Source organism: Natrix helvetica (genome assembly GCF_964273705.1).
Source record: "Natrix helvetica genome assembly, chromosome: 7".
NCBI classification, from domain to species: Eukaryota; Metazoa; Chordata; class Lepidosauria; order Squamata; family Natricidae; genus Natrix; species Natrix helvetica.
This window is the reverse complement of record NC_138558.1, coordinates 10,767,638-10,839,726: the sequence shown is the minus strand read 5'-3', so window position 1 is coordinate 10,839,726 and position 72,089 is coordinate 10,767,638. Positions and strand designations below refer to the sequence as shown.

Here is a 72,089-nt window from a genome sequence, read left to right as displayed (position 1 = left end):
TCCCAGAATTCCCCAGCCAGCATGGCTGGCTGGGGAATTCTGGGACTTGAAGTCCACAAGTCTTAAAGTTCCCAAGTTTGGACACCCCTGATATAAGTAGTCCTCAATAGTTCGTTTAGTGACCGTTCAATGTTACAACAGTACTGAAAAAAAATAACCTAGGATCATGTTTCACACTTATAACCATTGCAGCATCCCGCTGGACATGTAATCAAAATTCAGACACTTTGCCACTGACTCATATGGGTTATACGTGCAATGAAGGTTTGTGTTGCTGCAGAGAGTCTCCTCCTTCAGGGTTTTTTTGTGTGGGTCGGAGGGGGGCAGAAATTCTGACTTGGGGTCTGCTTCAGCCTCCTGGTGGGGGGCTTTGGGCAAAGGCTGGAGGGAAGGGCCGCTAGTGGCGAACAGCCGGAGGGCCTCATTCCAGTGGGACTGCATCATGGTCTGGAACTGGCTGACCATCTCAGCCCTCTGAGCCTCCAGGTGCTGGTACCTGGCCTTGCACTCCTGCAGGTCTTCCCTCTGCTTGGAAAGCCACTGCTCCTAGTCCTCAGTGAGGTGCTTCTGCTGAGTCTCCTTCTCGGTCAGATCCAATTTGAACTGAGCTGTTTTGCCAATTCTTTCTCATGGTGGCTGCTTAGCTCCAGCAACTGCTTCCTGTTGGGGCCCTAAGGAGCCCAAGCGGGCAGGGGAGGAGTGGCTGGGAGGGGAGGGGCGAGTAGAGGCCGGTGAGGTGCCCCTCGACGTGAGTGACAATGAGTTGGCCACACCCACCCAGTCACATGACTACCTAGCTATGCCCCCCCCACTCAGTCATTAGGCACATCATATTAGTGGTCTGCGGGATTTAAAATTATGAATTTAGAGATCCAAAATGTTGGTGACCCCTGCCTTAGAATGTATCGGCTTACAAATTCCCTTTGTCTAGCTTCTTTTCCTTGTCCCCCCTCCCAAATTCCAGCAGGGGAGAGAGATAGGACCCTCCCACACTCCCCACACACATACAACCTATGGACCTTATTGGCAAGCAGAAAAGCAAGGAGGGGAATTGATAAACATGAAATTAAATTTGATAGACCTTGCCCCTCTAGACCTTGCTTTGGGACTCTGATCAGTCTCACAAGACTTAAATAAAATAAAGCTTCATTTAAAAAAATGGAAAAGAGAAAAGTTAACCATTCTTTTTCAAGCTTAAGTAGGCAGAGGCAAGACATTTGGTGATGCAGGAGAGAAAGAAATACAGAGCTGTTAAAATCACAGGCACCATCCTTTAAAAACATCCAATAGAATGTAGGAAAGGAAAACGTTGATAGACAAATGATGATGTCTCCTTCTAGTTTCGACACAACTTATACATCCCTTAGCTTGTCAAGCATAACACTTCCTTCTTCTCACGATTACATGCCCAAAGTATGTGAGTTTTCCCTGCCAACCTCTTTCAATTGCTTAAGAACTCATCTGTCTTTTTGGTAGTCCACAGCAGTAATTTTAATAACTTTCTCCAACTCTGTAATTCAAATTTCCTCTTTCAATCTTTCACAATTTTCTGCCTTCCCTGCTATTCATTATCTCTTAAAAACCAACGTTTCAGCTGGTTTTATATTCCTTCAGAAAACAAGCCAATTCAAGGGGGGGGGGGAAGAAACTGGAAAGAATTACAAAAAAAGAGGCCATTCTTCGTCTTCCTAAACAACTTGTGTTGAGTTTAGTAATGTCATTGAACTGTCTTATAGCATTTGGGAGTCATTTCAGAGCTTGTCTTAGTTGAGAACACAGGATTAGCTTTTCTGGAGTTAAAAAAAAAGTCTATGAATGTAAAGAACTCCTTTGAGAAGGATTTTGAGAGAAGTACAATTTCTTCTCATTTGGAAGCTGAAAAGAGAAGCAGGAATTCCCCCAGCTGAATTTCCAATAGCTAACCAAGTCAATTCTCTTTTACATTCTTTCCAGGAAACCCAACACATTCCATCCAGATGTTTAATAATAATTTCTAGGCTTCCCAGAAAGAGGCTCCCACTCAAAGAGAATGCCATGTTCAAAGCTACACATGTCAAAAACAGAGAGGTCACATGCAAGCCAGAAGTTAAAGCAGCTGTAGCTAATCATTACTTTGTCTGATTTTCGGTCGGAATATGTAGGAGACGAAGTGGCAGAAGAGGGAGGGGGTGGAATCAAAAGAGGAATCAGCCTAGTTATGTAGCCACAAATGCACTAAGTCCAGCCCTTCTTGAATTCAGTTGACTCCTATCTACGCAAAAATTAAGAATCAAGATCATGGGATGTGTTAATACCACTTTATGGTAAGGCCACACTTGGAATACTGCATCCAGTTTTGGTCGCCACGATGTTAAAAGATGTGGAGACTCTAGAAAGATTGCAGAGAAGAGCAACAAAGATCATTAGGGGACCGGAGGCTAAAACATATGAAAAACAGTTGCTGGAACTGGGTATGTCTAGTTTAATGAAAAGAAGGACTAGAGGAGACATGATAGTAGTCTTCCAATATCTCAGGGGCTACAGCCCGGGTTCAAATCCCAGTAAGGGTATGGCTAGCTGATGAGAGCTAATTAGCTCGAAATAGATCTATACTAGTCTCCCTTTATTTATTTATTTATTTATTTATCAGTACAAATATAACACAAATATAAAAAGGCAACATTAAAAATAAAAATATGGTTTTCTGCCTGCATGGTCTTCTGTGATAAGCCGAAGGACAGAAAGAGGGAGTAGTGACCTTCCTCCCATATTTAGTGATACCAGGGGTTGTAACACAAATACATACCTATTTCCCTGGCTCAACTGATAAGGAACAGAGCCCGTGGCTTAGTGGCTAAAACTCCTGCCTAAGATATATACAGCCCGGGTTCAAATCCCAAAAGAGGGAATCAAGCTATTCTCCAAAGCACTTCAGGGCAAAACAAGAAGCAATGGCCGCATCCGGGTTGTGTTTGACCTAAGGGTGCTGGGGTGGGCGTGGCCACGGTGGATGTGGCCAGCTTGACATCACTCCTGTCAGGGTGGAGCGCTCTGCCAGCGAAAATGGGCTCCCAAGCTCCATTTTCGGCTGCAACGGCTTCCTGCAACCCTCTGCTGTTTTCACTGGAAGGGAGTTGCAGGAGGCTGTGGCAGCCGAAAATGGAGCTCGGGAGCCCATTTTTGCTGGCAGAAGCAGTGCAGGCCAGTCCTTCACTGTTTCCAGGGTGGCCCCGCTGGTCCGATCTACGGTAAGTACCCTGCAGGCCAGATCTGGCCCCCAGGCCTTGTGTTTGACACCCCTGGTATAGGCTCTCCTGCAGCGGTGGGATTCACTTACGTTTCCTACCAGTTTGCAAATGCAGGGGCACGCTTGCTTTGCTTGCATGCACAGCATCTGCGCATGTGCACATCTTCTGTGCATGCGCAGCACTTCCGCATTATGTTGGGGTGGGGGTGGAGGCTGAGTCTCCCGTAGCTGCCACTACCAGTTCGCCCGAACTGGAGAGAACTAGCTGAATGCCACCTCTAGTCTCCAGCCTGACCAGGGGGTTAGACTAGAAGACCTCCAAAGTCCCTTCCAACCCTATTATTCTATGCCCTATGAACCTCAGACGTTGGGTTAAAAAGGAAGAAAATAAACCTTGTCCTGTTCTTATATAAACCACTAATGGGAGCAAAATTAGACATGTGTCCTTCCATTAAAGAGGGCACCCCAGCATCTACCAAAATCTTTTTAAGGGAGGCGTTACCACTTCCCCATTCAAACTTTCTCAACAGATGGGTGGGAAAGCTCCAGGCCATTTGATAACTGAAGCATTCTGCCTGGTTTCTGAGACCCTCCCGTGTTATTATTCAGGCTCTTAAAACCTATGCCAGGCTGCTAATGGCTTAATGCTTATTCAAGTGTCAGGGAGCGCTGGCAGATGTCGGAATAAATGGGGGAGCTGTCAGCGAGGAAATTATTTACCGTTCACAAAGTGATGGCTGCAGTCTGTCAGATAGCATTGGAGCTCCCTTGTCATCAGGCTGAAAAGGGGGGGAAAATGGGGAGAAAGGATTGTCAGGGTTTTAAAAGGGGTGGGTGGGTTGATGAAAGGAAAAACTGAGGCTCCGACAAGGTTCGCCATAAATCAGGAGATAAAAAAAGAACCATAGATCTTTTCTAAGGGTCATGCTGCTTTTTTTTAACCCCCCCCCTTTTTGTTAAGTGCAATTATTACATAGAGAGTTAACACCATTTGGGGCTGTCTGCAAATTGCACTAAAGGGTAGCACAGTCTCAAATTTCACTCTTAAATCCTGTTCAATTTTATTCTGTTCTCTAATAGAGGAATCTGACGGTTGCGGGAAATTATTGTTCTTTTGATCAGGGTGAGCCATGCGCAGGGCCCACCCACCCACCCACCCAAACAGATGAGTTCCCTTTTAAAATTATTTATTTATTTGTTTAAATCTCGTTTCCTTATTTATTATTTCCCATTCACAATCACAACTTGGGCATAACTTTCAGAGAAATTTTGGCTGGGGCGAAACTGGGGGGGGGGGGGGGGAGGCTGATAGCAAGAGCCAGCAAACTCAGATTGAAATTTCCTAAATAAGAGAAACTTAGCACAGTCTCATTTTTAAAACTTCCTGCTCCTGCTGTGAGAGAGCACACCATCCATATTCACACACACACACACCCCCCAAACCTGGTTAAATATAAGCTGGGCAGTTCATGGTAGGAAGCCAGTCTTTGTAGACTGTTGTAGAAGCAGGCCATTGGAGTTTAATCTTAATTAGAGGGTTCTGTAAACCATGGCAATTCTGCTTGGTTAATTCTAATCTAGTGAAAAGGACTAGGGGGTGATATAATAGCAGTATTCCAGGATTTGAAGGGCTGCCACAAAGAAGAGAGGATCAAGCTATTCTCCAAAGTACCTGAGGGCAGGACAAAAAGCAATGCAAGGAAACAAAGCAAGGAGAGAAGCAACCTAGAACTAAAGAGAAATTTCCTGAGAGTGAGAACAATTAATCAGTGGAACAACTTGCCTCCAGAAGTTGTGAATGCTCCATCAGTGGAGGTTTTTAAGAAGAGACTGGTATAGGGTTTTCCGCTGGATCAAGGGGTTGGACTAGAAGACCACCAAGGTTCCTTCCAACTCTGTTATTCTGTGATTCTGAGTTTGGTAAAATGAGGACCCAGATTGTTGGGTGCAATTTTTATTTGTTTGTTTGTCAAACATGTACAAGATAGCAGGTATAAGTATGAACATGGACAAAGGAAATGAGTACAAATAAATGGGGACAGTAGGACAGGGGTGGTAGGTATGCTGGTGCGCTTATGCACTCCCCCTTTACGGACCTCTTAGGAATAGGGTGAGGTCCATGGTAGACAGTTTAACGTTGAATCTGTTTGAGGGTTTGAGGATGTAACAACAGAGTCAGGTAGAGCATTCCAGGTGTTGACCACTCTGTTGCTGAAGTTGTATTTTCTGCAATTGTGTTTGGAGCGGTTTACCTTGAGTTTCTATTGATTGTTTGCCCGTGTATTATTGTAGTTGAAGCTGAAGTAGTTGTTGACAGGTAGGACGTTGTGGCAGACAATTTTGTGTACTATGCTTAGGTCCGACCGCAGGCCAGATTGTCCAAGCCCAAAATTTCGAGCCTGGTGGCATGAGGGATTCTATTGTGAGCAGAGGAGTGGAGGACTCTTCTCGTGAAATACCTCTGGACTCGCTCGATCGTATTAATGTCCGACATGCAGTGTGGATTCCAGGCAGACGAACTGTATTTGAGAATTGGTCTGGCAAAGGTTTTGTACACTCCTACATTGTAAACCCCCCAGAATATGATAAAGCGCTAAAGCCAAAATGCTATGGCTAAATATAACTATATTCATTCCCACTCCCTCTTCTTAGGCCAATAGTTAGTAATGACAGAAAGTACTGAGTCACTGATTCCTAAATAATCTTTAAGCTATTCTCAGTACACATTAAAGTGGAAGTGGGAGTCGAAAGGGGAGAGATAGAAAAGTGTTTAAGGAACTTCCATTCTTCCTCTTTTGGACAGGGAATTTTTTACAACCTGGAGGTGAGATTTACTTCTCCAGTTAGAAGTTGAGCGGGGGTGGAAGACAAATTAAGATTCATGCGTCTTTCTCAGATGTCCTTCAAGCAAACATTTAGAATTACAAGAGAGGGAAATGATAAGGAAAGGAAATTGGGAAGTTTTTTTTTTTTTTAAAGAAGAACCTTCTCACATGACAATGACACATACAGCATTTGGAGAGTGAAACCTCCCTTTCAGTGTAAATGAAGCCACGTTGTCTACCATTTTTATACTTATTTTTCCATTGCAACTGGAGTATAGAAATTCCCTAAATCAGGAGTCAGCAAACTTAAACGCTCCAAGAGCCATTTGGACCCGTTTCCCACAGAAAAGAAAACACCAGGAGGCACAAAGGTCCTAACCGGAAGCCCCCCGTTCAATTCTGGAGCTGACCCGGAAGTTCGGTTCCCTCACCATAGTGTCTCCTCCTAACGCGGCGTACCTTTTCCTCTACCTGTCATAACCGAAAGCCCTATCAATTGTGGAGACAACTGGAAAACCCTCCCCTTGCCATAGAGTCTTCTCCTGGCGCACTGTGCTTCTCTCCCCCCACCCCACCCCACTGGAAGCTCCTCTCAAAATTGTGGCGCCGACCGGTGACGGAGCCGCAGCAGAAGGAGGAAAGAGCCACAAGTGGCTCCAGAGCCGCAGTTTGCTGACACCTGCCCTAAATGAAAGTTAAGAAGATGGAAGGAGAAAGGTGTTGCAAAACAAGATGAAGGCACGGGGTGGCAAGAAAGTGACCCAAACTGTATTATATGTATATGTATGTAAAAATGAATATAGAGACTATGATGAGTAGACAAATGTTAAATAGCAATTATAAGAATGTATATCTAAGAATGAATTTGAAAGGGAAAAATAAAAAAACGTTTTACAAAAAATAAAAATTCCCTAAATGAACGGTTGTAAGTTGAGGACTATGTGTACCTCCGACCACAGGTAGTCCTCAACTTGCAACAGTTCATTTAGTGACCGTTTGAAGTTACAACGCCACCGAAAAAAAGTGACTTGTGACCATTTTTCACACACTGAACGACTGTGGCAGCGTCCCCATAGTCATGTGATCAAAATTCAGACACTCGGCAACTGATTCAGCGTTATGACGATTGCAGTGTCCCGGGGGCATGTGACACTGCAATTCTGATGAGCAAAGTCAACGGAGAAGCCAGTTTCGCTTAACAACCGTGTTACTAAACTTAATAATTGCAGTGATTCATTGAACAAACGTGGCAAGGAAGGTCGTAAAATGGGGCAAAACTCAACCAATGTTTCATTTAGCAACATGCATTTTGGGGCTTCATTCACAACAACAACATAATTATGTGCAAAAGCAAAAAGTTAACGATGGAGTCCCTTTATCTTGTACTGTGCTAAGAAGAGTCAGAAGTCAATGCCTTCTTTCTTTCTTTCTTTCTTTCTTTCTTTCTTTCTTTCTTTCTTTCTTTCTTTCTTTCTTTCTTCTTCTTCTTTCTTCTTTCTTTCTTTCTTTCTTTCTTTCTTTCTTTCTTTCTTTCTTTCTTTCTTTCTTTCTTTCTTTCTCCCCCTCCCCTGTTAATTTCCTATTCTATTTTCTGTTCTTCGTATTTTATATATTAAAAAAAATTAAAATGTGAACGATTACAAAAAGAAAAAGAAAATTGCCAAGGTTGAAAAATAACTGCTCCGGAGTCCAGAAAGGCTCTTAAAACAATCCTGGAAATGGAAGCATTTGAAGACACGGCACAGCTGAACTTCCAAGGGGTTGTTCTTCAGAGGTTTGTGTAGGCAAGATGAAACTCGTTCTTTACTACGCCTTCTCCATTCTCAGCCTCCGAGGTCTATGCCTGCATTGCTTTAATCCTCTATAATTGCTTTCCCAGGGCAGCACCCTGGAAATGACCAAGTTACGTATCTCCTAGGCTACAGGGGGTGACGTTATCGTAGCAGTTGTATACATCAACCTCACTTCCATGGCCCTTGGCCTTACTTGCACATTTCGGAGTGCACAGCCAAGACGAAGGAATGCCATCAAATAACCCCACCAAACCAGAGGCTGTAGGACGCATGAGTAAGCCCTCCAGACGACCTTCTGAATCACCTGTCAGAGATGTCTGTCTACAACAAGAGCAAAAACTTGAATGGCACTGATAGGATTGGAGACTATATGGGGAGAAATGTATCGCAGGATGCTCCCTGCAGGCCTTGGCTAGGAGGGAAAAAAAAACCCTCCATTGCTCAATAGCTGGGAAGAGATACGGAAGCAGGAGGCTGACATCACTACTCATTCTGATAAACAGAATTAGAGGGAGGGGGGTTTGGGAATATCCACAGGTTTAAAATAAATCCTTTGAATCAAGTGGATAACTCCAAGGACACGTCCGTTTCTAGCAACATGAGTGGAGTGCTTGGGAATTTTTAAGCTAGTCTAGAGCAGAAAGTACAATACAATAGCAGAGTTGGAAGGGACCTTGGAGGTCTTCTAGTCCAACCCCCTGCCTAGGCAGGAAACCCTATACCATTTCAGACAAATGGCTATCCAACATCTTCTTAAAGACTTCCAGTGTTGGGGCATTCACAACTTCTGGAGGCAACTTCTGTTCCACTGATTAATTGTTCTCATAGAAAGTTTCTCCTTACTTCTAGGTTGTTTCTCTCCTTGATTAGTTTCCACCCATTGCTTCTTGTTCTACCCTCAGAGGCCTTGGAGAATAGTTTGACTCCCTCTTCTTGGTGGCAACCCCTGAGATATTGGAACACTGCTATCACGTCTCCCCTAGTCCTTCTTTTTATTAAACTAGACATACCCAGTTCCTGCAACCGTTCTTCATATGTTTTAGTCTCCTTCTCCTCCCATAAGCCCTTGACTTATGACCACAATGACTTATGACCACAACCGAGCCCAAACTAAGTGAGATAGTAAAGCACGTTTTGCTCCATTTTGCCACAGTTGTTAAGTGAATCGCTTTTGAAGGCGGAAGAGGGCTCTACGCTCCAACAGCAGAACCATCTTCTAAGAGAAGGGAAACTCTGATTCCAAACCTCCTCTGCTTTCTGGCTCTATCCACTACTGGAAAAAACTTCAGGAGTCAACCTCCAGGCAAAATACAGAGCCGGAGTCCCGGAAGCAGTTTGTGACTGTGTACAACCACGTTCTGGTAAATTCCTGCGACGCAGCTGGAACCCATCGTATCCGCTCTGCCGTTCCATTGGACTATTTCAGCGACATGGAGAGGGCAGGGGGAACTGCTACTTCGATAACAGTCTATCCTCCATATTAATCTATCCAGGCTTGTGCTGGAAAGGACACTCCAGCTTTGCATACCGCACACCAGATGCTGTTTTAGGATCTCTTTCTAGAGCACGGTGCCATTGTCTGTTGAGACTGAAGGATGCCAAATGCGGTAAGTGAGTCACTGCAGTTGTTAAGTTGGCAACCCGGTTGTTGAGCGAATCGGGCCTTCCCCATTGACTTTGCTTGTCAGAAGGTCGCAAAAGGTGGTCAGGTGACATTGTAGGTCGTCATAAATCTGAACCGGTTGCCCAGCATTTGAATTTCGATCACGTGACTATGGGGATGCTGCAATGGTTATAAGTGCAAAAAGTGTGCAATGGTTATGTGAAAAAGTGTGCAATGGTTATAAGTGTGAATCGTAATTTTTCAATTCCTTTGTAACTTTGAGTGGTGACTAAACACTGGTTGTTAAGTTGAGGACTGCCTATAATCTACAACCCTAAAACATATGAATCGCCAAACTCTGCTTAGTTTGAGATTAATCTAGACTCGGATCTGCCTCCTTAGATCTTAAATCTGTAGTATGGAACAAACTTTTGCTAACCCTCTGAGCCATGAAACTCTAAACATGATTTTGGACAACTCTGGCCGAGACTATTTCCGCTCCAATCAAAATGGGAGCGAGTGGCTTTTTTTTTTAGAGCAAAGCAATGTATTAATAGTAATTGATTAAATGTTGTTAGATTGGGTAATGGATAGGCACACACAGGCTCAACGGTAACAACAGCTCTTTATTAAATGCAACAAGTGAGAACAATCCAGCGAAGGTTGAGTCTGACAGCAGCCCTTTTATAGGGAGCTGTCAGACCCTTGGACCAGTGAGATTAAACCTCTGTTCCCACCGGAACAGAGGACCTTGGAGGAAACCACTATAGTTAGAACAAGTATCTAACAAATGTAGAAGTCACTTGTAGTGGGGTGCAGTGGCTAAGATGCTGAGCTTGTCGATCAGAAGGTCAGCAGTTCAGTGGTTCAAATCCCAAGTGCCACGTAACGGAGTGAGCTCCCGTTACTTGTCCCAGCTTCTGCCAACCTAGCAGTTTGAAAGCATGTGAAAAATGCAAGCAGAAAAATAGGGACCACCTTTGGTGAGAAGGTAACAGCATTCCATGTGCCATTGGTGTTGAGTCATGCCGGCCACATGACCAGAGATGTCTTTGGACAGCGCTGGCTCTTCAGCTTTGAAACGGAGATGAGCACCACCCCCTAGAGTCGGGAACCTTTACATTTATTAAATGTATATGCCACTTGACTCCCAATAACCCCACATATGGAAGGCTCTTGAAATATCAAAATGAACGCCACCTAAACCCTACTCTTTTTTTTGTCTGTGTCACATGCGCGGTGCACATAAAATGGACAGTTTTCACACCAACGTTGTACCCGCCATCTGGTCCTTCCCATCCCCTGCTTTCCCACCTCAAGGACGGTTCAAAATTTGACAGCTCAAACGGACCGATGCTTCATTTAAAGTAATCCATTAAAATAAGAATCCGAAAGAGTCCTTTGATTAGAGTTTATTACTCTTTATTAGAGCTTCTCCCAGGCAACCTCTTCACTGGGCCATTGATTTCAAGGCTAAAGAAATGCCAGAGAGGAGGGAGAAACAGGAATCTTAGTCACTGTAAGAAGAAAACTGTGTGGAGACAAGATTCCAAATGAAGATGATCTTCGTGTGTTAAAATGAGTCATGGCAAATTTATTTATTTACTTTTCACATTTCTGCATTGCCCACCTCCCTCAGAGAGGGAGCCAAATATTTACTAGTTCCTGTGCATGCGGCCACACACAGAGAGAGAGAGAGAGAGAGGGAGGGAGGGAGGGAGGGAGGGAGAGAGAGAGAGAGAGAGAGAGAGAGAGAGAGAGAGAGAGAGAGATTGAGATAAGATTGTTTCCAAACTCATCTTTTAGCTCTGACCATCTCTACCATAACTCCTTTGGAGTTACTTCATTTCAGCGCCATCTTTACTACACCCAAAACCTGATTCATTACTCTTGCTGAATCTGGAAGAAGGGCCAGGAAAGGCCGTGATTACATTATTTGTTTGCTTCTTTGTTTATTTCCTGCCTTTATGATTTTTATAAATAACCCAAGGCACTGAATAGAACTGATACTCTTTCCTCCTGTTTTCCCTATGACAACAACCCTTTGAGGTGGGTTCGCCTGAGAGAGAAAGTTACTGGCCCAACGTCATTGAGCTGGCTTTCATGCTTAAGGTGGAACTAGAACTCACAGTCTCCTGGCAATTGGGCCAAACTTATCCAGACAGCTTTCCTGCATAAGGTGAGGCTAGAACTCACCTTCTCCTGGTCATTGGCTCAAATTTACCCAGCCAGCTCTCATGCTTAAGGCGGGACTAGAACTCACAGTCTCCTGGCAATTGGCCCAAACCTATCCAGCCAGCTTTCCTGCATAAAGTGGGACTAGAACTCACAGTCTCTTGGTCATTGGCCCAAACTTATCCAATGAATCATGCAGTCATTAAACTAACCCAACATCCCCATTGGCTGTTGGCTGTGGGGAGCCAGCAAGGAAGGTAGTAAACTGCAATTATGTGATCCAGGATATTGCAACCATTGTAGATGAATGAATTCAATTCAATTCAACCTTCCTTGAATTCATTCATTGAATTCATTCAATGAGCCAACAGTGTGTGGTGGCAGCTGAAAAAGCCAATGCAACTCTAAATTGCATTAACAGAGGAATTCAATCAAGAACAAGTGAGGTAGTAATACCACTTTATAAAGCCTTAGTAAGACGACACCTAGAATACTGCATTCAGTTTTGGTCACCACGTTATAAAAAAAAAGATGTTGAGACTTTAGAAACAGTGCAGAGAAGAGCAACCAGGATGATTAGAGGACTGGAGGCTAAAACATATGAAGAACGGTTGCAGGAATTGGCCATAGCTAGTCTAGTGAAGAAAAGGACCAGGGGAGACAGGATACCAGTCTTCCAATATTTGAGGGACTGCTACAGAGAGGAGGGTGTCAAGCTATTTTCCAAAGCACCCGAAGGCCAGACAAGGAATAATGGATGGAAACTGATGGTCAACCAAGAAATAGGAATTTTCTGACAGTGAGAGCAATCAGCCAATGGAACAGAAGTTGCCTTCAGAAGTTTCATCACTGGAGGCTTTCAAAAAGAGACTGGACTGCCATCTGTCAGAAATGGTGTAGGGTCTCCTGCTTATGCAGGGGGCTGGGCTGGATGACCTATAAGGTCCCTTCCAACTCTGTTAATCTGTTCATCTTTAAACGAATAGTCTTAAGTGGAGGGCCCCTTGTATGTATTAATAATGGTTTAGCAAGTATTGCAAATACAGAGTTAAACCAGAAACTGAACAAACTTTAAATGTTAAGATTTAAAGCAATGTGGAAACATGGGATTTTCAACAGAGAATTCCCGTAAAATATGATGGCTGTATGCTCCCAACACACTAAGTCTTGGTTTTTTTTAGCCAGTTTACTAAATAAACTATCATTGTCTGGCTTTGCAAGAAGCATAAGTGATGCTTCTCATAGTATAATGGCTAAATTAGTACAACATGTTCATCTGATGGCCCAATTGTCTATGGTTCATTGAATGAACCCAATTTAGTAAATCATATTTTGACTGGAAATTGTTGTGACATAATCACAACCTGCAGTAGTAGCTACCTCTAGCTAATGTGTTTGCAAGTGTAACACTCGGAAGCCATTATGGGTTATTGCTTCAGCTAGTGATGCAACCACAACTAATGATCTATTTATACATTGATCACTTACTGTATGATTCAGCACCAACAGTCCAACTGGGAATATAATTCTCCTCCCCGTTACAATTCTTAAGAAAGGGGTCTCTCTTAGCCCGTTGACAGTTCTGAGTAAATCACATAATAGGAGCTACACCTTGCCAGGGCTGCAGGCATTTCCCACTAAAAGGAATGATTCAATGACCTTTTTGCTTAAATAGCTGGTAATGATTCCCATTAAAAACAGAATTGCTCAACTTCTGGGCACAATGTCAGGGCGATCAACACACAAGAAAGGTTTCCAGTACCAGCATATTTCTTTTTTTTATAACTAGGCATCTCTCCCACATCGTATCAACACCTTGACTCAAGAAAAAACATGGGAGGGAAATCCAACTTCATGAGAAGTGATAATACCACTCTATCATGTCTTGGTTAAGGCCGCACTTGGAATATGGCATCCAGTTTTGGTCTCTATCCGAGGGACGCGGTGGCTCGGTGGCTAAGACTCTGAGCTTGTTGATCAGAAAGGTTGGCAGTTCGGCGGTTTGAATCCCTAGCGCCATGGAACAGAGTGAGCTCCCGTTACTTGTCCCAGCTTCTGCCAACCTAGCAGTTTGAAAGTACGTTAAAAATGCAAGTAGAAAAAATAGGGACCACCTTTGGTGGGAAGGTAACAGTGTTCTGTGCACCTTTGGCGTTTAGTCATGCCGGCCACATGACCACGGAGACATCTTTGGACAGCGCTGGCTCTTCGGCTTTGAAACAGAGATGAGCATCGCCCCCTAGAGTTGGAAACGACTAGCATATATGGGCGAGGGGAACCTTTACCATCTACCTTTGGTCTCTATGATGTAAAAAAGACGTTGAGACTCTAGAAAGAGTGTGACAAAGAGCAGCAACGATGATCAGGGGATTGGAGGCTATAATATATAAAGAACTGGATATGTCCAGTTTAATGAAAAGAAGAACTAGGGGTGACATGATAACAGCGTTCCAATATTTGAGGGCCTGCCATAAAGAAGAACCTATTCTCCAAAGCACCTGAAGGCAGGACAAGAAGCAATGGATGGAAATTAATCAAGGAGAGAAGCCATATGGAGCTAAAGAGAAATTTCCTGACACTGAGAACAATTAATCAACGTGCCTCCAGAAGTTGTGGATGCTTCAACACTGGAAATGTTTAAGAAGAGCTTGGACCACCATTTGTCTTAAGTGGTGTAGGGTCTCCTGCCAGAACAGAGGGTTGGACTAGAAGACCTCCAAGGTCCCTTCCAACTCTCTTACTCTGTCTGTTAACCAACATTTGGTGACTCAAAGTGCAAGGAAAGGACAATAAGATGCGCGGACCCTTCCCATCTTAAGAAGAAGAAAAAAGACGTTTTTACTCTGGACTCCGACTTGATTCCCTCCCCAACCCGCTTCTACGACCTTCCCTATTTAAAGAGACAAGCCAAGATCCGGACAAGCCGCTCGCCTCACGGCCCCTCCCCTGCTTTAACTTCTCCTGCTCCGGCCCCGCCCTTCCCAAAGTGGCCAATTCCAGGGCCGGGATTGGTTGGGGGGGGGGGAGAATCCTGGAGAGGCGGAGTCAAGGCGCGAGGGGGCGTGGACGCTACTAGTGCCGGTTAGACGCGGTCGAGGGGCTCATTCGAGAGGAGGTCGGGCAGAGTGACGGTGCTGCTGCTGTTGCTGCTCGGCTTTCGCGCGGCCGGATTTCGGGTGAGCGCAGCAAAGCATCCAGCCGTCCCGCGGCTCCGCAGGGCTGCTCGCTCCTCTCCCGGAGCCCAGGTGCGCCGCGTCGGCTTGGACTTGAGCGAACGACCCCGAGAGGTTCGGATTCTCCCCACACCTCCCACCCCGCTCTGCGTTTCGAAGGATTCGGCGTTGCCTCCCTATTTGATGCGCCCAAGCGGGTCGGTAGGCGAAGTCCTCCAACCAGAAGGCCCCGGAGCTCTGCCTTCTCTCCGGCCATCCGGAATCTCTGCCTTCCCTGGGGGCGTTTTCAGGGCGCGAAGTCGCCTTCCCGTGGCGGGTCTCCCTCTGGCGCACCTGTCCCGGGCTGGGAGATTTTCCCAGCCGCCGCCGTCGCCTTCAGTTGCGGGTGCTTGTTGAAGGGTTGCGCGCAGGAACGACGACTTCGGAACCTGCCTTGCGGTTGCTGCGAACTGCCGGCGTCGGAGTAAAGCCCCAAAGATCATCGCGGGACCTTTGAAGGCGCTGCTGTTGGAAGGTAGCCAAGCCTCTCCCGAATAGAATGGGAATAGAATAGAATTTAGAATAGAATAGAATTTAGAATAGAATTAAGAATAGAATGGGAATGGAATAGCATAGCATAGCATAGAAATAGCATAGAAATGGAATGGACAGGAATAGGAGAGGAATAGGAATAGTAAAAGGAATAGGAATAGAATGGAATTGAATAGGAATTGAATTCTTTATTGGCCAAGTGTGATTGGACACACAAGGAATTTGTCTTTGGTGCATATGATCTCAGTGTACATAAAAAGACAAGATACATTCATCAAGAATCTTAAGGTACAACACTTCATGATAGCCATAGGGAACAAATAAGCAATCAGGAGACAATCAATATAAAAATAAATCGTAAGGATACAAGCAACAAAGTTACAGTCATGCAGTCATAAGTGGGAGGAGATGGGTGATAGAACCGATGAGAAGATTAATAGTAATAGTAATGCAGCCTTAATGAATGGTTTGACAGTGTTGAGGGAGTTATTTGTTTAGCAGAGTGATGGCGTGGGGGGGGGGACTTTTCTTGTGTCTAGTTGTCTTGGTGTGCAGTGCTCTATAGCGTTGTTTTGAGGGTAGGAGTTGAAACAATTTATGACCAGGATTGCGAGGGGTCTGTAAATATTCCTTTTTGAGTCAGGGGGTGGTGGTGCATTTCACAAGTGGTTTTCCGAGAGGGGAAGGCAGGGGCGAGAGATAGGGGGACAGGAAGTGGTGTGTACAGGGCTCCGTATGGTAAATTAACTCTCAAAAGTACAGTATTGGCAATGCTGTCTCCCTTGTAGGTCTGATGATGTTGCCTAGTTGGATAAAGAAACGTCTGCAAAACAACCATAATCGATATTGCATTTTCCTCATGCCGGGTTGTTTAAAGCAGGCTAGGAAGGCCTTCGTTGACTTAGCTTGAAGGGTTGCGATTTAAAACTGCGATCCTATGGTTGTGGATCCCCCCCTGGGCTACGTTACTGAAGGAGATTCCTTTTCAAGGCGAACCTGCCAGTCCATTCTGTGCCCCACTCCAGTACGGTATTAAATGCAATGTGAAAAGGAGAACCGACTGCCTCTTATCTGGAATTAGCATCCTGAAAGCAAGCGAAGAATTCCTAGCCGGATTCCAGAAGGGGCTGTTTTTAACCCCCAGGAATCCAGATCGGATTTGGGGGGGAGCTTGTGTCTCGGTGTCTTAGATGGGTCTTAAAAGGGGTGTAGGAATCTGACCACTTGTGTTTGCTGCTGGTCAGTTTCTCGCAACTGCTTGTTTAGGTCACTCAAAGGTAGGGTGTGTGTGGCTGTGTTAGTCTTAGTTTTAAAATTGCTGTGGGCTCTTTACTGGCTTAGTACATTGTGTATTTGTGCATTGTGTATTTGCTTGAGTCTCCTCCAGTGTGTTTTGTAACCCACAAGATGGGTTAATTCAATAGTTGGACTACATGTTTATGTGAATTTGTGCTGGGCTCCCTGCCTGATTTGACCTAGGTCAGCCGCAATAAAATTATTCCTCCCCCCCTCCAAAAAAAAGTTCCCTGCCTGTTTGAGCTGCTTATTTTGTTAGTTTTGAAAGCAGAAGCTAAAACAACCTGATCTCTGTGTCACTAAATCACTGTACATTTTGAAACTTTTGAAGTCAGCTGACCCACTGCTCTGTTTTTTCAGCCTTGTTGGCCATAATTCCTAGATAAGTGCCTTAACGGTGTTGGGGCTGCTGTAATCTCAGCTCAGGGAAAGGTTATCACAAAGCAAATAGGCTTGAGCAGAAAGGAACAATGTGCGGAAGTGGTGAAGGACCAAGGATACTCGGATTCAAGTTTCTATTGAAAGTAGGAATGGACAGATCTACTGGTTGTATGAACGCCATTGACTGATTCTAGTTACTGAATTGAACTATTTTATGAGCTTGCACAATGCGCTGAGCCCCCTATGCTTTGAGTCTACCGTAATCCAAGAGGCTAAAAACCTATTTCATTGAACCCCAATAAAACTTGGGGGATGCACACAGCTGCTGAGCTTTTAGCTTGATCAGATATGTTGTGAGTAAAAAGCTAGTCAGTAAACTTCTGGCTGGTCACTTTTCTTCCTGACCAAAGGATAAATTCTGATGTAATGGCCTTATCCAGCCAGATGTTACCCAGGTATCTTGACATTCAGTTCCCAGAATTTCAAGACATTTTGAAGAGATGCCAAGTTGGGCAGGTTAACAATAGATCATTGGGAGGGGGGATCTCATTATGGGGTTGCTCAGAGTCAATATAAACTTGAAGGTGCTTAATAATAGTAAAATTTGATCTGGTCTGACATAGGATCAGTTTGGTTATTGCAATCTTGGTGATTGACTTCTAGTAATATAATCATGGAGATTAGAATTGTCAAATTAGGATCTTCTAAAAGTGTGATCAGCTAACATTTAAAGCTAAATTTAATGTCCTTATGCCAGGGGTGTCCAAACTTGGGAACTTTAAGACTTGTGGACTTCAACTCCCAGAATTCCCCAGCCAGCATGGTCTTAAAGTTCCCAAGTTTGGACACCCCTGCCTTATGCCTTGCCTTTAAATAATAATATAATTATTTCAGGAATTTCATGCTGTGGAAAGCCAGATTTCCACACCACTAAATTACTCCAAAAATAATAATCTGAACCTGCAACAATTTTAGGATAATCAATATTAAGAGGTTCTCATTATATTGCTTCCTTTTAATTCTCCTGGGCTGCAGATAAGCAAATTATCTGCAGCCCAGGAGAAGAGCGGAGAGAAATGGTGGGGAATCAAAACAAGATCCAATTATCAAGATCAGAAATGAAAACCACAGAGACAGCAATTTTAATGTTATCTTGGCTGGCTGGTGTTTTTCCTTCCACGGCTGGGGTGTGTCTTTAGCCTTCTTTTCTCAGCGAGTGTATTAAGAAGCTTGTTTTGGCTTCCTTTGCCAACTTTGATTCCCGTGTCCCACAATATGCCTGTGTCTGTGTACTGCACAGTTTTCTAAATTTAGCACTTGGGGATGCTAAGGCAGAAAGTATCTTGGAAGTTCACAGAGAGGGAGGTTGGACTGATGCCTTGTTTTGATCGTAGCATGGCCAGGAGACAAGTAAGAACTCGGCTAGCCGGTGACGCATCGTTGTTCTTCCATTGAAAAGGAGGGCATATTTATATCCAACTACGGGTTGTAGTTCCTGGAAATGGAGCAGGTTGCTAGGAAAAAGAATAGGAAGCTTAATTTCAAAGGGAAAACGCAGTTCTCTGTGACGACTCAGAAATAAGCCTTGTTGGCGTTCAGCGGGGCTTGCTCGTTGGGACTGCAAGAAAGGTTACTCTTGGGTCTGCTTTGTCTTAAATCAGGGGTGTCAGACTCCAGGCCCCAGCCTGCGGGCTGCTTACATCTGGCCCACGAGTCTGCCCCAGAAACAGTGAAGGACCTGCCTGCAGTGCCTCTTCCAGCAAAACATCAGTCCCTGCCCCCCTAGCTTCGTTTTGGGCTGCGATGTCCTCCTGCAGCCCTCTGTCAACAAAATCGGAGCTTGGGGGGGGGGCAGCGTGCGCCCCCCCGAGCTCCATTTTTTCTGGCAGAGGGCTGCAGGAGGCCGTCGCAACACGAGTGATGTCAAGCTGGCCACGCCCACCCTGACCTCCCCCAAGGTCAAACAGAACCCTGATGCAGCCCTCAATGAAATCGAGTTTGACATCCCTGTCTTAAGTCATTGTTGATTGAGCCATAATTGATGTAGGTGCTCTCAAGAGCATATTGGTTGGAAAAAATCAGAAGAGGCCTTCATCCTTCAGTCGATAGACAATGGATGGAATGATGATGTTGATGATGATAATGACAGGGTTTTTACAATATGGCAATCATGAACAATGGTTTTGGAAGGCTAAAGGACAGCTTTGGCTTTGCACCGTACATTCTAACTTTTACACACCCTTTGTATCTCATTGCTATGTGTTAGCTCAGACGCTGTTGTCCATAAGTCATGTTTACATGCCTCAAAATATTCCTGAGGTCAGCAAGCCCAACCTGTTGTGATTCAGTTAATAAATTATGGTTTATGGTGGTGATTTAACTGAACTTGTGGATCCAGTCATAGAAAACTACCGGGTACACCAGGAGCAGACAGATATTCAGCCACATGACCTCCTGCTGCAGTCAGTAGGGCATCCAAATTACGGGCAGGAAAATTAGACGTCTGGAATGGACGCATCTCCTTTCGCCGACTTACAAAATCCTCCAGCCAAAATGAATCTGGAGTATGAAAATCCTGCAGAGTGAGATTCCCATCGTGTCTGCACGATATCAAGTTGGTAAAGAAGTTATGGCTCGCTTGAGGACCAGAGATTGACAATATGTGCAGTGTAATACAGTGTGTGTGTGTGTGTGTGTGTGTGTGTGTGTGTACACATACACATACATACACCGTGTTTCCCCGAAAATAAGACAGAGTCTTATTTTCTTTTGACCCGTGAAATAAGAGCTTGGCCTTATTTTCGAGGAGGTCTTATTATTTTTGAGGTGCAGGAGGCGGCGAGCGTGGTCACCTCGTGGCTCCTGCTGTGTTGCAATATTTTTGGGGAGGGCTTTTTTTCGGGGGAGGTCTTATTTTAGCACCTGTGCTCAAAAGCCCGATTGGCCTTATTATCCGGGGCTGTCTTATTTTCTGGGAAACAGTGTGTGTGTGTGTGTGTGTGTGTGTGTGTGTGTGTGTGTGTATGCGTGTGTGTGTGTGTATAGGATTTATATATATAAATCTTAAGTGCTATTGCTAATGAGCCGTGGTGGCACAGGTAGAACTGTGGTGGCGCAGTGGTTAGAGTGCAGTACTGCAGGCTACTTCTGCTGACGGCCGCCTGCCTGCAATCCAGCAGTTCGAATCTCACCAGGCTCAAGGTTGACTCAGCCTTCTTCCGTACTTTCGAGGTGGGTAAAATGAGGACCCCCGATTGTTGGGGGCAATAGGCTGACTCTCTGGAGGGGCTGTAGTCTACAGGTGTTGTTATCCGTAGACTGATTCAGAAAGGTCATGGAGGTCAATGGCTATTATTGAGGACTGACACTGAAGTTCACCTGATGATAGACTGGTAAAACTGCCTTGCATGGTTGGCCACTTGAGAATAGACCGGTGGGTTTAAATGGGCCAGGGGTTCATTCTGCAAGCACATGGGTTATTTTCTTATAAGACTTAAGATTGCTTCCTGCAACCTTCTGTCAGTGAGTTCCGTTTTTGCAGCAGAGGCACCGCAGGCCGGTCCTTCGCTGTTCCCAGGTTGGCTCCGCGGACCAGATCTAAGCACCCCGCGGGTCGAATCTGGCCCCCGGGCCTTGAGTTTGACACCCCTGACCTAGGCCCTTCTTTTTCTCTGTTGGATTTTTATCCCACCTTTATTGCTTTATGGGTAACGCAAGGCAAATGATGCTGAGGGCAAAATCCCTCTTGCTCTTCAGAAATCAGCGGGCGAATGAATGTGGGATGATTGAAATGGCCTCTGAATGCTAACTCATTTAATGTGCACCACAGAATCCGCAGAAAGCAGGACTCCCGACTTGTACTGCAGTGCGTTGAGATGCAGGCTCTAAAAATGTCAGGCTTTGATTCATGTCCCCCTGGTGAAAGATACCTAGAACACCTGCATTGAAAGCATTCCCCTTCCTGCTTCCTCTACCAGCGTTTTTTTCCAGGTTGCAGCTGCCGCCGACTGCCACCCAGATTTACGGTGGTGCAATATCTCTCACTCTTTAAAAAGAGTGGTGGACTTCAACTCCCAGAATTCCCCAGCCTACAGGTTGAGAAGGTTGGGGGAAAAAAAAACCCGTAGTGACTAAACATCTGTGATGAGGAAACGCTTGTGGGCCAATTTTTTTTTAATTTAAAAAGCAACAACCATGCTTTGTAAGGAAGAAGAATTCTCATATCAGATAGGCTGCTAGGAAGACAAGTTACTTCTTTTCCATGCTCTTTTATGCTGTGGATTTCAAACACTTCAACTAGAACAGCGATGGTGAACCTTTTTGTCCTCGCGGGCCGAAAGTGTGTGCGTGTGCGCCAGTGTGCACATGTGGCCACACCCATAATGCAATGTGGCTGCACCCCGCCCCCTGTACATGTGTGAGTGACCACCACCACCCCCGCACCTCATTTTGGGCCTAGCAGGCCTCCCTGAAGCCTCCTAGGACCAAAAATGAGGCACGGGGGGGGGCACCGCACCTTCCCAGCCCGTTTGGGGCCTGGCATGCACGCATCTCCCACATGCGTGGCAGAGACCCAAAAATCAGCTGGCTGGCGGGAGGTATGCACACATGCATGATGGAGCTGAGCTGGGGTAACGGGTCACATGCCAGCAGAGAGGCCTCCGCCTTCCACCTGTTTCAGTGTTCCAAATATCATCCAGAATTAAATCAGAGTCCAAGGCAGAGCTTTCCTCAAAGTTCCAATTTAATAAGAGAGACATTATTTATTTATTTATTTATTTATTTATTTATTTATTTATTTATTTATTAGCTCTTATAGACCGCACCCTCTCCCGAAAGGGACTCGGGGTGGTGTACAGTCCGTATCAAAAATACAACAAATTAAAATTATTAAATAAATAGATACATATATACGTATATGTGAGGAGGATAAAAAGATATGCAAAACTGTACGGCTAAGTAAATAAATCAGAATATACAAAATTTAAAATCCCAATATCCTGTAAGATTAAATTTAAAAGAGACAATCCCTCTAAAGAGACATGTTGGTACAATCTGTGGGAAACCCGAATCTGAAAACTTCCTGGGTTTTCCACCCAATTGAAAGTTCATGATCTTGTCCCCACACCCACAAGTCCATCCCATGGTCCAATCTTCCTCTGCCACACTGGCATTTCCACCCATCTAGTTCCGGTCAGAATGCAGAGGTGCAGAGACAAAGGATGATGTTAGATTCTAGAAAGGAATGTTTTATTTTGACAACAACACATTCTACAATTCTACTCCTTACTATTCCCCCTCCCAATTACCCCACTAATGAAACAGCATAGTAAAATAAGAGAGAAAGATCCTAAAAGGAATATGACTGCAGGCCTGACAACCTGTGGCACACGTGCCATAGGTTCGCCATTATGGGACTAGAATATCGTATTGCTCCTGACACTGTCAAACTAACGCACAACAGATAAAATGTTTGGGTTTTTTCCACCAGTACTTATACAACCATCTTTGTCGGGCTGTCAAAAGAGAGATGGGACTCTTATCCTGGGCACCGCAAATTGTGCAAAAATCCATGTTTTCGTTGGTTGAAAAAAAAAAAACACAAAATAATCAGAAGTGGCAAATGGTTTCAAAAAAGAGAGCAAAACTCCACAGTCCAGCTGATAACAGTTTGATGGATTTAAGTCAGGCTGCATATCTCGGGCACAGATTTCAGTGGCAACTTGGTATGTTCGGTTGTGACATGGTGGGGACAGAGTGGGGGGGGGGGGAAGACTTGGAAAAGGCAATTTTTCATTGAGAGTTGACAGCCCTCCTTTTAAAATAGAACAGAACAGAATAGAATGGAATTCTGTGTTGGCCAAGTGTGATTGGACACACAAGGAATTTGCCTTTGGTGCATATGTACATAAAAAGACAAGATACATTTGTCAAGAATCATAAGGTATGACACTTAATGATAGTCATAGGATACAAATAAGCAATCAGGAAACAATATAAATTGTAACGCTACAAGCAACAAAGTTAACAGGCCTGCAATCATAAGTGGGAGGGTAGGGGTGATAGGAATGATGAGAAGATTAATAGTAATAGTAATGCAGACTTAGTGAATGGTTTGATATTGTTGAAGGAATTATTTGTTTAGCAGAGTGATGGCGTTCAGGAAAAAAACTGTCTTGTGTCTAGTTGTCTTGGTGTCCAGTGTCCTATAGCGTCGTTTTGAGGGTAGAAGTTGAAACAATTTATGTCCAGGATGTGCGGGGTCTGTAGTTATTTTCACAGCCCTCTTTTTGACTCGTGCAGTGTTCAGGTCCTCAATGGAAGGCAGGTTGGCAGCAATTGTTTTTTTCTGCAGTTCTGATTATCCTCTGAAGTCCGTTTCTGTCTTGTTGGGTTGCAGAACCGAACCAGAAAGTTATGGAGGTGCAGACGACAGACTCAATGATTCCTCTGTAGAACTGAATCAGCAGCTCCTTGGGCAGTTTGAGCTTCCTGAGTAGGGACAGTTTCTCTCATTTTCTCTCCTGCCTTGCAGTCTTGCGCCATTTGGTCGCTAGATTTAAGGCAAAGCATCCTTTGGGTTTCATTCTGTTTTATAATAGAATGGTACCCTCGCTGATCTGGATTCGATTTGTGCTCGAGAAGGAAGCTGCCAGTTTATTGAGAGATTTATAGTAGGTAGGCAGGATCTCTGTTCCAGGCAGATAATGAAATAATGAAAATCCCTGCATTGCGCTCTCAGCTAGAAGGCAGATTGCAGTTGGGCAGACTTTTGAACTTGCGAGTTTAAATGCCGAAATGGGCAGAGGGCAGAGGTTGCCACTCCGTGTAAAAAAATAGTCAAAGAGGCAAGATCTTTTCTGCGAGGGTGACTCAGGTCCATGCGTGGGGTGAGGAATTTTGTTTTCCAAGGGCCCCTCAAAACATTGTGGGTGTGCATGTTGGAAATGAGGCTGGATAAAGTGGTTAAAACTTCAGGCTCTTACTCATCTTGGAAAACAATCTTCCATTTCTCCCCCGACAGCGTGGGCATCTTTTTCTTAAACGGAGAGCGCAATCACTTGTTTTCGTTTCTCTGTTCCTTCGGTGCCCGTGCCACAACCTCCTTCAATCTGTTGATTTTATAAGCATGATTGCTTCCAAGGCTGAAGCTTTGAGCAGAGAGAGTTTAGCGTCTAGAGTTCCACCTTCTGTGCAACATGAGAATTTCTGGCAGATAGCTGAAATAATCCAGCTGCCGGAGAATTACTGTATTTTTCAGACTATAAGAAGCAACTTTTTTGTCTCCGAAAAGGGGGTGAAAATGTCTTTGTGTCTTATAGACCGAATAGTGCCGATGCCACGCCCACCCGCTGTTCATTTTTTGCCTTCCATGTGACCTGTTTTCGGGCCTTTTGGGGGGGCTTTTTTCAGCCCATTTTTTTGGCTTTTTTCGGGCCGTTTTCAAGGCTTTTATTTGGCCCGTTTTTGAGGCTTTTTTCGACCTGTTTTTTATTAATGGGCTGAAAAAAGCCTCAAAAACAGGCCAAATAAAGCCTCAAAATGGGGCCAAGAAAAGCCTCCAAAATGGGCCAAGAAATACCTCAAAAACAGGCCAAAAAAATCCTCAAAGGTGGGCCAAAAAAGCCAAACAAATGGGCCAAAAAAAGCCCCCCAAAAAGCCTTGAAAAGGGGTGCAAAACACTTGCATATGGGTAGAAAAAAGGCTGGAAAGGGCCGAAAAAAGGCCCCGAAATGAGGCACGCAGAGGCCAGAAATCTTTTTGGGGGTGGTGGTGTTATTTTCCTCTTTTAAATTTAGGTGCGCCTTATAATCTGAAAAATACGGTAATCATTTTTCCTTCATTCCATCCCTCCCTTTTGGGCCAAGTCCCACTAGAAGGGATTAGCATTGGTGTAATCAGAAGAGATTTCACTGAACATGGAACTCTGGAATAGGAGAAGGAAGGAGTAACAGGTCACTCCTTGACTTTCGGCCATAATGGAGCCCAAAATTTCTGTTGCTGAGTAAGATAGTTGTTAAGTGCCTCATTTTACAACCTTTCCTGCCACAGTGAATCACTGCCGTTAGTTAAGTTAGCAAGATGGCTGTTAAAGTGAAGCGGGCTTCCCTGTTTTGACATTCCTCGTCAGGAGGTCACAAAAGGGGATCACATCACCCTGGAACACTGCAACCGTCATAGATATGAGTCAGTTAACAAGTGTTTGAAATTTTGATCGCATGGTGCTTCTCTCTGACACGGGGGTGCTCCCCAGATTACATAAGAACCAGATGCCCAGTATTGCCAGGTCCTGCCAGAAGAGAAGAGGGATCCCAGCATTGTGTAAATCAGCTAGGGTTTGCTTCAATTCGGCTATTCAGAGGTGATAGGATTAGCGTCGAATTGATCCAGTTTAATGGAAGATTCAACAATAAGCTCTAAAGGTAATATGTCAGAATCCTTTCAAGGATTTTGGTTTTTTTTTTGGGGCAGAACGGGGTGAAAACGATACGGATGACAAACCCCCTAGTCTAGTGGTTCTCAACCTGTGGGTCGTGACCACTTTGGGGGTCGAACGACCCTTTCACAGGGGTCGCCTAAGACCACCGGAAAACACATATTTTCGATGGTCTTAGGAACCGAGACACTGATTTTATGGTTGGGGGTCACCACAACATGAGGAACTGTATTAAAGGGTCGCGGCATTGGGAAGATTGAGAACCACTGCCTTAGAGGCTGCCACTAATCCTGGGAAATTTCAGATGGATTTGCTTCAAAGGTTTCACTACATCTTAAAAATATTTCCTTGAGTCTTATTTTTTAAGACGGAATTAATGGGGACGAGAAGAGGACAGCTCAGCAGCCTAGACCCGTGATGGCGAACCTATGACATGCGTGCCGAGGTGGCACACAGCACCCTCTCTGAGGGCATGCAAGCCGTCAGCTCCAGTTCAGCTCCACCGCGCATGCTTCCCATCGGCCAGCTGGTCTTCGGGTTTCTGCCACATATGCATGGGGCACGTGCGCAGAGCGCATGCACAGGGACCACAGGCGCATTGCATTTGGGGAGGGTCAGATGCATGCATGTGCTTTCCCGCATGCATGCGCTTTCGGCACTCAGTCTGAAAAGGTTGGCTATCACTGACCTATACGTTGTCCAGCAAGAAATCTGTAGCAGGGGTCACCAACTCCAGGTCCGTGGATTGGCATCGAGCCACGGCATGCTGGAAACAAGTTCACGTAAACAAGCGAAGCCTCATCCGTGGGATACAGGCAGCCCATGAAACCACGTCCCCTCTGGTCCACGTAAAAACCTCTCTCCACGGTCCCTGGTGTCCCAAAGTTTGGGGGTCATGCACGCTGATCTATAGAATAGTTCTCCGACTTAAAAAATTGACATTTAAAAATATTTTTAAAGAAGTAAATGGTAAAGGACTCGCACATATGTGCTAGTAGTTCCCGGCTCTAGGGGACGGTGCTCATCTCCGTTTCAAAGCCGAAGAGCCAGGGCTGTCCGAAGACATCTCCATGGTCATGTGGCCGGCATGACTAAACGGCAAAGGTACATGGAACGCTGTTACCTTCCCGCCAAAGGTGGTTCCTATTTTTCTACTTGCATTTTTACGTGCTTTTGAACTGCTAGGTTGGCGGAAGCAGGGTCAAGTAACGGGAGCTCACTCCGTTATGTGGTGCTAGGGATTTGAACCGCCGAAGTGCCGATCTTTCTGATTGACAAGCTCAGCATCTTAGCCACTGAGCCACTGCATCCCGAACTTCTCTTAAGAAGTCGGCGCTTAGAAATCTACCACTCCCATTCTTGATGAGAACGTTTAAAATCTGGTACGATCATTTAATTAGTGATGGGAGCAGGGACATTGTTCTCTACTAATGCCAGGCTAAGAATGAACTGGCTTTTTTTTTTACTTTGTTTTGAATTGAATTAGCATGAATTGCTCGTCTTCTGGTTATAGGGTAGACGCTCGTGTGAATCAGGTCTCTATGAGGCAGACTTTTGAAGAGCAAACCTGAGTTTAAGTAGCTTTGACTAGTGGTAAGTTGCAAATTAGTGGAGAGATGGAATTCTATAATTCCATCTTTTCATGTGTGTTCATTCTTTGCAGAGCATTTAACGTGTGCCAATGTGTTCACACACACACACACACTCCCAAAATGACAATAAAACATTATCTTATCATTCAGCTAATCATCATCTTCATTTAACAACCCCATAATCCCTTGCGGGATGGAGGTTGGGCAACTGAATGGAGCAAGCGGAGTGTTTTAATGGCCAGATGCCTTTCTTGTTGCCAGTATGGAGTTTTGTTCAGCAGGCATATTTCTCAGTGTGCCCAGAGAGAGAAATATCTGCCTCTACCTAGGATTGAACTCACAGCCTCCTGATTGTGAGGTGAGAGCTCCACCTCTACGCCACCGCACTACTCTTATCTTATCATTCAGCTAATGTGCTCTGTAATCTGTACTCAGTTCTTTGGAAGCATTCTCTTTCATTTCACTTCTGCTTAGATGCACAAGCTGGATTCACACGTGGCAGAATAGAGATTGATTTGTTTGGTTTAGCATCTTGTATAAACACAGAAAACTTTAGTCAACAGTCTAGTTCAGGGGTGTCCAAACTTGGGAACTTTAAGACTTGTGGACTTCAACTCCCAGAATTCCCCAGCCAGCATGGGGAATCAATTGTGGGCTCAATTGTGGTCGTATGTCGAGGACTTACCTGTATTAACAAGTGGTTTGGGATGGTATGCTTAAGTCACAGCATAGAATATTTGGTGTGAATGATACGTGCATTCATTCACCCATGGCTTGGTTCATGCATCCTATATGGGCCACCATCTTTTAAGGTCTCCACTTAATCATTGTTTGGAAGATAAGCAGGGATTAATACCAGACAAACAATCAAGCAAAAAAACCCACACAACCAATACCCTAATCAAAGAGAAAACCCACACTCCCACCAACAAAGGCAGGGCGGGCTACTGTTTGGGGAGGAAACTCTACACTCCCTTGCACCTGATGATGTTACCTGGTTGGGTAATGAAATGTCTGCAGACAAAGAACCAAGATCAGAGGGCGCCAAGGACCCAAAAGCTCACCCCTGGCCTGCAAGTATTATCCTCTATTAATTTCTACATTACCTCTTCCTCCTACTTTCTCTCTCCCTCTCTCTTTTTTAATTTTTTTCTTTTAAGTATCTTTTCCTTCCAAATCCTTCTCGGACTGCTTTCTTCCAGCTTCTTTCTGTAAGACTCCTAGTTTTCTTGCATTATGCCCCCCCCCCATCCACCCTGTTACGGCACGTGGAAGCCTTTCCTGCAGGCCCCCCTCCTGACCTATTTGCACTGGGAAGAATCCAATCTCCCCCCCTCCCCATTGAACAGCTGCTCCCAGGGATGGATGTGACTTTTCAAGATCTTTTGCCTGCTGCCCTCCCTTATTTTGATGCAAATCTCCTTTGGCATTTTGAAAAGAGGGATTAGCAGAAGGGAAAGAGGGGGGGGGGTCCCCACAGGGTGGGAAGGCTCCCCTCCGCGTGTCCTCTATTCCCTATCGTTTTGCTTTCTTTTATTCTTTACTGGCTGTATCCTTGGGGAGTGGGGGGGAGAGAAGGGGCCTTTTGAAAGCATTCATTGTTCCGACCTGCTGCCAGAAGCTAGCCAACCTTTTGAATTCTTTGCGCACGGCTGTGTTTTTCTTTTTTGGGGGGGGGGGGGTTAAAAATGTCCCTAGGAATCTGGCTAATAACTTAATAGCTTCTCTAACTCCTACTGCAAATGCTTTGTGTGCCATGGAGTGGACAGATGGAGGCCCAAAAAAACCAAAGCAGATTTCTCTGTCGGATGCCCCATTAGCTCTGGCTTTTTCAAAAAAAATAATAATAATCAGGTGTTTTCCCAGCCTATCTTTTCCTTGGTTTCATTTAAGCTCGGGAGAAGCTTTCGTTCACCTTTCACCTCGCGCCTGGTCCGCCCGTAAAGAAGGAGGATATGGCATAATGGCTGGGAGGGAAGGAGCGGGGCGCATTCAAGCTCTTTAGGGGCACCTGGGTGCGCAGTTTGCCAAGGCTGCGCACCCAGCAGCTGGCCTGCGCAAATGAGGCTTGCCATTTGGAGATTGCTTCTGGTTAATTGGGGGAGCGGCAACTGTGCCAAGAGAAGGGGATACATGTGCATCCCCATATGTGCTTAGAAAAAGGTTACAACCCAGGTCCATGTGTGTGTGTGTGTGTGTGTGTGTGTGTGTGTGTGTGTGTAGCTAGAAAACCATGGGAAGGATCAGGGACAGGTGGCCTCGACTTATACCCATTATGTTCTCTGACCCAGCTCCCCAAAGATAACAATCCCTCTGTATTTTAAATCAACGATTCCTTTAGTGTCGGCAGCCCCGGCAAAAAGTTTCTCTCTCAACGCAGGCTAACAAGTCCGTCCAGCTGGAAGATGAATAGTTGTCTGCCGCATCTATTCATCGCCGCCCCCTGCCTTTTATCCCCAGAGCTAGGGTGGGGCTTCATTAGCAGCGGTGGCTCTTCTGTCCCAAGGACCGGCCCATAGATTTCCACTGCTCTCCTCTCCTCTGCCACATCTATTCATCGCTGCCCCCTGCCTTTTATCCCCAGAGCTAGGTTGGGGCTTTGCTAGAAGCATTGGCTTTTCCTTCCCAAGGACCGGCCCATGGATTTCCACTGCTCTCCTCTCCTCTGCCTTCTGTGGATCTACCCGTCAGGCACTGTTCCTCCTTTTCCTCATCAGCCACTTTCAAACCTGGGGGCTGTTGACTCTCCATGTGAGGGCTTGACAGACGGCCTCTGTCTCCCTCTGCCAACTCCGTTCCCCTTTGGAGCTCTCAGGTTGCCTTGATGCTGACCCTGAGTCCCATGCCTCCTCCTCCTCCTCTAATTTGGCCTCTGGACAAGCCACAACACATTCGCTTAGCGACTGCTCAAATTACAACAGCCCTGAGAAATGGGATTTACAACCAATCCTCACACTTACGACCATCATTGCGTCGCCAGAGATGCACGGTCAAAATTCTGATGCTTGGCAACTGGCATGTATTTACAGTGGTGGCACCATCCCGTGGTCATGTGATCCCATTCACACCCTTCCCAGCCACCCTTCTGGCAAGGAAAATCAAGGGGGGGGCGGGGCAAAGTTTGATTCATTTACAACTGCAATGATTTGCTTAACAACTGTGGCAAAAAGACACTACTCACTTAACAACCGCTTTGATTCGCAAGGTAAATGATTGCTTGTGGTCCTAAATCAAGAACTACCTATAATTGGTGAGTGTAGTTAGAGTGGTCTTATTTTTGGAGCGCAGCATTCTCCTTACGGCAAAGGACTCGGCTGAGGCTCCGTAATGCTATGACATTGAGCTGTTGTCTGAATGCTATGAACTCCAGGTGAAAAGTCTTGGGTTCATACCTTCCTGTTGGGATGAAGGAGGCCAAGATCCTAGTTTCAAACTTTAGACTTCACTCTGGATGTTGTTTCCTTGATCCTTAAAACAAAATCGAATGAAGTTTTAGTAAGGTAAAGGTTCCCCTTGCACATACGTGCTAGTCCTTCCTGACTCTAGGGGGCGGTGCTCATCTCCATTTCAAAGCCAAAGAGCCAGCGCTGTCCAAAGACGTCTCCGTGGTCATGTGGCCGCCATGACTAAACGCTGAAGGCGCACAGAACGCTGTTTCCTTCCCACCAAAGGTGTTTCCTATTTTTCTACTTGCATTTTTGCGTGCTTTCGAACTGCTAGGGTGGCAGAAGCTGGGACAAGTAACAGGAGCTCACTCCGTTACGTGGTACTAGGGATCTGAACCGCCGAGCTGCCGACCTTTCTGATCGACAAGCTCAGCGTCTTAGCCCCCGAGCCACCATGTCCCTTAGTATCACTACCATTTTATAAATCCTTAGTAAGACCACACCTTGAATATTGCCTCCAGTTTTGGTCCCCACTTTACAAAAAATATGTTAGGATTTAGGGAAAAGTGCAGAGAAGAGCAACTAAGATGATTAAAGGCCCAGAGACTAGAACATATGAAGAACGGTTGCAGGAACTGGGTATTGTTAGTCTAGGAAAGAAGGATTAGGGATGACATAATAGCAGTATTCCAGTTTAGAGGGGCTGCCACAAAAAAGGGGGGTGTCAACCTATTTTCCAAAGCACCAGAGGGCAGGACAAGAAACAATGGATGGAAATTAATCACAGAGAGAAGCAGCCTGGAATTAAGGAGAAACTTCCTACAGTGAGGACAATTAATCAGAAGTTGTGGGAGCTTCATCACTGGAGGTTTGAAAAAGACTGGACAGCTATTTATCTGAAATTGTATAGGGACTCCTGCCTGAGTAGGGGGCTGGACTAGAAACCTCCCAGGTCCCTTCCAGCTCCATTCGGATTGAATTGAATTCTTTACATCAGGGTGTCTAACCGTGGCAATTTTCAGACTTGTGGACTTCAACTCCCAGACTTCATGGCTGGCTGGGGGAAATTCTGAAGTCCATAAGTCTTAAAGTTGCCAAGGTTGGACATTCCTACTTTACACAGAGACCTGCCTGATGTATTGGTTGGATCTTGGATGAAATGCCTATATATGGCATTTTAACCAACCAGCCTAGAGGTAAGCGAGCAGCCGCTGAGCGAAATATTTGAAGAAGCTCCTGCTGGGTTGCTGATTCATTCTTTCTCCTGCATGGCTGTGACACGGCCGTGTAAGATGAGTAGAAGGTCATGAGTTGTGCACAGTCTTTGAGAGGGTGCAAGCTTGCCTGTAAAGGGACAAGGTGGCTCAGTAGCTAAGACACTGAGCTTGTCGATCAGAAAGGTTGGCAGTTCGGCGGTTCAAATCCCTAGCACCGCATAACGGAACGAGCTCCCGTTACTTGGCCCAGCTTCTGCCAACCTAGCAGTTCGAAAGCATGTAAAAATGCAAGTAGAAAAAATAGGAACCACCTTTGGTGGGGAGGTAACAGCGTTCCTTGCACCCCTCAGCATTTAGTCATGCTGGCCACATGACCACGGAGACGTCTTCGGACAGCGCTGGTTCTTCGGCTTTGAAACGGAAATGAGCACCGCCCCGTAGTCAGGAACGAGTAGCAGGCATGCGCGAGGGGAACTTTTACCTTTACATTTATTAACCAAGTTCTAACCAGGCCATGTCGTTGGTTGCTTTGAACTGCGGTATTTTGTTAGGAACAATAATATCATTTTCATTATGGCCAGCGATGGGAGGAAATTTCAAGAATTTATGGAAAGCGAAGCAATGTTTGTTCAGAGATCCTAATGCAGTACAAGAGCTCCATTATGCTGCTCTTGAACAAAAATGTGCCAAGTGCTCATATTTTATTTACTGCTTACAACAGAGGATTAGCACTGCTGTGATCGTGGTTAATATTGCACATCTTCAGAATATTTCCTTCGCTAATCGCAGCTTGTAGCTTTAGTTACATGAGCTGGTGCTTCTAGAAAAACTTGATTTTCCAAAACTTTGGCATTGGGATTAGGTTCTCGCAATGGGATACCTGCAACACGACATTATATAAATACAGATTGCACAACTTCTCTCCTATAGCTGTGATTTGACTCGATTTGAAATTGAATTTAATGTACTTTTGGGTACATTGGGTACATGTTTTTGATTTTGAAATGCCCCCCTCTTGAGAACAAAACAGCTGTTGGGAAGGCAGAACAATTTGTTTCCACCACTTTGGAAGATATTTTGAAGAGGGCATTTCAAACTTGGGGTGTTTTGCACAATTCCTTTTGAATTGCAGGTTGAACATAATCCCTCAAAAAGCTTCCCTCTGACCTAAAAATGTAGGTACAATTCAGGCAATCATAACTTATGCAATATAATTTAAGCAAGGAATGATGGCTCTATTCAGGATTCCTTTGAGAGCTGATAAAAATAGTTAATCCAATGTAACATTAGTTGGTACCAATTAACATTCTTAGAGAAACCTGATGATATAAAAAATAGTTAATTTACAGATCAAGATGTCAAAGAACTGTTGGCTTGACATGTTGGATCTTTAAAAACGGGCTAATTTTTATTGTGTTTGACAAATTGATGGCATGCAATCAAGCTGAATAAACAACCACAACCGCAATCCTACAGATCTAGACCAGAATTCATAATACAGTCCTCGACGTACGGCCGCAGCTGAGCCCAACATTTCTGTTGCAAACCACAACAGTTGTTAAGTGAGTTTTCCCCCATTTTGCGTCCTTTTGGTCACAGTTCAGCAAATCACTTCAGTTGTTAAGTGAATCATGCAATCATTAAATGAGTCTTGTTTCTCCCAGCTTGTCAGAAGTCTGCTGGGAAGGTCACAAATGGTGATGCTATTAGAATTTAAAATTTAGGAACATGTTATTTGGCCAAGTGTGAGTTAGAGACACAAGTAATTTGTCTCCAGGACGGTGCAATTGCCATAAATACATACCCCAAAATTTTGATCAGGTGACCATGGGGATGCTTCAATAGTCATAAATATAAAAATTGATCGTAAGTCACTTTTTTCAGTGATATTGTAACTTGAGTCACTGAACAAATGATTGTAAGTCAAGGACAACCTGTGTACCTTGTTTCCCCCAAAATAAGGCCCAACTGGAAAATAAGCCCTAGCATGATTTTTTTCAGGATGCTCATAATATACCGGGTGAAAATCTGGGTGCGTCTTATACACTGAATGCAGCATTTTTTTGCCTCCCAAAACCACGCCCCCTTTGCGAAATGGACGTGCAGAGGGTTTGGGAGGCTTGAAAGTGTTCCTGGGGGCTGGGGAGGGCAAAAACGAGGAAAAAACATGCCCCAGCCCCCAGGAGCGCTCTACAAGCCTCTCAAAGGCTATGCATGCCCCCCCTTTTTTTGGAAAAGGCCCATTTTTGCTAAAAATGGGCAGGGTTTTTTGCTCATTTTTGGCCCAGAGAAGCACTCTACAAGCCTCCCAAAGCTCTGCATGCCCTTTTTTTTTTGCAAAAAAATGGGCTGTTTTTTGCTCATTTTTGCTGTCTCCCCAGCCCCAGGAGTATGCTACAAGCCTCCCAAAGCTCTGCATGTCCTCCTTCTCTCTCTCTCTCTCTCTCTCTCTCTCTCTCTCTCTCTCTCTCTCTCTCTCTCTCTCTCTCTCTCTCTCTCTCTCTCTCTCTCTGCAAAAAACAGGGTGTGCAGAGGGTTTGGGAGGCCTGCAGAGTGCGCAAAAACTTTTTAAAAAAAAATTACCTCTTCAAAATGGTGCGTCTTATACTCCGGTGCATCTTATAGTCTGAAAAATACGGTAAGCCCTACACCAGAAATAGAATCCAGTTAAGATCGTCAACCAGACGGATGCATTTAGTACTGTATTTCCCAGAAAACAAGCCCTAAGCAGAATATAAGCCCCAACGCGTCTTTTGGAGCAAAAGTGAATATAAGACCCAGTCTTATTTTGAGGGGAAACATGGTAGTTCTTTGACCTTATTCGTTTGGGGACCCACATGTTGGTCGAGTCTCCTGGTTTCTCAGACATAAAAGAGTTGGGCTAAAAAACTGTGACTGTTGGGAGTATACTCCTAGTGTTGGGCAGGCAATATCTATCTATCTACCATGACAAATGGTCGCTGTTACTTTAAATGAGTGGAAGTACCTAACAGATGTAATTAGCTTTGTTATAAGAGGAAGTCAGGAGAGCTCATTCTCTCTCTGATTCTCTCTCTGCTTGTCCTATGATTGATGACTGGAACGTGAACTGCGACTGTAAGCAATTGTTTGTTCTTTGAATTGTGTTTGGACTAATATCTACTATCTACTATCACTGCTTGTGAAGCAAGTTTAGTAGTAAAGCTACTTGTTATTACTAGCAGTGTCTGTGACTCTATTCGTGTGTTTCTACTAGCAACGTTTTCCTCTCCGGCTGCACATTCCACTGCACCACTCTCTGTCTCCCAACAGAGATACCCCCTAACGCTGGTTATGGGCCCAGTGTATTCTGTATATCCAGAGTGTCAGCTGCAGCGTTAAGAGGGTGGAGTTGCTACACACATTTTTGCAAATATCTAGAGATACCCCCCTAACAGTGACAACAGCCTTAAACCATCTGACTGACTCTAAATGTTTTCTTGTGGCTCTTTTTCACCAGGAAAGTATGCCCCAGACGCCTCCCTTCGCCGCCATGTTTGACAGCAGTGGCTATAGCCGATACCTGTTCCAGTCCAAAGAGGACAGCTGTGAAGGGCTGTATTACCATGACAACAACTTGCTGTCAGGATCTTTGGAAGCTCTCATCCAGCACTTGGTGCCCACTCTCGATTACTATCCAGATGTAAGTCTTCTCCATTTGCAAATTAAATCCGCTCACCCTGCTGCGTCGAAAGTGGAAGGGCGTGGCAAGGTGCCATAAGGCATTTGCATTGGAGGGAACAATTGGAGAGTAGCTCCTTGCCAGCCCCAGTTTCAGACTGCATTTCTTTTTTCTTATTTATTTCCACGATGTATCTTCTTCTTAGTTTATTTAATGTGGAAGTGCAAAGAAGAATGAAAATAAGGGGGAAATAAAGGGGGAAGAGAGAGAGAGAGAGAAAAGTGTAGGGTAAGGTATCCCAAAGGTGCTTTTTCAAACTGGACTTTCTTGGTTTGTCCTTGAAAACGTTTCGCTTCTCATCCAGGAAGCTTATTTAGTTCTGACCAAACGTTCAGATCTAAGCACCTTGAGTTTGAGTGTTAGAGAAGAGAGGGGGCCTGACTTCCACTTGAGATGGAGAAAATAGTTGTTCCTCCTTCCACTGCACTTATATGAGTTGCTCTCAAGCCGAATTCCGTCCCTACAGATGTACAGGCACTCATTCATGCCGTTTTCTTGGCAAAATTCACAAATGGTTGTTTTCTCTCTTTTTTTAGTTCCCAGCCTAAAATGCAGCCGTGATTATGAAGTCCCCTATCTACATAATAGGTGGGGAACCCGCACTGAGCCAAAATCAGCCCTGTAAATCGTAGAGCTGGACAGATTAACCCTTTCATGTACCCATTTGTGAAATGCAGCTTTAGAATTATTATCACATTTTTTTCCAATGCAAAGTCTACCTCGCCAGGCTAGTTTTAAGTTTCAGAAGAAGAATTGAGACCGGATACTTTTTCTCATTTTGTATAAAGTACTACAAAATTGCTGTCTATTTTGCTGATTTCAAACAAGGTCTGATCAGTGCCAGCTGATTCTATTTGAGTACTTCCCTTTCACCCAGTTCATATCAAAAGCATCTCTTGTTATGAGAATCACTTCGTGTTTGGAGAAACGATTGTTGTTGTGTCTTCTCGGAAATCTTCATTCCATATGCTTAAAAAAAAAAACCTGAAATCTTCCCAAACAAATTCTTCTGGCTGTTTGGTCTACTTTGGGTGGAATTCATGCACCCCATCTGTCATGTCTTTCTTACACCAACACACATTGTATTATTGATGACAATATGGTAACCACCCTCTTCCACACAACACGGCTATTTCAGTAGTCCTAACATTAGGCGATGCTAGGAAACTTTTCTAAGATTGTTAAAAAAATAATCTGCAGCTTAAATTCTTCCAAGAGGAGCAGCTTTCCAAGTTTTAATGAGCCTAAATTGTGGAACAATCCTAGTGACATCAATACAATACAATACAATACAATAGTAGAGTTGGAAGGGACCTTGGAGGTCTTCTAGTCCAACCCCCTGCCTAGGCAGGAAACCCTATACCGTTTCAGACAGAAGGCTATCCAACATCTTCTTAAAGACTTCCAGTGTTGGAGAATTCACATCAATTATATGTGAGCTGACTATATGCAGCTTATGCCTCTTTCTCAGTTTAGCACAAGCCCCATTCCTCTTCCCACAAATCATGCGCCATCCCAAAAGAGTTCAAATGAGGTAGAGAATCCCCCCCGCCCCGCCCCGCTTTGTGCTAGACCAGTGATGGCTAAACTTTTTGTCATGGTGTGCCGAAAGTGTTTGGGCACCCGTAATGCAATGCATGTGCAATTCCCCCTGTGCGCCCCACCCCCCTGAGCATGCAGCATGCCCCCCACGCATGTACACTCCCCCCGGCACCCCATTTTGGGTAGTAGGCCTCCCTGCAGCCTCCTGGTTTCAGCTTTCTAGAGGAACCCAACTCCAATTAAAAACTCAGAGACAGGCATTTTCTCAAACTTCCCTTTTATTAGGGTAGCTACACTGGCACATCTGGGAAAACCCGAATCTGAGAGTTCTGGGTTTTCCCACAGTAAATCAAAAGCCCAAACCCGGACCCTGCAACCTCCAGTCCATCACATGGTCCAATCGCAATCCATCCCAACTCAAGATAATCACTTCAACCGCTCTTCCCCCAAGTGGAGGAATGCCGTGACCTTGACCGAAAAGAAGAATGCTATTATGTCTAACTACATTCCCCCTACTAATTTCCCAAGCAGAGGAATGTGGCAGCCTAGAAGCTTCCGGTGTTAATGTGGCCTCCAAAGCTAACACCTGGCAGCAAAAATGGACCGCGGGAGGGGAAGGAGGCCATGCGCGGCAGAGACCCCAAAAAGCAGCGGGTCACCGGGAGGTGGGCATGCATGCGCGGTGGAGTTCGGCTTGGGCGACAGCTTGCATGCCTGCAAAGAAGACCCTGCATGTTAAAAAACCAATAAAATTTTACAATACAAAAAAAGAAGACCCTGCATGCCACCTGTGGCACGCTATCACGGTGCTAGACTCTAATACGGTGCTTGACCTAGTTACTTGCGGGATCGCATCCTGCCCCATACATCCCTACGACCAATCCGCTCTCACAGAGGGACTCCTCCGGGTGCCGTCCACTAAGCAGTGCCAGAGGGCAGCGCCCAGGAGCAGGGCCTTCTCTGTGATGGGCCCAGCCCTCTGGAATGACCTCCCCCCCGACATTAGGATTACTACCGACCTCCGCTTCTTCCGTACAAAACTCAAGACCCACCTTTTTCAACTAGCTGGCCTGGCTCAACTATAGTTTTATCTCCAATCCTCCTGGCAATTTTAAACTTTCGACATTTAATTTTTTTTAATTTTTAACCTTATTATTATTGTTGTTTTTGTATTGTAACAATTGTTGTGACTTTATACCTCCTCCGTGTAATGTAATGTCTAATCGTGTAATATGTAATTTATTTATTGTACACCGCCCCGAGTCCCTTTGTGGAGAGGGAGCGGCTAACAAGTCTAATAAATACAAATACAAATACAAATAATAAGCATAAAATGGAGTGTGTCTTCTCTTAGCTTTCAATAGGAAATATGTACCGTAGGCTTCAGATAGTCGTACGACCATAATGGAGCCCAGATTCAAAACTCTGCAAGCATGTGAAATTTAACACTCTCTCGTGATTTGGCGCATTTCTTTAATTATTTCCCCAGAGGTTGTAGGTGCCACACTTCCGTGAAGTAGACGGCTCAACAGATGGAAAGACTTATTGCTGACTCACGCTTTGTGCACTAGCTTGTCCTAGACAGCTGCAGTACTTACAGCCCAGTATCAATCACATAGATAGCTGCTCATCTTAATTTGTCTTTGATCTAAACAGCAGGTCCATGATGAATGATGGGCCTGTTTCCATCTTCGGTTTCCTTAAGGTGAAAACGACGTGCTCGATTCCACTGGTGTTTAATGACTCCAATAAGTTGCTCGAATGTTTTCAAAACACTCCTGTTGCCTTACAAAGCTGATTCGCCTCCCGCACATGGAAGGGTAGAATAAAGTGACTAACACCCTTCTGGATAACTCACGCAGGGTTGGTGAAACTCTGGAAGCCTGGTGGAATTTTCCATCCTGTGATTGACGGGTGGATGATGACCGTAAAGCAACAGAAATCCCATGTTGGAAAATTGCAAGCAGGGTTGCACTCCATGATAAAATAAAATAAAAAAATGAAGCCTTTTAACAAATGTATTGAATGTAGTAGAATTTGTCAGTCAGGCTGGCTCGGGAATTCTGGGAGTTGAAATCTGCAGGTGGTAAAGAGGCCATCGTTGCTCTTCTCTACAATAGAGCCATGGGCTTATTAGTTAGAAATCTGTGTCAAATCTGTCCACCCAACCCTATATATAAGGATTGTCATACAGCTGAGTAACTGCCACTTTGTCTCTTGCGTTATTCAATCAGGGTGTGATGTATTCTAAGCAGATTCTGCAAAGAGTAGCATTTGGTGCAATTAAATTTTAACACCTCTGCACCACGGTAGCTGAACCAATAAGCAGTGAACTTTATTTCTCTCTCTCTCTCTCTTTTTCACTCACTTACAGAGAACATACATCTTCACTTTTTTGCTGAGCGCTCGGCTTTTTGTGCACCCTTATGAATTAATGGCAAAAGTCTGCCATCTCTGCACCGAGCAGCAGAGGAGAGCGGATTCTGCAACTGATCAAGTAAGTGGCCGATTGAGTCGTTGGATTTTAGGCTTGTGGAATGGCATGGCATAGAATAGAATAGAACAGAAAATATGGAATAGAGTAGAATATATGGAATGGAATGGAATCAAATAGAATAGAATAGAGCTGGAAGGGACCTTGGAGGTCTTCTAGTCCAGCCCCCTGCTCAAGCAGGAGAACTTATACCAATGTTTGAGTACCAAGGACAAAGACAGGATAGAACACGGGTGTCAACTCGATTCCATTGAGGGCCACATCAGGATTGTGTTTGACCTCGGAGGGGAGGGGTCGGGGGGGGGCGTTGCTGTGGTGGGCGTGGCCAGTTCAATGTCACTCGTCTTGGGGACACCTATGGTGGCCAGAGCACTCTGCCAGCGAAAGCGGGCTCCTGAACTCCATTTTCAGCTGTGATGGCTTCCTGCAACTCTCTGTGAATGAAAACAGAGCTCGGGAGGGCCATGGAAGCTCCGTTTTCAGCTGCGACGGCCTCCTGCAAACCTCCTTCCCGAGCTCCATTTTCGCTGGCAGAGGCACCTTTGAACGGTCCTTCTCTGTTTCCAGGGAGCTTGGCATGCAACAATGAAAACCTATATTCTGCCCAATTTAAAGGAGATTTCCCCCAGTCATCTTGGTAATCAATTTGCCTCTCTCTTTCACGTAACCTTCCTCTCCAGAGCTGGTTAAGGAAAATTGCCCCCAAAATCCTGCAGCTCTTGGCGGAATGGACGGAGACGTTTCCGTACGATTTTCGAGATGAGCGCATGATGAGAAATCTAAAGGAGCTGGCCCATCGAATAGCCAGTACAGATGAGGTGAGCCTCGGGGGTGCAAAACGGTTACCAACAGAAGAAAATGCAGGCGGAACAGTTATATATGCGGAATATAGGATAACGTGGCTTATGGGATAATGTGGAATGTAGATGTCAGCGTTCGAAATAATGCGCCCATAGAAATGAGAACTCGGAGGCAGGCAAGTTCCTCAAAGAACCTTAAACACTCAAAGAGCCATTTGGACCTGTTTCCCACAGAAAATAAAACACCTGGAGCCAAAAAACTCTTTTGACCTACCAAGGGTCGAAAAGCTCAATAAATTGTGTGTCAGCGGGTGTCGCATATTGGCGGTTGTAACGCATATTTTGAGCAACGGGGAGCTGCAGCAGAGGGATGAAAGAGCCACATGTGGCTCCAGAGCCGTGGGTTGCCGACCCCTGAGATACATCATATTGGCACAAGTGGTGAAAGCCAACTCTAAAAGTTCCCACGGCTTTCATCTAATTAAAAGTGAACGTTTTCCCTCTCCCTCCCCCAGGTCATGTTGTCCAATCCAGTTGCTGGGCAGTTGCCTGGTTACCATCCTCCTGGCCAGCCACCTGTGAGAATGATCTTGGTTCCGCCAGAAAAATGTTCTTGTTTCGGTTACAAGCCGCCATCTAACTACTATCACCCCTCCCTCTGTTGTGTGGCAACCTCTAAAATGGCTCCCACCAGGCTCACTCCAGGGTTGACAGTGGTGGTTATATCTATGGAAAGGTATATACAGGTAGTCCTCCACTTACGACCTCAGTTGGGTCCCAAATTTCCACTGCTAAGCAAGACAGTCGTTAAGTGTGTTTGCTCCATCTTACGACCTTTCTCGACGCAGTTGTTAAGCGAATCACTGCAGTTGTCAAACTAGCAACCCGGATGCTAAATGAATCTGGCTTCCCCGTCGACTTTGCTTGTCAGAAGGTTGCAACAGGTGTGCACGTCACCCCAGGACAATGTGACCGCCATAAATATGAATCAGAGGCCAAGCGCCTGAATTTTGATCTTGTGACCAAAAGGGGGGATGCCTCTGTGGTCGTACGTGTGAAAAAACGGTCATAAGTCACTTTTTTCAGTGCCGTTGCAAGATCAAATGGTCACTAAACAAATGGTTGTAAGTCGAGGACTATCTAAGAAATGATTAATTCTGCTGTATTTGCAGAATGTATATAGGAGTGGAATTTCAGGGATCTTCAATTAAAATTTCTGTACAAGTGGAAATGGCCACACGAAAGGGCAGGAAAACTGTCAGATTTCAATCTTGACAGGTTGTAATAAAAGCTAGATTACAATATTCAGGGAACGCAAAATCCAGTTCAGCCATTTGGTAATTAGTAATAGTTCAGAGAAACTTGCAGACCATTGCAAATTTGCACGAGTCCCCCAAGGAGGAAACATGGATGCTTCCTTTGGATCTGTCACTCTCATTTATTCAAAGCAATTTCGGATAATGTTTGGTGTTCTGATTTTGTTAAAAGTGCCCCTGAGCTTTGTTTAGAGGGAATATAATATAAGCAGTTACATCACAGAGAACTCATTCCATTTCGCATTCATTCTGGGGATGGTAAATTAGATTTAGTTTCCATTCCTTTTCTCAACTTGTTTCTTTCAACTTCTTACTCTAGCACAGGGGTCTCAAGCTCACGGCGTCACGTGACTTATCGGGACTCCCCCCCCTTTGCTAAACTGGGTGGGGGCGTGGCCAGCATATGGCACATCTGGCCCGTGGGACAGGAGTTTAACAGTCCTACTCTAGCATAAAGCTGCTTACCTCCAAACATAATTTCTAATGTTGAATTTTCCCCCCTTACCAGAGGGAGCCCCCTTGTGGAGTACTGTGAAGCCATTACCATGGCAACTCCACTGTGCTGTACAGTACAAGCCATTTTATGGCAGTAGAAGCCATTTGAAGGCACAACAGGCTGTATCTTAACAGAACAACTCCCCCCGAGGGTTATTAGGGGTGTCTTACCCCCACATTATTTGTTTCCAGAGAGTAAGTCATCTTGTGTACCAAGTTTGGTTGAAATTACTTGAGGCGTTCCAGAGTTATGCTGGAACACACACACACACACACAGAGCCATTTTTATATAGATAGATATATGTATAGTTTTCTGCATAGAAAACTGATTTGAATAGATAGATTGCATATAGATAACATAGAATCCCAGAATATTCTAACATGGATATATGGATTCGTCCCCGTTGGATAAATTTCATGGCTCCCATGAAGGGACATTCTTTTACACAGATGCTAGTGGGAAGGCTATCAATCCACCTTGGTTGACTAGCCTTTCCATAGTATAGGGGTATTCAGGCGTAACATCTTTAAGACCTTTGGACCTCAACTCCCAGAATTCCCTAGCCAGCATGTCTGCCTGGGGAATTCTGGGCGTTGAAGTCAACAAGTCTTAAAGTGGCCAACGTTGGACACCTTGGTCATAGAAGTTCAATTAGTACTGTCCTTGGCACCAATTCTATAAGGCTGGCCTTTTGCAACTAAGATTATGGCAATTGAGTGGCTAGTCACTATTTTTCTAGTTTTCATTGTATGCCACTATACTGAACTTGTTCCATCATTGTGTAACTCTTTTATTATTTTGAATCCGATGCTTTATGCTGTTTCAATTGTTGGAAACCACAATGAGTCACTGTCTGCTTGAGATGTTGTACAAAGAAATACAGATTAATAGATAACTGTTGTTGAGGAATGCAGAACCATCCTGAGAAATACTTAGAGGCAAGAGCAGCTGGAATATTTCATAATCACAAGGAAAATGCTCACACTCTACTCAGAGCTAGGAAAACAGATAAGTATTTTTTTAAGGATGAAAGTTAAAGGCAACTTTTCGCAGTGCTAGTGTCTTTCAGCTATATTGGCCTTCAATTCTCAGAATTCATTCATTCATTCATTCATTCATTTTACCTTTAATTAATTATTTTATATACCGTACTTTTCGGAGTATAAGAGGCACTTCCGCCCCCTCCCCCAAAGTGGGTGGAAATGTCTGTGCATCTTATACAGCAAATGTTGCCAAAGCCCCGCCCACCCGCTTGCCCCCCCCACCCTTTGGCCTCTGTCTCCTAGCAATTTGCTTCCTTGCAGCAAAGAGCAAATGGCCTGGTCAGCTTCAGCACAGCCTGATTTAGCACGAGCAGTTGATTGGTGGTTGGATCGATCTCCCGGAATACCACCTATCAGCTGTTCCAGGCTGCAGGGATCGTGCTGCCCATTGGCGCTGTGGCCGCCCATTGGCGCTGTCTCCTATCGCCGCCCCCACACGCCCCATTTTTGGCCCATTCCAGGTGGCGGGTATAGGCAGCAGCACCAACGCTAGGTGACAGCTGTGATGGTTGGGAGCGGCGGCGATGGGTGGTGGCGATTCCCGCAGCCTGCAACAGCTGATTGATGGTATTCCAGGAGGCCGATCCAACCGCCAATCAACTGCTCGTGCTAAATCAGGCTGTGCTGAAACTGACCAGGCTGTTTACTGTTTGTTGCAAGGAGGCAAACTGCTGGGAGGCAGAGGCCGATTTTTTTTCTTGTTTTCCTCCCCACAAGCTAGGTGTGTCTTATACTTCGGAGCATCTTATAGTCCAAAAACACGGTAAATAACCCAAGGTGGTGAACATACATACTACTACTTTTTCCTTCTATTTTCCTCATAACAACAACCCTGTGATGTGAGTTGGATTGAAGGAGAGTGACTGGCCCAAACTCACCTGGCTGGCTTTCCTGCCTAAGGTGGGACTAGAACTCCCGGTCTCCTGATTGGCCAACTGATTATATCAGCTTTTCCACCCAAAACCTAAAAAGATAGTGCCATATGACATCAGATAAGTTCATCAACATTTTACCCAGGGTCTTGTGGGACTGTAACAATGACAACAGAAGAGAAGTCAGTTGTGTAGTTGGCCGATCAAACACCACACAAAGGAAAAACAATGGGGGTCTATTTTCTGTCTCCCCAGCCCCATATTACCATATTTGATGGACAGAAAGGCGTGCTGCTCAAAGAATTTGAGGATAGAGGAAGAGAAATTGTCGTATTATATATTTTTCATCCATAAGTAACTTGGAGACTTATTTATTCTCAGTGAGCGTGTTGTGGAACGGTGCCGTGGCAGTTGTTTTAATAAATGTTTGACCTTAAGGCAGACATTTCTCAACCTTTGCAACTTTAAGATGTGTGGACTTCAACTCCCAGAATTCCCCAGCCAGCAGACAGTGGAATCCTGGGAGTTGAAGTTCACACATCGTAAAATTGCCCAAGATTGGGAAACATTACGTTAAAAGTTTATACTTGGTTGGCTTTGACCCTATGAATTGTCTTTCAGTTAGTTATGAAGCTATTAAGAAGGATTTTTATTGTTTACCTAAACCAGGGGTCCCCAAACTTGACAACTTTAAGACTTGTAGACTTCTACTTCCAGAATTTTGGGAGTTGAAGCCCACAAGTCTTAAAGTTGCCAAGTTTGAAGACCTCTGATTTAAACTTTCAAGCCACCTTGAAAAGGGTTGTTTTGTCTGCGGGCAATCCATATGCAATTTTAAATAAGTGCTTCTGTGTTTGCCTACTGAAAAAGGGATTTGCAAAAAGAAATGGAAAAGTCAATATTGTAATAGAATTCGGAGCGCCATAAATTATTTGTGATGCTGGCTAGCAGTTTCTTTGGAAAAGTAAATGGTGACCTTGTATTTATTGCACTGCATTGCAGACCAGGACAAAGGGATGTTAGACTTCTAAGAATATAACTCCCATCAAGTTCTCCTTCATAGATTTATGCTTTCGACTTTTTAAATTCAGGAACTGAATACAGATAGTGCTCGACTCACACCAGTTCATTTAGTGATTGTTCAAAATTACAAAGCTTCCGGCAAGCAAAGTCAATGGGGAAGCCAGACATGAGCCTTGGTGGCGCAGTGGTTAGAGTGTGGTACTGCAGGCTACTTCTGCTGCCTGCCAGCTGCCTGCAATTTAGCAGTTCAAATCCCACCAGGTTTAATGTTGACTCAGCCTTCCATCCTTTCAAGGTCGGTAAAATGAGGACCCAGATTGTTGGGGGCAAGAGGCTGATTCTGTAAACCGCTTAGAGAGGGCTGTCAAGCACTATGAAGCGGTATATAAGTCTTAAGTGCTATTGCTATTATTTCTATTCACTTAACAACCATATTGCTAACTTAACAACCGCAGGGATTCACTTAGCAAATGCGGCAAGAAAAATCATAAAATGAGGCACTTAACGTATGTCTCCCTTAGGAACAGAAATGTTGGGCTCAATTGTGGTCATAAGTTGAGGACTACCCGAATTCCACTTTAATGCATTTCGACTAGAGTTATCGTGTCCCAGGAGCATCCTCATTTTTGCTCCCTCAGTCCATCTGCCGGCATTTTTTTTAGCAGTCTGCAGATGTCTGAGAATCCACCACGCCTGGCTCTTGTTGAGGTAAGCAGACAATGTTCTCCAACCAAGAAACTGCCTCTTCCCCTGCATTGATATGTAACCCTCTGGTTTTCTAGCTAAGATAACATCTGTGGTAACGCCTGCGTTGCAGAGTTACCCCCAAAGAATACAGTAGTTTTGACAAGGAGACCTTCCCATTCCTTCTCAGCTGTCTACAAACCAAAGAGAGAGGCAAGAACAGTCGTTGCCCTTGTTCTCTTAGGAGGCCTCTTGTCAAAACAAGTCAAAAGATACAAAAGAAATGGAAAGGAAAATTGAAGCAGAACATCTGGGAGAGAAAAACGAACCTTACTACCTCTGGCTGTTTGATACAACTGTCTTCATTGTCCTATATAGCTGGAGTTCCAAAACTGTGGGCCGCAGCCCACTCCCAGGCCGTGGCCGATTCACAACTGGATCGTGTGCATGGCGGGCTGTTGCATGCGCAGCCCACGGGTGGGTTCTGCCCGGCTTTTCTGCCACTTAACTTGTGCATGCGCTTCGCTTGTGTGCGCATGCACAGTTCAATTAAAATTGTCCTGCGCATGTGCACAACTCAAAAACAAGATGGCGGTGACTGGGGAACCTATTCAGGGAGTGGCAGGCCTGGGTCGCTGCCAGTTCCAGCGACCCAGGACGCCATACCACTATTGGTTCAGCCGAACCGGTAGGAATCTACTTCTGGCGTAGCCCCATTCACTCAAGGGGCACCCCAAAGGCTTCCCTTTTGCATGAGGGGAGCGACGTGTGCGCCAGCCTGCCACTGGCATGGCTTGGGGCCCTTTATCCCCCCGATAAGTATGAACCGTTCTCTCAGTTTTGATCATGCGGATGCTACGAAGGTCATAAGTGTGCAAAGTGGTCATAAGTCACTTTTTTCAATGCCGTTGTAACCTCGAGCTGTCGTAAGTTGAGGGCTACCTGTATTTGGATGTATATTTTTAGTTTGGGTATTCAAAAAGCAACACCTGTTATTTTCACTATTCATGTACATTTTTATTGTCCTTGCCATAACTTCCTGACAGTGAGACAATTAACCAGTGGAACAGCTTGCCTCCAGAAATTGTAGGCACTGCATCGCTGGATCTTTTTTTTAAAGAAGAGACTACACAGTCACTTACCTATCTGAAATAGTATGGGTCCTTCTGCTTGAGCAGGGAGCTGGACTAGAGGACCTCAAGGTCCCTCCCAGTTCATTCATTTTGTTCCAGGGATGTCAAACTCATTTTCATTGAGGGCCACATCAGGGTTGTATTTGACCTTGGGGTGGGTGGGGGGCATGACCAGGGTGGGTGTGGTCAGCTCGACGTCACTCATGTTAGGGGCACCTGTAGTGGCCCGAGTGCCAGTGAAAACGGGCTTCCGAGCTCCGTTTTTGGCTGGTATGGCCTCCTGCAACCCTCTGCCATCAAAAATGTGCTCCAGCCCTCCCGAGCTCTGTTTTCACTGGCAGAGGCGCCACGGGCCAGTCCTTTGCTGTTTCCAGGGTAACCCGGTGGGCCGGATCTAAGCAGCCCCTGGGTTGGATCTGGCCCCCGGGCCTTGAGTTTGATACGCTTGTTCTTTTCTATTCTGTATGATTAAAAACAGCTATAGTGCCAGCCTCTAATGTCCTTTTCAGTTGTCTCTGTCCCTCTAGGGCATGAGAGATAGAATGTGACCAGGAAGAAGAATCAGGGGGAGTGGAAGAAATGAAAGTAAATAAATTGCCCTCCCCTATAGTTTCCTGATTTCCCCCCCAGAAACTCAGACATGATGTATTTCTTGTCTTTAGGCACCCTGAAAATATGCCTAGCATGCAAGACACCAAGGTCCTTCACTCGCCTCTATTGTCTTTTTACAGCTTGATCCCAACCTTTTAATCAGAAGTTTAAATTTTGTTTTCCTTTTTTTGAAAAAAAAAAGCTTTGATTTAAGAATTAAAATCTAAAAGGATAGACAGACAGACAGACAGACAGATAGATGATAGATAGATAAAGATAGATAAAGATAGATAGATAGATGATAGATAGATAGATAGATAGATAGATAGATAGATAGATAGATAAAGATAGTTAGATGATAGATAGATAGATGATAGATAGATGGATAGATGATAGATAGATAGATGATAGATAGATAAAGATAGATAAAGATAGATAGATGATAGATAGATGATAGATAGATAGATAGATAGATAGATAGATAGATAGATAGATAGATAGATGATAGACGGATAGATAGATAGATAGATGATAGATAGATGGATAGATGATAGATAGATAGATAAATAGATGATAGATAGATAGATGATAGATAGATAGATGATAGATAGATAGATAGATAGATAGATAGATAGATAGATAGATAGATAGATAGATAGATAGATAGATAGATGATAGATAGATAGATAGATCTGTTCTCTCTCGCGCAGCATGGATGTCCATGAGAAGTTATCCTCCAGATCGCAAGTTGGTTTCTATGGCTTTCTTGCTAAAGTTGCATCATAGCCTCAAAAATGCTGGCAAGTCAGTTGTGTTGGAAACTCAGCTTGCGCAAACGATGTGGTCACATAGCCACAAGCAAAGTCTGTTGACGGAAGAGGTGAAGCTAGAAAAAGAAAGGTTTTTGCTGGAAGGGCCTGTGGTGGACAACTTAATTGGAATCATCTCATTTCTCTCTCTCTCCTGTTGCTTTAGTTTCTATCCCCACTTTTTCTTTTCTTTTCTTCTCTCTTCTCTTTCTTTTCTTTTTTCTTTCTCTTTCTTTTCCTTTTCTCTTTTCATTCTTTTCTTTTCTTTCTAAGGCAGGGGTGTCCAAACTTGGGAACGTTAAGACTTGTGGACTTCAACTCCCAGAATTGTTGGGCTACCCCAAATTTGTGCATTAAAGGGAGACCAAGCTGGGACACCTCACCTCTCTGGCAGGACACCTATTTTCTCTAGCTTCCCTGTGGATGATAGAATGACTACACGAATGAGAATCCTTTGAAAACTGGTGAATACGATGCCATTATTTCCTTTCAGTTAATGCAGGGGTGTCCAAACTTGGGAACTTTAAGACTTGCTGGCTGGGGAATTCTGGGAGTTGAAGTCCACAAGTCTTAAAGTTCCCAAGTTTGGACACCCCTGTTTTAAGGGATAGGCTTACAAAATCATGTTTTTCATAGTACAAAGAGACAGTGCAGATGAGTCAGAAGTAAATTTTAATCCTGGATCTCCGCTTTAGCTTCCTTTAGTACCTGCCTAATTCTTTGCTTCCATTTTTTTTTTAAAAATGTATTCCTTAGAAAACTGCATGCATGAGCTTGTCTTCTGCACATGAAAAAAGCGAGCTTCGAAGCATAATAGAGACTTACAACTCTCTGTTTAGTGACTGCCTGAGGTTGCAGTGGTGCTGAAAAAAGTGATTTATGACTGTTTTTCAGATGACAATGGTAGCATCCTCAGTGCCCTGAGGTCACGTGATCCTTTTTTGCAACCTTCTGACAAGCAAAAGTCAGAAGGGAAGCCAGATTCACTTACCAACCGTAACTGCAGTGATTCACTTAGCAACCGTGGCAAAGATAGATCGTAAAATGGAGCAAGATTCCCCTTACAGCTGTTCTTGCTTAACAATGGAAATTTTGGACTCGATTGTGGTCGTAAATTGAGGACTACCTCCGTTGGGGTTCCCCCCCCCCCCAAGAACAAATGTCACATCCTGAGTTGCGTCCACTATAGCACAGGTAGTCCTCGACTTATAACAGTTCATTTAGTGACCGTTCAAAGTCACAACGGCACCGGAAAAAGTGTCTTAGGACCGTTTCTCACAGTTATAACCTTTGCAGCATCCCCATAGTCACGTGATCTTCTTTGTTTACAGTAACATCTGCACACGACATTCCAGTTGCAAAATAAACAGACCAGATCCATCATTGTCATCCCCTACTTGGGAGGGAGCTTCCCAGAATATCCCAGTTTTTATATTTGATGAAGCTTGGTTTTTATACCTGCTGCTCCCGCTGTCTCTCTCCCTCCTCGTCAGCTTTACGGGATTTAGTCGGTTGAGGTGGAATAACTCAGTGGGGTACAAGAAACTCGCCAATTCTTTTTTTAAAAAAAAATACAGTGAGACTTGACAGACTCAAGTCATGACAGGAATATCATTTCTTCATTTCGCAACCCAGCAGATTGATATGGTTAGCAATACGTCCTGGTGAGAATTTTCTCCTGCAGTTATGCAGCCACACACCCCTGTGCCTGCAAAAGCATCAGGTTGGCATTCTTACCAAGAGTAGTAAGAAATCTAAGGCACTGGCTGTGTCCACGCAGCAAGAAATGTGGCACCCCTACCAGTGGTAGGATTCAAATTTTCTTACTACCGGTTCTGTGTCTGCGGCATGGCTTGATGGGCATGGCATGGTTTGGTGGGGATAGATTGGTGGGCATAGTTTGGTGGGCATGGCAGGGGAAGGATACTGCGAAAACCCCATTCCCACCCCACTCCAGGGGAAGGATACTGCAAAATCTCCATTCCCTTCCCACTCCAGGGGAAGGATACTGCAAAATCTCCATTCCCTCCCCACTGCAGGGAAGGATACTGCAAAATCTCCATTCCCTTCCCACTCCAGGGGAAGGATACTGCAAAATCTCTATTCCCTTCCCACTCCAGGGGAAGGATACTGCAAAATCTCTATTCCCTCCCCACTCCAGGGGAAGGATACTGCAAAATCTCCATTCCCTTCCCACTCCAGGGGAAGGATACTGCAAAATCTCCATTCCCTTCCCACTCCAGGGGAAGGATACTGCAAAATCTCTATTCCCTCCCCACTCCAGGGGAAGGATACTGCAAAATCTCCACTCCACCTCACTCCAGGGGAAGGATACTGCAAAATCTCCATTCCCTTCCCACTCCAGGGGAAGGATACTGCAAAATCTCTATTCCCTCCCCACTCCAGGGGAAGGATACTGCAAAATCTCCACTCCACCTCACTCCAGGGGAAGGATACTGCAAAATCTCCATTCCCTCCCCATCAGCTGAGACTCGGGAGGCAGAGAATAGATGGGGATGGGGCCAGTCAGGGGTGATATTTACCGGTTCTCTGAACTACTCAAAATTTCTGCTACCGGTTCCCCAGAACTGGTCAGAACCTGCTGAACGACACCTCTGACCCCTGCCCACAATTGGAAAGTGCTCCAATTGATTTTTACCTCTTATTATGACATCTCGCCCTTCGTTTTCCACCCCTTTCTACTTTCTGAATAAAGTAATGCCTGTAGCGCTGTCATGAGAAAATAAGAAAACGTCCTCTTTTTAAAAAGGGTTTTGATTTAACAGTTGCTTGCTAATCAAGCTAGTCAAAATATACATATGTCGCTCATCATTTTTGGTGGGTTTTTTTTTTTTTTTTTTTTTGTATATCATCTAATAATTCCAAGGAGAGTAAGAAGAAAGCCACAGTGCATTTAAAAATTGTAAAAAAAAAAGTAAGCACAAAAGTGAAAACAGAATTCTGGGTTCAGATTCCACTAGAAATCGTGATTGCTGGCATTTAGAAGTCTTCAAAAGATTGTGGTTTCCAATTCTCTTTGGTTGCGAAGCAACAGGGAGCCAGTTTGGTCTAGTACCATGATGCCGGAACCTATGGCAGGCGTGTGCGAAGGGGCACGCGGAGCCATGTTGCCTGGCACGCATGGCGTTGCCTGTTCCTTTTCTGGATTTCTGGCATCCATGCATGCATGACAATCAGCTGGACTTCATGCAGTGCCAGAAACGGGAAGAGCTGGTCTCCCGCTTTGCGGCGTGAGCATGCCCCCCTGGGCAGCTCCTCTTCCGGATTGCGGCCCTGACATACGTGAGCACACGCGCTCCTTTTCGGCATTCGGTGCCGACAGGGGTTCACCATCTCTGGTCTAGTAGTTAAGGCAGTAGGCTAGAAAGCAAGGGATCGTGAGTTCAAGTCCTGCCTTAGCCATGAAAGCCACCTGAGTGACTTTAGGACAATCATTCTCTCTCAGCCCACCTCACAGGGTTGTTCCTGTGGGGAAAAACTGAAGGAGGAAGTGTGTTGGACGTGCTCGCCACCTTGAATTATTTGTAATATAATATGTAATATTATAATTAATTAATAAATAATAAAGGCAGGATACAAGTGAAAACGTGACTGTCAGGTTCCGAAGGGTTAATGAAAACAGCCAAAGAAAGAGACGGTTTGAAAATGCAGTTTATCTTCCTCCGGCACCAACTGACCAACAAAGCACTAAGGCAATGAATAAATTGTCATCGATGCTCCCCACCACCTTTTATAGTTACCTGGTAATTAGGCTAAACCCCAACCCTGCACACCCATCACTTCTTGACCCAGAGTGAAAACCACCCGGCAATCAATCATGGATTGATCTCAGTCAGTTCTCGGTTCTGGAATGTTCTCAGTGGAAACCTCCCGTCAGTCAGTCATGAAGAGTTATGTAGAGTTCTCAGCTGGACTGTTTGTGGAGGAGGGAGATCTCCACCTGGTAAGCACGAGTCTTGGCAGCTGGCCCAGTCTCCGTCTCCCCACCCCTGAATGGCAGCTCCGGGCCTCTGGGCTCTCTGGAGCTGACATGCGGCCCCTCTACCATGGAGACTGCATCTGGGGAGGTAAAAACAGCCTTCCACCCCGCAGACAGACAGTCTGAACAGACTTCAGACGCTCAAACGCATCATGAGTGGAAGACATCTTCTGGCATACTGTTATGTGTAAGCTCCACCAACAGAAAGCAATTAAGGTATTTTAAAAAAAAAGATCCCTTTTCATTATTTCTCTTTCCGTCTCTTTCCAGGCCTATCGGAAAAACGTGCAGCAAATCATCCAGAACCTCATTCGTAAGCTGGCCTCTCTTAACCAATATGAGGAAGTTCTTGCAAAAATCAATGCTACTTCAACCGATAGGCTGACGGTATTAAAGACCAAACCTCAGGCCATCCAACGAGATATCTTCACGGTCTGCAGTGACCCTTACATGTTAGCCCAGCAGCTGACTCACATAGAGCTTGTAAGTTTATTCCCCCGCTCTATATCTTACTCTTGTTTGATCATTTTTCTCAGTGGTTTTCTACAAAGGGAGGCATGGTGGCTTGTTAGTTAAGGCGCTTGGCTTGTTAGCCGGAAAGCTGGCAGCCCAGGGGTTCGAGACCCGAGCGCTATGCGACGGGGTGAGCCAAATGCAGTTCAAAAGCATGCAGCTGCAAGTAGATAAATAGGTACCACTTTGGTGGGAAGGTGACAACGCTCCTGTCAAGTTTCCAAGCAATACATCCAGTGGCGGGATTCTAAAATGTTAGCAAGCGGTTCTCTGCCTGGTTGCTGGGTGGGCGTGGCCTACTCGGCCTCCTGCACCATGGCGGAGTGGAGGGTCTTCTAGTCCAACACCCTGCTTAGGCAGGATATACTATACTATCTCAGACAAATGGTTATCCAACTTCTTCTTAAAAAGTGTTGGGGCATTCACAACCTCTGGAGGCAAGCTGTTCCAATGATTAATTGTTCTCCCTGTTAGGAAATTTCTCCTCAGTTCTAAGTTGCTTCTCTCCTTGATTAGTTTCCACCCATTGCTTCTTGTTCTACCCTCAGGTGCTTTGGAGAATAGTTTGACTCCCTCTTCTTTGTGGCAGCCCCTGAGATATTGGAAGACTGCTATCATGTCTCCCTTGGTCCTTCTTTTCATTAAACTAGACATACCCAGTTCCTGCAACCGTTCTTCATATGTTTTAGCCTCCAGTCCCCTAATCATCTTGGTTGCTCTTCTCTGCACTCTTTCTAGAGTCTCAACACTTATACAAGGATGAACGTTGACCATGAGTGGAATTTTTCTTCCTTTCTTTCAGGAGAGGCTTAGTTATATTGGACCACAAGAATTTGTCCAAGCTTTTGTACAGAAGGACACTCTGGACAACGAGAAGGTGAATAACAAGAACAATTATAAACTGTGGTAAAAATCGCCGGCTTGGATTGGATGAACCAGGGGACTAATTTATACTTGGTTTTTCACTTGTGCTAAACGCCACACGAATTGCACTTTTCTTCAACTCTCTCAAAGGGTCCCACACATTCTTACATACATGTATCTTACAGCACAGAGTTTTGCAAAAAATGTCTCCTCAAACAATGGACTTTTGTGCAAGTTAAGTACAGGATTTCAATGGAAAGTTCAGACAGATATTCGCCACTGTTGCAGATAAATTCAGAAAGTGCATATGGGTAAATTTGCATTAAAATATTTGCCCAATAAATGTGTCTCTCATCATCTCCAATGTTAACATGTGTAACTGGTGTCTGCCCCCCCCCCCCCCAGTTTAGTTTTCCAAATGAGTTTTCTCATTCTGGCACCATGCAGATCTGTTGCGACTACAACTCCTCCTTACCAGTTAACCAGTATATTTACCAGTATACTCACCCAGCATGCCATTACCCATTGGTGCTGGGTGGTGGTGAGTCAACATGTCTAAAGAGAAACAGGTTGAGTAGGATTTGCTACAAAGCACTGTTTCTGAGCTTTGGTATCTTTAAGATGTGTGGACTTCAAATCCCAGAATTCCCCAGCCAGCATGCTGACTGAGAATTCTGGGAGTTGAAGTCCACACAACTTAAAAGAAGTGAAGGTTGAGAAACACTGCTGTAGAGCGTTGCATAATAAAAAGGAGACATGGAGTACAGCAAAGAGGTACATATGTTGGATTACTGGATCTGCTGATTGATACTACTGCCTTATTGTGGTATTTTCTATTATTATGATTTGCAATACCATAGGGTGATTTACGATTGCTACTTTTTGGTAAGTTACTTCAACTTCCCAAGTGATAAATTAGTAGGATCTACTAATGGTTGGTCCTAGCAGTACAGGTAGACCTCAACTTACAAAAGTCCATTTAATAATAATAAATAATAATAATAAATATTTATTTCTTAGCCGCACCCTCTCCCGAAGGACTCGGGGCGGCGTACAGCAAAACATATGAAATAAATATATAGACAAGACACACACATTACAAAAACACATACCAAGACATGCGCATTTAGTGACCATTCAAAGTTCCAACAACACTGGAAAAAGTGACATGACCATTTTTCACACTTAGGACCGTTGCGTCATCCCCATAGTCACGCGATCAAAATTCAGATACTTGGCAACTCATTTATGACTGTTACAACGTCCCAGGATCATTCCATCCCCTTTTGCCACCCTCTGACAATCAAAGTCAGTGGAGAAACCAGATTCATTTAACAGCTGTGTTATTCATTTAACATCTGTGTTATTCATTTAATGACTGCAGTGATTCCCTTAACAAACGCAGCAAGAAAAGTTGTAAAATGGGGTAAAAGTCAATTAACACATGTCTCACTTAGCGACATAAATGTTCGGCCCAATTGTCGTAAGTCGAGGACTACCTGTACTAATCAGGATCAGCCATATTTCGTTTCCGAGCCCAAATTGGCTTGGGCAGATGCTACCACTTCTTAAAATTTCATGGCATGAGACGTGAATGCCTGATTTTTGTTTCCTTCTCAGAGTTCTTATGGAGATCGGAAGAAGTCTCGGAATCTGGAAGCTTACGTGGAATGGTTCAATAGACTGAGTTATCTGGTTGCCACAGAAATATGTATGGTAAGCCAAACTGTTCATTGGTCTTCCTTCTGTATGCTCATTGCCCTTCCTTCCTTCCGCTCTGATCAAACCACAGAGACCAGCTGGGAGCTATATTCTATGCACAAGATTGTATGATGCAGAAGTAAAACTCTGCAACAAACCCCCTTGAGGTTGTAGTTTTTGTTTGAATGGCCTTCACACTGGTAATTGTTCCTCGCTATACAAATGCATCCGGTTGATTTACTTGAATGTTCTTGTGATGTCCTTGCTTACACTACATGTCGGTGGGTGTATTTTTGGAAAGCTGACAGCCCGGGTTTGAGACCCAAGTGCTGTGTGACAGGGTGAGCTCCCGTTCTTGCTCCTGCCTGTCTAGGAGTTTGAAAGCATGCAAATGCAAGTAGATTAATAGGTACCACTTTGGTCGGATGGTAACAGTGTTCTGTGCACCTTTGGCATATTAGTATTGCTGCAGAGTGTCTCCCCCTTCGGGGTCTTTTTGTGTGGATCAGAGGGGGGCATAAATTCCGACTTGGAGTCTGCTTCAGCCTCCTGGTGGGGGGCTTTGGGCGAAGGCTGGAGGGAAGCGCTGCTGGTGGCAAGGAGCTGGAGGGACTTTTTCCAGTGGGACTGCATCGTGGCCTGCAACTGGCTGACCATCTCAGCCCACTGAGCCTCCAGGCGCCGGTACCTGGCCTTGCACTCCCGCAGGCCTTCCCTCTGCTTGGAAAGCCTATGCTCCTAGTCCTCAGTGAGGTGCTTCTGCTGAGCCTCCTTCTTGGTCAGATCCAATTTGAATTGAGCTCTTTTGCCAACTCTTTCTCATGGAAGCTGCTTAGCTCCAGCAACTGCTTCCTGTTGGGGCCTTAAGTAGCCCAGATGGGCAGGCAAGGAGTGGCAATTAGAGGCTGGCAAGGCGCCCCTCAATGTGAGTGACAGTGAGTTGGCCACGTCCACCCAGCCTGTCATTGGGCAGATCATATTAGTGGTCCGCAGGATTTAAAATTATGAATTTAGTGGTTGCTGAGGTCCGAAAGGTTGGTGACCCCCTCCTCTAAAAAGCTCAGAGATCACGTTCTCAGCTAAATCACGTTGTGTTTTGCTCTCTCACAGCCTATAAAGAAAAAACACAGAGCAAAAATGATAGAATACTTCATTGACGTCGCCCGAGAGTGTTTCAACATCGGCAACTTTAACTCTTTAATGGCTATTATTTGTGAGTATAAACAAGAATGCTTTCCATCCGTTTCCTTTACGTTTTGCTCTGAAAAAAGTGCTTAGGTGTTTCTCCTTCAATTCTGCCCCAAAGCTTCTGGGTCATGTTGGATAACCTGGTCGCCTCCACATTTGTTAGGGTTACTAGCAGTGTTGGAATCTTGCTGGTTTAACAACCAGTTCGGTGATCACGTATTTTGCTCTCAGCTGATCGTCGGAGCTACTGGTTTGCCCGAACCAGCCCGAACCGGCTGAATCCAACCCGTTTCCTAGGATTTCTAGGAATTTTAAGTCTTAAATGGGTGCTTCTCAACCTTGACAATTTGAAGATGTGTAGACTTCAACTCTCTATGCTGTCTGGGGAATTCTGGGAGTTGAAGTCCACACATCTGCTAAGGTTAAGGTTGCCTTAAAATAATAGAGTAATAGAGTAGAGAAAGCAACTCTTGATGTGCCTCTTTGTCCCTTCTTTCTCATCTTCCCCATAGTGACTTTTCAGGCCCAAAATATGTCCTTGCCCAGCCTAGTTTTACCTCAAAGATGGAAAACCCAGCCAAGATCCCTCACATAAGCTGATAATGCATGGCCTGCGTTAAAAATGGGTGCCATGTTTTAAGGCTTTGGCTTCAAGATGAGTTTACTTCTGTCTCGTATAAATTGGAGGTTACTTAACACTTGTGAAACATTTTTCAAAGCTTACTTTATACGTGTCCTCTGGCAGGAAAGCAAGGGAGATCCACCACAAATTTCTCTTGGAACAGATTTCAATTAAAGGAGTTGGTAGCTAGAAATCTATGCCCAAAATTCTTACGAATCACGAGTCTAGGAAGGAACACAACTTTCTAAAATGCTATCCATAAAATGTTAACCATGATTGCATTTTTAAAATGTTTACGTTTTAGGATAATTTGTTGTAATTGGATGAAAAAAGAAAACTGGAAAAAGTAGATATCTTAGTGGTTGTTTAATTTTTTTCCTCATTTTGGGAAAAAATGGCCTCAAAATACAGCTGTGTATGTTTAACTCTGATCTCTGATCTTCTCTTTCCTTCTACACTTTGAAATAAAAGCTGGAATGAACATGACTCCTGTCTCCAGATTAAAGAAAACTTGGTCAAAAGTCAAGACGGCGAAGTTTGACATTCTGGAGGTGAGTTTGACTTTTTAATCGGAATCTTTGAGCCAGTTATCTGTGGAGATTCTCAGTCATCCGGGTTATGGATGTGCCAAACGTGCTTTTAAAAAAGCAACTGGACTTTGTTTTTCCTTGAAGATGTTTCACTTCTCAGGCAAGAAGCTTCTTCAGTTATCCAGTTGTACAGAGGTGATGAGGTGTTGGAGATTGCTAGAACTTCTTTATGATTCAGCAGTGAATTTATTGTCTCTGATGTTCGTTCTGTTAAAGGGGAAAACCAAATAAATGTCCTGAGTGCATTTTCTTATCTGATATACTGTTAAGTGTATGTACTGTTATGTCAGATGCTCTGGCTAGATATATTGAAACTGCAAAACCCAGAATTCCCAGCCTGCCTGATCTTAGGTTGGGAATCCTTAGATTGTCTAGTAGTTTAATGAAAAGAAGGACCAGGGGAGACATGATAGCAGTGTTCCATTATCCAAGGGTTTGCCACAAAGAAGAGAGAGTCAAGCTATTCTCCAAGGCACCTGAGGGTAGAACAAGAAGCAATGGGTGGAAACTAATCATGGAGAGAAGCAACTTAGAACTGAAGAGAAATTTCCTGACAGTTAGAACAATTAATCAGTGAAACAACATGTCTTCAGAAGTTGTGAATTCTCCAACACTGGAAGTTTTTAAGAAGATGTTGGATAACCATTTGTCTGAAATGGTGTAGAGTTTCCTGCCTAAGCAGGGGGTTGGACTAGAAGACCTCCAAGGTCCCTTCCCACTCTGTTATTCTATTCTAGTCCCAATACTTCAGGAAGATACCATAGTGGATTTTGATTTTTGAAGATGCATCCTTGTATTTGCTGATTCATCCGTTGCTACTTTCAAATAATTTTGATCATCACCACTTTCAGATAGAAATGAAATTTTACAACTATTTGTTTCATCTGATTTTTTTTTTCAGGATCTGGTTAGCTTTTTTGATCCATAACCTGTTTTGACTCTTAACTTCAAAACTGTTCAGTGTGTGCTTTGTATTGGAAATGGTCCCCCCAGATTAAAACCTGGACTTCTAAAACAATACCTTGATGGAATTTTAGGGCTTCTGACACGAAATTCTAATTCTCTACATTTCCACTTCTTTTTCTAGCATCAAATGGACCCCTCCAGCAATTTCTACAATTACCGCACGGCGCTCCGTGGGGCTACCCAGAGATCTTTGACAGCTCACAGCAGCAGAGAGAAGGTACGGCCTGAGAAAGAGATAAGTGCAGGCAGTCTTTGACTTAGAAATATTCGTTTGAAGTTACAATGGCACTTAAAAATAGCAATAGCACTTAGACTTATATACTGCTTTACAGCCCTCTCTAAGTGATTTACAGAGTCAGCCTCTTGCCCTCCAGCAATCTGGCTCCTCATTTTACCCACCTCGGATGGCCAGAAGGCTGAGTCAACCTTGAACCTGGTGAGATTCGAACTGCAGAATTGAAGGCAGCCGGCAGTCAGCAGAAGTAGCCTGCAGTACTGCACTCTCACCACTGTGCCACCATGGCGCAAAAGTGATCGATGACCTGTATTCCCATGGTCATGTGATCAGCATTTGGCAACTGGCATGCATTTATAATGGTCGCAGGGTGCCAGGATGCGATCACGATTTGCAACCATCCCAGCTGGTTTCTGATGAGCAAAGTCAATTTGGAGAATCCAGATTCGCTTAATGACCACAAAATTCACTTAAACCACTGCAGTGATTCGCTTAATAGAGGTGACAATAAAGGTTGTAAAAACGGGGCTTGACTGCCTTGCTTATCAGTGGAAATTTTGGACTCATTTTTTTGTCGTAAATCGTGGACTACCTGTATTTATTTAATCTACCGTATTTTTCTGAGTATAAGACGCACCGGAGTATAAGACGCACCAAGATTTTGAAGAGGCAAATTTAAAAAAAAGTATTTGCATTCCGCAGACCTACCAAAATCAGCACGTTTTTCCCTAAAATGGCCTCATTTTTTGTCAAAAAAAGGGTGTGAATAGCCTTTAGGAGGCTTGTAAAGTCCTCCTGGGTACTGGGGGAGGGGGGCAAAAACAAGCAAAAAATGGCCCTTTTTTTGCTTATTCTTGTCCTCCCCAGCCCCCAGGAGCACTCTGGAAGCCTCCTAAAGGCTATGCACAGCCATTTTTGCAAAGGAGGTGGGGTTTCGGGAGGCCAAAAATGCTGTATTCAGTGTATGAGATGCACCCAGATTTTCACCCTCTTTTTTGAGGAAAAAAGGTGCGTCTTATACTCTGAAAAATACGGTAGCCATTTAATTTGGGCTCCCACTCATCGTGTGACTCTGGGTGATCCACAACAATTATCATTAATAATACAAATGTCAGCAACAACCCCAAAAAACTCAAAATACATCATTCCACGGGTGACACACATGTCCATATCTGCAATCATCTGAAAAACATCTAAATACCTTGGTTCGGTGCATGGGAATAATTTATGGAAATCCAGCAGGTTGAGGGCCATTCAAATCTTGGGCAGAGAGGTATATTCCTTCACATTGGAGAAAGTGGTCAGCATAAATGCCAACATAGCCAGGGATCTCTAGAGCAGGGGTCTCCAACCTTGGAAACCTTAAGCCTGGCGGATTTCAACTCCCAGAATTCCCCAGACAGTTGGAATTCTAGGAGTTGAAGTCCTCCAAGTTTAAAGTTGCCAAGGTTGGAGACCCCTGATCTAGAGGGCACTACGTTGCAAGCGGATGATCGGTAGAAGTTGTGTGTGTGTTTGTGTGTTGCAAAGAACTTATGGATAATGTAATACACTGAATGTTTGGCATACTGCAGAGATGAGGAACCATGAACCATGGCCAGCTGAGGGATTCTGGGTGTCAAAGTCCCATAATTCTGGGAGTTGAAGTCCACAAGTCATAAAACAAATCTTCAAACGGCCGGCTCAGGAATTCTGGGAATTGAAGTCCAACAAGTCATAAAACAAGACATAAAATGGCTGGCTCAGGAATTCTGGGAATTGAAATCCAACAAGTCATAAAACAAGACATAAAATGGCTGGTTCAGGAATTCTGGGAATTGAAGTCCAACAAGTCATAAAACAAGACATAAAATGGCTGGCTCAGGAATTCTGGGAGTTGAAGTCCACAAGTCATAAAACAAATCATCAAACGGCCGGCTCAGGAATTCTGGGAGTTGAAGTCCAACTAGTCATAAAACAAGACATAAAATGGCTGGCTCAGGAATTCTGGGAGTTGAGTCCACACATGATAAAGGGCCATGGTCCATCCCACCCCCACCCCTGACTTACTGGGGATGCTGGAACTGTTACGTTCTGCAGAAGAATTGTTTGACCAGAGATGATAGTCGAGCAAAGGATCTTCTGCTTAGCTTCAGCGGTGGCCTCTCTTCTTGTATAGCTTTAAGGAGCTACCTCTGCCCCGAACATGATGCAGTTTGTTCATTATTTATCCCGAATGAGACATAGATTTCCCCCCTCTTGTTCCAGTGACAGGTCTGTTGCTAATCTGGATTCTTTCCCCTTTTTCCTCCCTTTCTTCCTTTAGATTGTGATCCCATTTTTCAGCCTGCTTATCAAGGACATTTACTTCCTCAACGAGGGCTGTGCCAACCGCTTGCCCAACGGCCATGTCAATTTTGAAGTAAGTAGTGCGTGCTTGGGGTTTAAATGCCGACCTCACTGAATTAAACACAGTAGCAGAAACCCCCGTCTAGATTTTGGAATGCAGATGGAGAAACTTTATATGGGTTACATCAAGGCTTTGATATGTTTCCTTCCCTTCCAACCATTGTTGGTTTTTTGAAGAGCCCTATGTTTTCTCTGAGAGGGATGCAGTGGCCCAGTGGCTAAGACGCTGAGCTTGTCGATCAGAAAGGTCGGCAGTTCGACGGTCTGAATCCCTAGCGTTGCGTAACTGAGTGAGCTCCCATTACTTATCCCAGCTTCTGCCAACCTAGCAGTTCGAAAGCATGTAAAAATGCAAGTAGAAAAAATAGGAACCATCTTTGGTGGGAAGGTAACAGCATTCCGTGCGCCTTCGGTGTTGAGTCATGCCGGCCACATGACCACGGAGACGTCTTCGGACAGAGCTGGTTCTTCGGATTTGAAACAGAGATGAGCACCGCCTCCTAGAGTCAGGAACGACTGGCACCTATGTGCGAGGGGAACCTTTACCTTTATAGGCACGAAAGAGTAGGACTTGAGCAGAATTACAAAAGGCAAGAGTTATAAGGGCTCCTTGGTGCTCTCTGAGCTTGGTGGTTTTCTTGCAGATGTTTCTTTACCCAAAGTAGGTTACATCATCGGTACCGGAAGGGGAATGGAGTTTGCTCTGCATTTATAATCTAGTGAATTGCCCTGTCACTATTGGTGGGAATAATAATAATAATACTTTATTTACAGTCACAGACCAAAACACGACCACTACAAAAGAGACACAGCAGCCAGTCACCAAAACCCCAACTAAGGGAGGATTCAGCTCTCTCCTCTAATGGTCACAGCTCTCAAGAAGAACCTGGAAACCTGAGAGGTGATGTACGAGGAGACATCCCCAAGGCAATGCACAAACAAATCACAGCCATCAGGACCAGAAGGGACGATTTCAGGAAGAGACAGTAACCTAGATCTGTCCGCGCTGTACATAGGGCAAAATAGAAGGACATGCTCCGCTGTCTCAACCTCGGCTCTGTCACAAGGGCACAGCCGCTTATTAATCGGGAGCCTCTTGTAACGACCATCCAGAAGTGCTGAGGGCAAGACATTGAAGCGAGCTAGGGAAAAAGCTCTTCTATACTTGGGAATGGTTAGGGTATAAAAATAGGAAGCCATCCTCAATCCATAGTTATTAACTTGGTTGAGAGTCAGGGGGGAGCAAGTTTTATTGGCTCTGGCTCGGAGATATTGTAAATCAATGTCCACAAGCCGTTGGACTATCCTAAATTGGGCATCCTTGAGGTCGTAGTTTCCCAAGGCATCCTCCGTGAAACCTAGCAGATGAAGTTTCTCCAGCAGCTCTTTCTCCCAGCGAGAAATATGGGAGTCCGTGAACACCAGGGAGAGGTAGCTGCCAGGAACTTGGAGGTTCTTTGCATGGGCTGTTTATTGTTAGCTACGTACCGCAAACAAACAATAAACAGCCAAATCAAAGCACCTCTTAAGACTACCTCACACAACACTGACAGAACAATTCACTAGAATGTAAATTGAGAGCAAGCCCAACTCCCTTCTAGCATTGATGATATTACTGAGGAGGGTAATGAAACTGTCAGGGATGTAATTAACGAGGTATAAATCGTGGCATTTCCTTGAAGCATACTTCTTAAATAAGCAAAAATAAACCCGAGATATATTCTAAGAAAACACATTTTATTGTAAAGAAAGTAAAAATACAAACTTACTAGCATTTTGGCAGAGTTCCTGTCTGCCTTGGCAGACGAACAAAAGAAAGTAAAGTGAAAGAAAGAATGTGGAATGTGTGACATGCGCAGTGAAGCTTAGAGATAAGAGTCAGTTCACTCTACCGTATAACTCGGAATGTAAGCACAGCTGGCAAACCAAATAAACGCAGTGACAGAAACATCTGCAAGAAAACAAGCCCCTGTCATGTCAACCCTGGGCTACAAATACTGTCCTTTATTGCAACAGTTTAATGATCTGCCTTCCTTCTGAAACCAAGCAATCGACCGTATTGCCTTGTTTCAATGGATCCCTTTTGCCTGCTTAGCTCATGTGCTTTTCCTGTTTTGTTCCTTCCTTGCAGAAGTTTTGGGAATTGGCGAAACAAGTGAGTGAGTTTATGACCTGGAAGCAAGTGGAATGTCCTTTTGAGAGGGACCGGAAAATCCTTCAATACCTGCTCACCGTTCCAGTTTTCAGTGAGGACGGTAAGAGAAGAACACCTGTAATGGTTCCGCATGTTGTCCCAAAGGTGCTTTTTTTCAAGAGGCAACTGGGCTTTTCTGGGTTTTTCTTTGAAGACGTTTCACTTCTCATCCAAGAAACGTCTTCAGTTCTGACTGGGATGGTGGGGGAATGGAAGGATTTATACTCCTTGCAGAAGGCTGGTCATTTGCATTCAAAGAGGCCATCTATGTCAACATTGAGCAGCCCTCTCCCAACAGAGGGGGAGGGATATGACCTCACAACACAGTCCTTTCAGCAGTTCCAACAAGGCTCCACATCCATTTTCACCACAGATGACCCTGAGATACAGATAAACCTATGGATGGCGTTAACGATTCACTAAAAGGATGCAACGTATAGTCAAGGCTCTGGTTTTCTCAGTTGCAATGGATGGCTGTGAAGGTTGGACCATAAGAAAGGCTGAACGTCAAAGAATGGAGGCCTTTGAACTATAATGCTGAAGAAGACTCTAGCGAGTCCCTTGGACAAACCGGTCAGTCCTAGAGGAGATCAACCCTGACTGCTCTTTAGAAGGCCAGATCCTGAAGAGGAAACTCAAGTACTTTGGCCACCTAATGAGAAGGAAGGACTCCCTGGAGAAGAGCCTAACGCTGGGAACAATGGAGGGCAGTAAAAGAAAGGGACGACAGAGAATGAGGTGGCTGGATGGAGTCACCGAAGACATAGGCATGAGCTTAAATGGACTCCAGAGGATGGTAGAAGACAGGAAGGCCTGGAGGAACATTGTCCATGGGGTTGCAATGGGTCGGACATGACTTCACAACTAACAACTAACAAAAGGATGAAAATGACCAGCTGTCTGCAAGGAGTATAAATCCTTCCATTCCCCACCATCCTATCAGAACTGAAGAGGCTTCTTGGATGAGAAGCAAAACGTCTTCAAAGAAAAACCAGAAACTCCAGTTGCCTCTTGAAAAAAGCACCTTTGGGACAACCATGGCCTGGATGACTTGAAAATCTCCATAGACATGTTCAGCATATTGTATGACAGTTATTTTGATACACAGGGTGATATGTGATTGCCTACTTTTATTTTCCTTCTGACTTCCAATGCCACGGGCTGTGGCACAGATGGAAGCAGTGGGTGGAAACTAACCAAGGAGAGAAGCAACCTAGAACTAAGGAGGAATTTCCTGACAGTGAGAGCAATTAATCAGTGGAACAGCTTGCCTCCAGAAGTTTGAATGCTCCAACACTGGAAGTCTTTAAGAAGACGTTGGATAACCATTTGTCTGAAGTGGTATAGGGTTTCCTGCCTAAGCAGGGGGTTGGACTAGAAGACCTCTAAGGTCCCTGTTATTCTATTATTTCTGTTATTAGATTAGTGTTGCCTGTCTGAACTGATTGGGCAGAGAGTGCTTGTGGTTTACCACTACACAATACCAGATCCTTGCATGACAAAAACACCAAACGTCCTAGGGTAAAAAACCCCTTCACCATCTTGCAGACTTTGGCATTGCTTCCAAAATCCTTTTGGTGCATCTCCCAGGCTTTGGGGACAGTTTTTCAGAGAATGGAAGGGAGAAGGAAGAAGCAGCTAACATATCTTCCCCTCCTTCCGTAATAGCATGGTAAGGATGCTATGTCCATAAAAGAACCCTGAATCTCATTTACGAGCCATTACTTGTGCTCCAGTTCAGGCAAGCTTTTAACCCCATTCGGAATGAGAAAATTATTTCCCCTGAAGACCTGAGGACCACACATTTGAAAAGACACGGCGTTGCTCTCCCACGGGGAACATAATTCAAGGCATTAGAAGATGCCTGTAATGCTCATGTTTTCTTTCTTCTGGTTGCAGCACTTTATTTGGCCTCGTATGAAAGTGAAGGTCCAGAGAATCACATTGAAAAAGACAGGTGGAAGATGCTCAGGTGAGTGCTTGAAGGTGTCCAGCTTCCAAAAACAGGCTGAATGTTTCTTCTTCTTGCATTTGGACTCTTCGCTACCAATGTTTTTTTTCCCCCCTGTTGGGAGAATAATAGCGATAGCACTTAGACTTATATGCCGCTTCATAATGCTTTACAGCACACTCTAAGGCCAGGATGGTGAACCTATGGCATGCATGCCACAGGTGGCGGCGCCTGGAGCCCTCTCTATAGGCACACGAGCCGTTGCCCTAGCTCAGGGGTCATAAACCCATGGCTCTGGAGCCGCCTGTGGCTCTTTCATCCCTCTGCTGCGGCTCCTTGTTGCCAGTCGGCTCCACAATTGATAGGGCTTTCGGTTAGGACAGGAAGAGGAAAAAGGATGCTGCACTAGGAGGAGACTCTATGGTGGGAGAACTGGACTTCCAGTCAGCAGAGGAAAAAGGATGCTGTGCTAGGAGGAGACTCTATGGTGGGGGAACCGGACTTCCGGTTGGCTCCAGAAATGAATGCGGGGTTTCCGGTTAGGACCTTTGTGGCTCTTTGAGTATTTAAGGTTGCCGACCCCTGCCCTAGCTAAGCACCACTGCACATGTGCGCGCACCTCCTGCCAGCCAGCTGATTTTGAAGTCTCTGTCGCGCATACATGGGGTGCATGTGGGAGATGCGTGCATATGCGTGTGGGTGGTGGTTGCAATGCTGCATTCTAACCACTGCGCCGCCACAGCTGTTTATAGGAGCCATGACTCTTTATCCTCTCTATAGAATAAGAATGATATGTATCACTTTTTTAGACAAGTATTCCTTGACTTACAACCATTTATTTAGGGACCGTTTGAAGATGATACAGCACTGAAAAAAAATTGACTTATGACCGTTTTTCACACTTATGACCATTGTAGCACACATACACACCCCAGGGTCACATGATCAAAATTCGGACCTTTGGCAACTGGTATTCATTTGTGATGGTTGCGGCGTCCCAATCTTTGTCCAAGCAAAGGCAATGGGTGGAAGCCAGATTAACCACTGTATTACCAATGGAACAACTTCAATGATTCACTTAACAGCTGTGGCAAGAAAGGTCATAAAATAGGCCAGAGCTCATTTGACAAATGTCTCGCTTAGCAACACAAATGTTGGTCTCAACTGTGGCTGTAAGTCGAGGACTGCCTGTACATCTTTTAAAGCAGCAGTCACCAGCTGGTGGTCCGTGAGAAAATGTTGGTGATCTGCAAAATAATTATTTGCATTTTTTATATTAATAATTTAATAATTAACAATTTTTTAATTTATTAGCCGCTCCCTCTCCAAAAAGGACTCGGGGCGGCGTACAATAAAACATATAAAACATAAAAACATATGTGCAAACACATAAACAGCAAATCCACACATATACAAAGACATACATGCACGGAGGAGGTAACAATTACATCACATTAAGAATGTTAAAAAATCAGCCATTAAAATACCCCTTAATAATAACACAATTTAAAATTTAAAAGGACTGTCAGGAGGAATAAGAAAAAACTACGGTTGAGCCAGGCCAGATAATTGAAAAAGGTGGGTCTTAAGCTGTACACGGAAGGAGCGGAGATCGGAAGTAATCCTGATGTCACGGGGGAGGTCATTCCACAGGGCTGGGCCCATCACAGAGAAGGCTCTGCTCCTGGGTGTCGCCCCCCGACACTGTTTAGTGGACGGCACCCGGAGAAGTCCCTCTCTGTGTGAGCGGATTGGTCGTAGGGATGTATGGGGCAGGATGCGATCCCGCATGTAACTAGGTCCTGTGCCATGAAGCGCTTTAAAGATCGTAATCAAAACCTTGAAACGCACTCGATAGACTACAGGAAGCCAGTGCAGCTCACGCAGGAGAGGTGTTACAGGGGAGTATCTAGTCCTCCCCATAATCACCCGCGCGGCCGCATTCTGGACCAACTGCAGTCTCCGAGTGCATCTCAAGGGAAGCCCCATGTAGAGAGCATTGCCGTAGTCCAGGCGAGACGTCACCAGCGCATGGGTGACTGTGCGTAGGGCATCCCGGTCCAATAAGGGGCGCAATTGGCGCATTAGGCGAACCTGATGGAACGCCCCCCTTGCCACGGCTGTTACATGGTCATCCATGGACAGCCGGGCATCCAGGAGGACGCCCAAATTGCGCACCCGTTCCACGGGGGCCAGTTGCTCGCCCCCGATGGCCAGAGATGGAAGCAACTGGTTGAACCGGGGGGCCGGAAGCCACAGCCACTCCGTCTTGGAGGGGTTGAGTTTTAGTCGGTTGCCATCCATCCAGACCCGTACGGCCTCCAAACACCGGGACATCATTTCGGGACATATTGCACTAAATCAGGGGTCCTCAAACTGGGCTGGATACGTGCAATGAAGGTTTGTGTTGCTGCAGAGAGTCTCCCCCTTTGGGGTCTTTTTGTGTGGGTCGGAGTGGGGCAGAAATTCTGACTTGGGGTCTGCTTCAGCCTCCTGGTGGGGGGCTTTGGGCGAAGGCTGGAGGGACGAGCCGCCGGTGGAGAAGAGCCGGAGGGCCTCGTTCCAGTGGGACTGCATCATGGTCTGGAACTGCCTGACCATCTCAGCCCGCTGAGCCTCCAGGCGCCGGTACCTGGCCTTGCACTCCCACAGGCCTTCCCTCCTTCTTGGTCAGATCCAATTTGAACTGAGCCAGCTGTTTTGCCAACTCTTTCTCATGGAGGCTGCTGAGCTCCAACAGCTGCTTCCTGTTTGTTTTGTTTGTTTGTTTTATTGGATTTATATGCCGCCTTTCTCCCAAAGGACTCAGGGCGGCGTACAACATTAAAAAACACACATCCCGAAAGTTAAAAAGATATTAAATACACATCCCCAAAAAATGTTGGGGCCCTAAGGAGCCCGGGCAGGCAGGCGAAGAGGGGCGAATAGAGGCTGCGCCCCTCGACATGAGTGACATCGAGTTGCTCACGCCCACCCAGTCAAATGACCACCTTGCCACGCCCACCCAGCCTGTCATTAGGCAGATCATATTAGTGGTCCTCGGGATTTAAAATTATGAATTGAGAAAGGTTGGTGACCTCTGTCTTAAAGCATGCAGACTGGCCCTGATGTCCATTCAGATGGAGGCAGGACTTACTGCTCAAAGCAATTGACCAACTCATATGTGTGTCTTCTTGATGTCCTAATGGAAGGTCGTTCTTCTCTGTTTCCTCTCTTACAGGTCCACGCTTCTGGGAAGAGGTTAACGTGTGACTGGGTGCTTCCCGCAGTTGCTGCTATGATCTTGACATGGGTTCTTAGGTTGAAGGCCATGGCTGAGGTCTCTTATTTATTTACCCATCCCTCTTCTCCTCCCCTTGACGGCCAAGAGGCGCGTTTTTAAGTTAATGAGAGCTAAATAAGTTGGTGAAGAGCAAGCCGGGACATGATGCTGAGAAGACAGCCAAGCTGGCATGAGTCAGGAAAAGGCAGCTTTCTCCTACCCACTGATTGCCAGATGAAACGGCCAGTTGGGTGGCATGCGGTCGATCAAGGAGAACCCAGTGAAGGAAGCCTTTTGAAGATCCGAATCTACTGTGAATCATTTTGAAGTACCTGGATGGGATTCCCCACCCTCTTCCTTCCTCATCCCACCCCACCTGCAAAGGCCATTCATCAGATTTCTGGTACTTTCCACCGGGATTCCAAGTAGAACTTCCCTTCAATCTATTCAAGGCCAACTGGACTTCGTTCAGATGCCGCAGGAACTGAGGAAGATTTTTCGCTGGTGATTCTTGTCAAAAAGAAATCTAGGAACTTTTTTTTTTTTTTGCATTTTGCATCCCTTGAGGGGAATAACGGCTCACAACCACAGTGTTGTTGTGAGGTTCCTAAGATGTTCAGCTATTTATTGTTACAAAAAGAGGCACAAGTGCTCTGGATTTTTGCTTGTTGGTTTGTTAGTTTGCGAGTTAGCTGCTGGTTGGCCAACTCGGACTAGATATGTTTTGGAAGTTTTAAGTTCCGCAATAGCGCTAGGAGAAGCAGAGGTCTAGAAAGCTAGGTAGCCAATGTAGCTAGACTATGTAGAAATGTCACCCTTCCGATCCCTTCTTCTCCAGTGTGTTATCGTTGCTGTTTTTTTCAATCTGGGCACATCTGCGCTACAAAGCCAACTGAATTAGCCATGAAGCAGTCAGTTTCATTTCGTGACTTTCTCCATAAATCCGAGTTCAATTTTGAAAGAGAAACCCGTTGGAATAAAAGCGGGACTCCATCCTTTGAGGCCGTTCATCGATGGGACCTCTTAAACTAGCTTACCGAATGTTTCTTTCCAAAACTAACTCGTTGTAGAGCCAGAAGAATAATAAGAATAAGAATAAGAAGGTTTGGAACTGGCTTACATTTTGTAATGTGGACTTTCCCAAAACGTCTGTACTTTTCTGCGTCTTTTTCTTCACTCTCTATATTATTGAATTAATTGATTTGGTTTTCTCCTTGAGAGGTGGGGAGGGGGAAAACACCTGCTGGGATTGTAGGTAGATATAAATTATGATTTTGCAGGTTTTTTTTTTTATAAAAAATGTACGGAAATAATATCCGATCTAGCAATGCTAATTTACACTCTGAAATCCTACAGACCCATTGAAAGTTTCTCCGAGCTGAGTCTCCAGCTATAAGCTCCATTGGTTTTTTGGGGTGGGGGTGGGGGGGTGCTTCAAGAACCTTGAAAAATTGCTTTGACTATGAAACAAGTCCTGTTATGTTATTAGTAGCTCTGAATGCTTAGTCTCCCTATTGCCCTCACCAAGAAATTCTGAAAAATGAAAAGAATTCCCTCTCCGTTAACACGTGGTATCCAGAAAAGGGATTTGTATGAAATATGCTATTCCTCAAAATTAATAATAAATAAAAAGAAATCGTTTGGATTGTTATTCCTTTCTTGCAGTTTGTGGTTTTGTGGGTGAATTTGCACGTAAGGTCCCGTAACACACACAGCTGGTCCTCGTCTTACAACAATTCATTTAGTGACCGTTTGAAGTTACAACAGCACTGAAAAGAAGTGACTTACGACTGTTTTTCACACTTAAGACCATTGCAACATCCCCATGGTCACCTGATCAAAATTGGCAACTGACTCATATTTATGACGGTTGCAGTGTCCGGGGGGGGGGTGTCACATGATCCCCTCTTGCGACCTTTTGACAAGCAAAGTCAATGGGGGAAACCAGATTCACTTAACAACTGCTGTGTTTCACTTAACAACTGTCGAGGAAGGTTGTAAAATGGGGCAAAAAACACTTAGCAAATGTTTCAGCTGGCAACAGAAATTGTCGAAAGTCGAGGACTACCTGTGATCGTCAAGGCACAGCCAATCCAGATTTTATTTCTAAATTGCATGCTGGCCCAACCTTGAGTGGAGGGAGTCACATTTAGATTTAACCACATTTTTTTAAAATGCTCTCACCTTGGCCATCGTATCTCAAATTTGGCGGAATCGCCTTTTTTAAAAAAAAGTTACTGTATTTTATAAAAAATGTCAAATTAATGCGTGAGCAGTGTGGCACCTGGGTGTCAGAGGTAGGTTGCAAATCCTGGTGCTACCGGTTCGCTCGCGCAAGGGCAGAAGCATCCGGGCAGGTGGATGGAACCTCCAGCTGCCACCACTACTGGTTCGCCCGATCCAGGCCGAACTGGGAGCAACCCTCCTCTGCTGGGCACTATATATTCCAGTACAAGCAAAACTCATCAAATTAAACATTATTATACATCCAGTCAACTTATGAAATTCCCATAACAATACACATCTATATTTGGTTGCAGTCTTATCGTTATTCAAGTACTCCACCTATTTCTCATTACTACTTTCATTTTATCAACTAGAAATGTAGTATATTGATATTCCCTTTATTTACTCTAGCTTTTAATGATACCACCCTCTATTAGAAATCTTTTTCTTTCTTTCCTGTCTAACTTCTAATTGTGTCACCTGCCTACAAAGAGAGAGAGAGACAGAGAGAGAAGAGGAACGGAGAGGGAGATATAAGAGAAGACAGTTCAAATGAAGAATCAAAAAGAGGAATCATCGATCCATAATCTCTTGCCTTTAGTTGGTATGCGTTATATCAATGTTTCTCAACTGTGGCAACTTTAAAATCCTGTGGATTTCAATTCCCTGGGAATTGAAGTCCACGGGACTTAAAGTCACCAAGGTTGAGAAACATTGTTTTAAATGAAGAGGGGTAGAAGGAAAAACAAGTCAAAACAACAAGAAAGAAAGAAAAAAGAATCATTTACCCATCGTCCCTTGCCTGCTTCAATACTTCAGTTGCTATGCTTTTTTTTTTTTTACTTCTCTCCCCCATTCCTCTCTTAAGTCTCCATCTATGTCTATTCCTTGGGTGTCCCATCTAAGCATTGGCGGAATCGCCTTCTGATCAAGCCGATTGAGTGCTTTATTTATTTATTTAATTAGATTTCTAGACCGCCCCCTCTCCCCGAAGGGACTTAAGCTGTTCTCAAGAAGTCTAATGGGGCTGGGAAAAGGGTTTGCTTTCCTTGGGGAACGTTGTCAAGACTATTCGGCTGGCAGAGGGAAGCCTGTCCAGCAGCCCCCAAGAGCATGGCACACAAGGTTGTTTGGGGGAGCAATTCTATAACCTAAGAGTAGCCACCTCCACTATCACCCATTTTTAATTAGTCTTGTTGTTAGTTGCGAAGTCGTGTCCGACCCATTGCGACCCCATGAACAACATTCC

General features: G+C 44.8%; 1 protein-coding gene across 3 annotated transcripts; it reads left to right on the top strand.

Moving 5' to 3' along the window:
• Positions 1–14,699: 14,699 nt before the first annotated feature.
• Positions 14,700–70,265, top strand: RASGEF1B (RasGEF domain family member 1B; the record flags this gene model as incomplete). Of its 3 annotated transcripts, none has more annotated exons than XM_081960414.1 (14): positions 14,700–15,309; positions 35,115–35,297; positions 39,253–39,375; positions 40,053–40,190; positions 52,411–52,623; positions 53,456–53,530; positions 55,138–55,233; positions 56,329–56,431; positions 57,500–57,579; positions 58,706–58,801; positions 61,125–61,220; positions 63,339–63,462; positions 65,301–65,373; positions 68,573–70,265. In XM_081960414.1, the coding sequence occupies exons 2-14, from the start codon at positions 35,121–35,123 to the stop codon at positions 68,595–68,597; spliced, it is 1,419 nt and encodes a 472-aa protein (XP_081816540.1). In that variant the 5' UTR covers positions 14,700–15,309; positions 35,115–35,120. The 3 variants fall into 3 exon arrangements, with proteins under 3 accessions (XP_081816540.1, XP_081816542.1, XP_081816541.1); XM_081960415.1 differs by lacking the exon at positions 14,700–15,309 and adding an exon at positions 34,706–34,732; XM_081960416.1 differs by lacking the exon at positions 68,573–70,265 and having other exon boundaries at positions 65,301–65,377.
• Positions 70,266–72,089: the final 1,824 nt, after the last annotated feature.